The sequence below is a fragment of the Octopus sinensis genome, linkage group LG6 (assembly GCF_006345805.1).
Source record: "Octopus sinensis linkage group LG6, ASM634580v1, whole genome shotgun sequence".
NCBI lineage: Eukaryota > Metazoa > Mollusca > Cephalopoda > Octopoda > Octopodidae > Octopus > Octopus sinensis.
The window spans coordinates 26,209,253-26,261,752 of NC_043002.1; the positions used below are offsets into that span (position 1 = coordinate 26,209,253).

The following is a 52,500-nucleotide window of genomic DNA, read 5'->3' on the forward strand; positions in this document are numbered from 1 at the left end:
CCAAACATAATATCCTCCAGTAGCCATCCTCTTAACCCAGGTAAGACAACCGCCTCCAAACACTCGATGTAGGCCTCCGTTTTGAAGGTGAGGCTGTGTGGGAACATGGATGGAGGCATGAGGTCCCCATCACTAGTGATCACTCTAAACACCATGATCTCTTGAAGGCGGTACCCCGGCATGGCGTCTGTCCAATCATTAAAATAAGTAAAAGATAAAGGTCCATCTACGTATGTACATATGTACGTACGTACCTCACCCCTCCCTCCCTACCTACCTTCCTATATACCTACATATATACCGACTTACCTTCTTACCTCTGTAGCTCTCATTTTGTCGTAATTGATCAACCTCTGCACATATGACTCTTTGTTCTGTGAGTTCACCAGCTGATCCTGACAGAAATTGTTCTCGTCAGAGTAAAACCAAAGCATGTTCGGTTGGAGGGGATGCATTGAGTTTGTTCAAAGTTTCGTTGCGCGATCTCTCCACTTGTCTCCGATAGCTTGGGATAAAAATTGGTCTTTATATATATATATATACGCTCTCTTAGAAGAGAGGAGTTTTAACGCATACTGCATTTACTTAGAGTTAAAATATTAATGCATACCTACATGCATAATTACAAAAAACATACACAAGCACACACACACATAATCACACCCACTACACCCACAGACACACAAATACACACACACAAGCACAATTATATATTTGAGTGTGGGAGGCAACGTGCTCTTGGGTTAGAATTGCATATACAGTTGTCAATTCAAGCAGAAGTTTTTAGCGTTCTAAAGTAATTTGAAAGTTATACACTATTAACGCGTATAGGCATCTAATATCTACGAAGATAAATGAGTTTTCTTTCTATGATGAAATTCTAATATGTCTAGTGTCTCATTCATATTCATATGAATCTAAAATTCTTTAGGAAGAGAGATGGAGAGAGAAAAAAGGAGAGAGAGAAAGAGAGTTAGAGAGAGAAGTATACATACAATAGAACAAGGAGAAATAAGCTTTGGGCTATATCCGATGTCTTTGCTTTTCAAGGAGTATATAAAATAGAGTGTTATGTACTCCATGAAATGCGATATTTGCAAGTAGGTGTGTGTATGTATATAAGGACTTATGTGGCGACTACGTATATATATATATATATATACATAGAGAGAGAGAGAGAGAGAGAGAGAGAGAGAGAGAGATCCAAGATTCAATAGAATTGGAATCAACAAATATACTCCATCAGGTAAGAGATAAATATCAATTTAAAGACACAACGAAAGGAGCTAGTAATAGCTTCATGCCTGTTCAAGTATCATAATTGCAGGGAGCTGTTAGTAGCTCTTTCGGTTGTGTATTTAAAAGTATACATACATACATACCTTTCGGGTTTGTTTATAAAAAATATTATTTATGTACTACATACATATATACACATATATATAATAAAATTTATATATATATAATAAATTGTAATTATATATATAGATGTATATATATAAGGGTACAGGACGTCGCCAACATTGCAAATAACACGAAATACGTAACAAAAAGGGGAAAACGAGTGAAATACGTAAAGAATGAGAAAAATTGAAAACAGGACATGTAAACACAGGGAAAGTACCCTTTGTCAGATGATGGCTTTCTATCTACTCCTCCTTTCGAGCATTTCATATATATATATATATATATTATATATATACACATGTACACGCTCACACATATTATATTTATATGTATACATATCAATTAATGTATCACGAAACAGTAGGTTCACCACATCACTTTCATGAACTTACAGGGTTTTCTTTTTATTCTGCACTAAGAAACCATATACATATAGATATATACACACTCTTTAGCGGTTTATCTTTTAAGTAACCCTGATGTTCTGGTGATCTGATGGGTTAGTTTTCTTTATTTTCATTGATTTGTGAATATGCAATTGTAGTGTATGATGCTTAGCCTGCATATCAATACAGACATAAACGTAATTAAACATAATTTATCATTAGCATAATCTATTGGACAGTGAAATTATTTTTACACGATGAAGATTGCTAAACATCCGAAATACTAAGAAAGTCAAACAGTTAAATACATATCTTATAACTCTTGATTTTTATCTTTTATATACTACTCATGTAAGAATTTCATCGATCGGTCGCTTGGATTTCTATTGCATTGAACTTTGCATTATACTCCTCTGCATTGGATTACTCTGTCCTCCGTTAGCTGAGTCCCTGAGTCCGTTAGAGGAACTTTTTCTGAAAGCCGCGTGATTCTATGAATCGATACCTTACCCTACAGATTAACACCCCCCCACACACACGCATACATACACCACCCACACCTATATGGAATAAGTATTTAAAAACATTTAAATCCATTAATTATATAAAAATTTCGAAAATATTCCCTCCCATATGATGGGTTCATCTATTTTCATTCAAGTTTCAACGGAACAATGCCATCTCTGGCAAATGGTCATTCATCCTGTTTCCTACTTTGAGCGAGTTTATGTAGAGAAACATTTCTCAAAAGCCTTCATTCTTCACTCTTTGACCCTTACCGTGAAACTTGGTGATGGGTGTCTAATGATTTGGGAAATTATATCAAGGAATTCTCTTGGCTCTCAATGTTGTACAAGACTAAGTTTACGCCAAGGATTATCCGACTATTTTGAGGGCCAATATCCATCTTATAGTACAATCACAGTTCCCTGATTGTAGTGCAATCTTCTATGAGGATACCACACTGCATCATTCAAGTAATGGCAGAGACGCTTCGCATATGCTCCCACAATCAATGGATCTCTATATAGCTGAGCATTTATGGTGGATTTTAAAGCAGAACGTGAGGAGATATTCCTTCCCCCAATATCACTAAGAGAACTAAACCGTTCAGAATTTGTAACTTAACTGTTAGGATAGAGACACAATAGTTTAAGATTTGAAAAAATGTAGTGGGGTCAATTCATTCGGCTAAAATCTCTTGAAGGCGGTACCCCGGCATGGCGTCTGTCCAATCATTAAAATAAGTAAAAGATAAAGGTCCATCTACGTATGTACATATGTACGTACGTACCTCACCCCTCCCTCCCTACCTATATACCTACATATATACCGACTTACCTTCTTACCTCTGTATCTCTCTTTTTGTCGTAATTGATCAACCTCTGCACATATGACTCTTTGTTTAGATATCCTTCCATCTTGTTTATCGTAAGCTTTGACTTGTAATCAAGATTTCTAATTCATCATCAACGTCCGAAAAGGAAGTGCTGTATGTACGTACTTACGTATGTATGTATGTATGTATGTATGTATGTATGTATGTATGTATGTATGTATGTATGTATGTACGTACGTACTTACGTATGTATGTATGTATGTATGTATGCATGTATGTATGGATGTATGTATGCATGCATGCATGTATGGATGGATGGATGGATATTGTATGTATGCTATGAATGTATATATGTACGTATATATGCATATGTGGGTGTATGTATATGTGTGTGTGTGTGTGTGTATGTAATACATACATAAGCGCACATACACACACAGATACACAGAGACACGCACGCATGCATGCACACAGAGGCACACAGACACAGACACACACCAACATACACACACTCTCACTCATAACCAAATATATAAAGGGAGAGATGGATAAATGGATAAATAGATAGAAACATAGATACATAAATTTTTATATATATATCGAGATCGAGAGAGAGAGACAGTGTGAGTGAGTGAGATAGATTAATAGATAGATGGATGGATAGAAAGTGAGAGCGAGATATTACAGTGGGCTTAAGTGGATGCCTCACTCTAATTGGATTTGCCTCTGTAAATACGACATTGCCATCCATCTTTAATAATCCTACGTAATCATCTTCTTACTCCTCATTTTACTCCTCCTCCTCCTCCTCTTCCTTATCACTATCGTCATTATCATGACGATGATAATAAGGAAGAGGAGAAGGTCATGATCAGGATCACCATGATCATGCTCATCATCATCATCAAAGTCATCATTTTGATATATAGATTCTTATTTTAGATTTTTCTAGTGACTTCTCTGTTGCTTTCCTCTTCATGGTATTCTTCTTGTTATATCCTTTTTTCTTTCTGCTACGTTCACTATTCGTGATTTGTGAAATACACGAAGAATATATTTTGTTAAATTAAAAACAATTACGAAACCATGCGTTAAAATGTTCAAGATTAGCAACTGAATTGTGAGAATACAGCAACAACAACACTGGCGTTCGTAGCATCTTTCCGTCCTCCCAACTGCAAATGGACATCATAATTCATACAGTGTTTTTAATTTAACAACAAAGTCAGTATAATTCTGTAAGTTTTCAACTCATTTCCTTTCAACATTATAGATATTTTCGCATTGTGATTAAAACAACACTGTTGTCATTTGATTTCAAGTTTCAAATGACTTGAAATCTTCAAAGCCACAGTTGAACCAATTCTACTATATGGCTCAGAAACCTGGACGTTATCAAAGAAGCTTGAGAGGCGGTTGGATGGAACCTACACTCGCCTCCTTATGAGAGCTCAAAATCTCTCGTGGAAGCGTCATCCAACCAAAATGCAAATATATGGGAAACTACCACCTGTGTCATCTCTTGTGAAAGGTAGGAGAGACCAGTTTGCTGGACATTGTTGTAGAGCTGAAAAGAGGCAATTTCTACTCTTCTCCTCTGGAAGTCATCTACTCGCAATACCAGAGGGTGCACACTCTCCTAACCTGATGTAATCTTCAGGGATACAGGCATCCAGCAACAGGACATCCGTAATGCTATGATGGACCGTGAAGTCTGGCGTAGCATGGTAAATTCCATTGTCTCGACCACGGTCGAACAATGATGATGATGATGTTGTCATTTATATAATTAAAAATAATGGCAGTGTTGTTAATTCTTAAATTGTGTTTTGGTCGTATGCTAAAATAACTTCCCATAGTTGTTTTCGAACAAAGGTGTAAAGTAATATGAACTTGGTCATTAAGGATTGAAAGCAATCGTTATTACTGTTGTAGGTGGTGGCATTTAACCACCATCCCGCCGGAATGTTTTTTATTTCTGTATCTCATCTCTGATTTGTTCAATGCTTTCAGTTCGAAATTTGGTATATCTTGTATTTTTTAGTTGTTTAAAATCATTGGACTGCGGCCAATCTGGGGCTCGGCTTCAAAGGGTTTAGTCTAACAACTCGATCCCAGTACTTATGTTTTTGCTAAAGATTGGCATTTATTCCATCCGTCACTTCTGCTAAGTTATGGGAACATAAGCAAACTAACGCCGGCTGTCAAGCGGTGGGAAGTAATCAAGTATAAACATACACACACACATATACATACATTTTCTTGTATTTTTTATACGTGTCAGCCCTAAGGCTACAGCAGGCTTCCACATAGTTAACATCAACGAAATTCATCCATGAGGCATCGGTGGTCCCAGGACTAGAGTAGAAGTCACTTGCAGAGCGGAACTGAACGCAAGACTATTTGCTTGCTAACCTAATTTATTAATTACACAGTCATATACTCTATGGAAAGACTTCTACGCATGTTCGTGCCCACGCCAATTTTTCATAAGAAATCTCTGTGAATTGGATGCATTGAATGAAAATGCCCTGGAATATTTAGTCCATGAGAAATCAATAATCATTATAAAGAGATATATCACCTTGCGATGAGGAATAACATACCCATTCGATTCATAAAGATGAATTAAAATATAGTTCAAGACAACATACCTGGTACAATATGATCAACGAAAATCTGCAAAGGTCCTGCACCTGTATGGCCGCACTCAGACTACTAAAACTTCTAAAAGAATCGAACACTTCCTTATTAAAATGAGGCATCGGCATGATTGCGTGCTTAAGAAGATCGCTTTGCAGTTACCATGTTTCCGGTTCAGTCTGGCTGCGCGGCACCTTGACTGAAACTCTACTACTATAACCCAAGATAATCAAAGCATTCGTTAAACGGAAACTATGTAGAAGCGTATCGTGTGTATATATATATATATATATATATATATATATATCTCTTTACACTTTTACTTGTTTCAGTGATTTGACTGTGGCCATGCTGTAGCACCGCCTTTAGTCGAGCAAATCGACCCCAGGACTTATTCTTTGTAAGCCTAGTACTTATTCTATCGGTCTCTTTTGCCGAACCGCTAAGTTACGGGGACGTAAACACACCAGCATCGGTTGTCAAGCGATGTTGTGGGGACAGACACAGACACACAGACACACAAACACAAACACAAACACACACATATATATATACATATATACGACGGTCTTCTTTCAGTTTCCGTCTACCAAATCCACTCACAAGGATTTGTTCGGCCCGGGGCTGTAGTAGAAGACACTTGCTCAAGGTGCCACGCAGTGGGACTGAACCCGGAACCAAATGGTTGGTAAGCAAACTACTTACCACACAGCCGCCGTTCCTACAGATATATATATATATATATATTATATATATATATATATATATATATATATATATATATATATATATATGTATATATATATATATATTTGTGTGTGTTTTGTGCACTTTATATCCCTTACTCCACTGCCACCGCTTAGCAACCGATGTTTATCTACGTCTACATAACAAAGCATTGTTTGCGCGGGCGGGGCAAGGAGAAAGATGCAATAAGTATCCGAATTAAAAATAGTGGGTCATTCTGTTGAAAATAAAAACACAAAAAAAAATTTTAAAGGCGGTGCCCCAGTATGGCCCCGGTCCAGTGACTGAAACAGATATAAAAATATCCCGCTATATAGCGTTGCTGATGTAGAAGTGGTTGTTATTGGTTCATATGTCGGTCATGATGAAACATGTTTGCGTCAGGAAATTATCCACTGTAATCTTATATATCGTGTTTATTTCAGGTAGTATTTTAGTTAATTAATATGTGCATCTAGCGAATGTACTAGGTATGGAAATGAATAAAGACGGGTATTTCTTATTTATAGTATTTTTAACAAGTTCATGTAAGCGATTGTTTTTCTCCGTGGGACGAATGAGATAGATGCAACTGATGAGCCGTCAGCCATGCGAAAGTAATTGAGTTAATCTTCACTATGCGGCAAAAGAGGGAGAGGGAAGGGAAGAACGGAAGGAAGGGAAGAGAGGAAGGAAGGGAAGAGAGGAAGGAAGGGAAGAGAGGAAGGAAGGGAAGAGGAGAACGGGAAAGCGCTGCAATTGAAAAACATGGTACAGCAAATTAAAAAGGTTAAATTTCTGCTTATTAAGCACACGTATATTCACATATTCTGTGTCAATCCACACACACACTCATACACACACACAAGCAAACATGCGTATATACACACAAACATAATTCTATCAATATATATATATATATACATATATATATATATATATATATTATATATATATATATATATATATATATATATATATACACACACATACATATATGTATGTATGTATATATGCATATATGTATTTTGTATTTTATTTTGTAATTTTATTTGTATCGTTTTTACGTCCTGTTTTTGTCACATTTTTTTCTTTCCTTGTTTTTACCCGTCTGCGAAGTAATTTTATTTAATTCTTTCGCAGGAAATTCTTTCGCGGAGTCGTGTTCTGTCCTCACCTTCGAAACACGCTGGAGTTGAACTAGGGACAGCTGATGAAGTAGTTTGTCTTGTACTCTGTTTTTTCGTTGTTAAAAAAGGTCCGTTTACATGTTTGTTTTTACGTTTTCGTTTCTCGTTGAGTTCTATGTCTATTTGTGGTGTCCTGTACTTACGTATATATATTTATATATGCATGTATATATACATGTAGATGTAGGTACGTACATATATGTATGTATGTATGTATGCATATATTTTATTTATTACACTATATATATATATATATATATATATATATATATATATATCATCTGTGTAATAAGATTATTACGTGCTTTCCAAAGCTCATTTACGAGTATCGGCTACCATACGCTGCCATACAGAAGGAATACTCCTATTACCGTTGATTTACGTAGAATTATGAAGTGGATTTAATTTAAACCACAACGCTTGTTTTTGTGCACTAGCATCAGCTGAAAATAATAGGTGTTCCAGCAGTCCTCACAAGGCCACTCATCTGATGTCCTTCGTGTATCCAACGATTGCTGCGTCACGTTCATATAATAATATGTAATAAATGTGAAACACTCAGCAATCAACAGCTGATTCTAATGCACAGAAACAATTGTAGAGGTTGAAACGAAAGTCTCTTCATTCCACCTTGTATAATAATTTCTTTTATTTATGCATATTTCCGTGTGTGTGCGTGTGTATGTTTTTACAAATACATCGAGTTACTACCTAATACATATATACATACATGCCTATACATTTATACGAACACCTACACACATATATCGAGATATATGCATGCACATGTGTAAGTCTATTTAATTACCAGACAATATTTGAGCACGTTATAGTTAATTAATGTCCTGGAAGGCAATGTCGCTCTTTGCTCGCTACTTTATGTATGAACCATTAAATAAATAAAAGAAATTTGCATGTAATTAACATTTTATGGAAGCAGAGACCGATATTAACTTTAAAAGTTCACATCGCCATCTTACACTGTATGTGATGGAAAGATTATGAATAAAATGCTGAAACTGCATAGAGGACTGTCAGTTGTAACGATTTCGTTATTAAGTAGCACCGTATTCCTGCTTAAAACCGTCATCAGGTTAACGAATACCTATTGACTAGCCAATACGGTTCCAAGCTTCCAGCTCACTTTTCTGGTTAGAATAATGATTTGTCCAATATTTTCTCCACTTTCAAAGGCCCTAAAGAAGATCATGGACGCATTTCAGCTGTTCGATCAACTAAACTATCAGGCTTATTGGATTACGTGTAAGTGGCTCTGTATTCCACTGATACGTGTACCATTAATATATTTATGTATTTCTCAAGTAGAATCTGCATGACAGACTGTGACGAGGTTGAATATTTAAATTATAGGTACAGTCCATATAACGGGATTCCGAGCAGTTTCCGTTAGCAAATTTCAATGCAGTGGGAGGAACCTGAGAACTCATAATTACGAAGCGAATTTCATAACCTTTCGACTCTATTATATCCACAATTAAACGCTACGTAAAACTTTCAAGATGCCATCTTTTACACTTGATAATAAAGTCCACAGCCTTGATATCTAGTAAAACAAAACCAGGAGATATCAATATAATTGTTGTTTTAGAGAACATATGAAATGACACACTCCATCCATGCCTATCTTCTCAATTTCCTTGTTGCAATTCGCTCAGATATACATTATCAAATGTATTCCTTCGTCAAACAGCACTGTGTAGCACGAGGGATAATTTGCTATGAGATCGAGGAATTAGGTAGAGGCCTCTATTCCATTGACTCTTTGATAAAAAATATCGTTGTAGATAATAGCGATTCTCTTTTACTCTTTCACTTGTTTCTGTCATTTAACTGCGGCCATGCTGGAGCACCACCTTAAAGGGATTTACCGAAGAAATCGACTTCGAGACTTATTCTTTCCAAGCCTAATACTTATTCTATCGTTTCTTTTGCCGAACTGCAAACTTACGGGGATATAAATACATCAGCATCGGTTGTCAAACGATAGTGGGTGTCTGGGGAAAACGCAAACACATACACAAATAAAGATATATACATTCTGCGGAGAAATGACTAAAAGTTGCACTGTTTATTGTTATACCATGTGTTACACAAACACACACACACAATATATATATATAAACATAGATAAGTGATGCCCAGTAGATTTACTGTAACCTTGATACTAGACGCGCTCAGCCTCATCCTCGAAAACAATACATTCGTTTTCAATTAAAAAAAAAACTATCTCCAAATTCGTGGCACAGCTACGGAGACACGATTTGCTCCAGTTTTCACGAACACAGTATTGAGATACTTGGAACAAAACCTATATGAAAAAATTGAAGAAAACTACGGCATGAATTTTAAAAGACATAAATGACACATGGAAAAGATACCCGATGATTGTTTCCTAATTTAGACCAAATCCCTTGGTAATCTGGAAGAATTCAGCACCCTCCTCAATAATCTATACCCTAGTCACTAAATTCACAAGAGAAATGGGAAACACACAGTTACCATTTCTTGACAAAAAGGTAATTAAAAACAACACCGCAATCACAACTGATATTTATTACAAAAGCACAGATACACATCAGTACCTAAATTTCAAATCATGCCTACCAACATACACAAAACAAAACATCCTGTTCTGTTTAGCTTGGAAAATTTGTACTATGCTCGATGATCCAAATACCAGAAACATGCGACTTATAGAACTCAAACGATTTCTGCTCAAGCCAAATTACCCGCTCTTACTTATAGAAAATAGCATACAACGAGAAAAAGAGATACCTATAGAACAACTTAGAGCAACACGAAAAAGAGGAACCCATCAAAGGAACGTAATACCATTTTTTGTAACACACAATCCGTATCGCCAACATATTTTTAACATCATCGAAACAATTTTGCCAATCACAGAATAAAGTGAAATATTAAAAAAAAACATAATAACTAATCAAACACTTACCTTAAGCAAAAGGCAACCACATAACCTAAAGAAACCTTCAACAAAGGCAAAATTCAACATGAACAAACATGATAAAACATTCACAGTTTCCGAGTGTAATGGTAACAGAGGTGGAACGTGTCAATACATGCATACAGGTAGATCCATTTCGCAAATGCAGATATGAACTGCAAAAGCAGAAATTTGATCTTCTGTATCAAATGCCTGAATTGTGAGGAATTATATATAGGCGTGTTTATCGCCTTGGGTACGTAAGCCAATTTACAATGGCTATAGGGTACCCGTTAGTTTTCAATACCTCTAGGAAGCGTGTGGTGTGGGTTACCTTATCCTCTGTCCTGCTGCACTTGCTCCGGATGTAAGTTAATTTCTGGCGCATCCTATTTTTACCATAATAAGAAACGTGAAATCCAGACCATGTTTTAAATGGATTCAACTGATATATATATATATATATATATATATATATATATATACAAGCAAAGCGCCCCTAGTCCAATGGACGGTGCTGAGTTCTGAAATTTTCTCAAAACAACTTGTCCGACCGCCCCATAGGCATCCCCTTTGAGAAACACTGATTTAACCTAAATTTCGGACACCGCGCATTTTTCTCGCGTATGCGTAGTATCGATCGCGACAACTGATGTACTTGCGCGTACAAATGCACGTTCCCACGGCTTTATCGGTCGCATTCTCACCTGGAATCGATTTTTGTAATTTTTGGGAGACTTATACACGCCCTGATGCCGTCGGTATCAACATATGAAATTTGAGCGTGATCGGATGGAGGATACCCGAGATCCTAGAAGACACACAGACAGACAGAACGAAATATAATATATATATATATATATATATGTGTGTGTGTGTGTGTGTGTGTGTGTATGTGTGTGTATGTATATATATATATATATATATATATATATGTATATATAAACATACATGACGGGCTTCTTTCTGTTTCCTTCTACCAAATTCACTCACAAGGTTTTGGTCAGCCCGAAGCTATAGTAGAAGACATTTGCCCAAGGTGTCATGCAGTGGGACTGAAACTGGAACCATGTGGTTAAGAAGGAAGCTTCTTACCACACAGCCACGCCTGTGAACAAAAGATACACCCCAAAAACAAAAATAAAATAATAATAATAATAATAATAATAATAATAATAATAATAATAATAATAATAATAAAGCAGACAACACAAATCAAAAATTAAAAAAAGACAATAAATCTCACACTTACAAAGAGCAATTATTATTAATTCATATAACAGTTTAAAACGGTTTTGCATCAATAATCTTAAAATAACATGTATAGAAAGCATAATCGTAGAAATATTGATTTCCACCATAGGCACAATAGAGACATCTTAAACTGTGTATCTTAATAGAAAGATAACCAACAGTTTCCAATAGCCTTTGTATCTACAGCCGAAGTTTTACTGAATCGTGAAAGTTTACTTAGACATTAAATTCTTTAATGAATTGTCTTGCTATTCAGTCTGTACTTTTATAATGTGCCACGCTCAGATATGGTTCAACTTCCAAGACTATTAATATAAAATTTCATTATATTAAGGATAGAGTAATTACTCATACGTATGCTGCATTGGTTTCCAGTTCACAAAGGAATTAATCGAATGCAAGATTATCCAGCTTCATAGAAAATTACACACACGCGTACACACACACACACACACACACACGCACACACACGCGCGCACGCATACACGCATATGCATAACACATACGTATGACTGGCTCAAACTGCTTTCTTCGCATGTTTTAAATCTGAGGTCAATATTCTAATTATTTATAAAACACAAATTAATGGAATATGTGAATGACAACGTGCCAAATACAAAACGTACCAAACTGACAAAATAACAAAAAACAGAAAAATAAATATCAGAAAGAAAAATAAATCATAAAATTCCCACATCACTAAATGCTTGAAATAAATGCCCAGAGTTGCACATACAAACACACACACACACAGAGAAAGATGCTTAATATCTGCCGTAAAGCTGTCTTTCCATTCCCCTACAATCTATTTACCAGTATAAAATGTAACACTACACCTAACACATATTCTGCCAGAGAACCATAAACCAATATATGGGCCTTTTCATCCTCGGTAAGCGAAACAAATAAAACAGTTCAGTGACAAAGAGCCGAATCGTTAACGAGAACGCAAAACATTTAACTTAACAGGGAAAATTTTCTCGTCTGCTGTCACACGCGCAATACATATGCGCGTGTGGCACAGACGCAGACACTCTCTCTTATAATTACAGACCCACACGCATTGTCATCACACTATGCATTTGTAACCATTTTTATATACCGCAACGCATTGTAGAGAAAAAAAGAGTACCGAGACATGTAGGGCTGTACGTACAGTCTTACATAAGAATAAGCGGAAGAGCAAAGAGATTATGCAATATATAGAGACATAGTAAAAAACTGATAATATAAGCATTGATGTCATAGAATCGTTAGCGTGCGGCTCAAAACGCTCGACTGCATTTCGTCCGTTCTTAGTTCAAATTTCATCGAAGTGATCTTTGCCTTCCATCCTTTCGGGTTCGATTCAATATGTACCAGTTGACTACTGGGGTCGAATTCATCAGCTTTTGTTCCAAAAGTTGAAATGAATATTAGCAGGGATAAATTACATATGTGTGTGTGTGTATATATATATATATATATATATTTTATCCAAGGAGAGGCAATGGGAGCAACAACCACAGGAACACCACAAAATTCAAAGATAGATCAAACACATGCAAATCTTTTATACTAGTTTATATCTATACAGTCCGACATATTAGGAATTTAAAAATTCAGTAATATATAAGTATCATATACAAATAAAAATATAAATACAAATATAAATATAAATTTTGCATATAACACGCTTAAAACTGTTAGAATAAGAGTAATAAATATAGTGATAATAAAATAAAAATATAGCATATCAAGACACGAGTAAAATTCCGGCGAATAGTACATAAAATATAATACACATACAAGCTTACAAAAATATAAGATATACAGAAGTCAATCATCTACGGGCCGTTTCGAGGTTGTGCCAATCAATACTAGACATATCAGTACTTAAAATAGTACTTAAAATTGGCACTCCCCTCGTCAGGATGTCCTATACAACACATATAAAACATGAACAAACACACAAATACATATTCACATGCTGGCCATTCTCAGAACACGATATTTACGTACTCCCAGAAAAATGTTTACGTCGACCCTGAATGGAACTTTATACGCAAACCATTCGATACAGTCGCCATAGGAAATTGCATGCACGCAGCGCCATCTGGCCCGTTTCACTTCAGCACTTAATTTATTTCATTTTATTTTATTCCAATTTTATAAATTCTCCCATACATGCAAAGCCACATACTCAGGTGCGATTCATCGACTAACAGTTATTTTTCATATAATCACATTACTTTAGTTTTACCTCATTTTCCACTTGCTAAACTTAATTCACTTGTTATTGGTTAGCTCTAACTTTCATTGCTATTTGTACTTCCAAATTTCCTAGTTATTTTTTAATAATTACTTTACTTTAGTTAAATCTCGTTTACCACTCACTATACTTACTAAACTTAATTCAATTGTTATTGCATAGCTGGAACTTTTATTGCTTTTTCTATTTCTAAATTTCCTATAGAACGTCGAGTGGGTCTCATGCGTACACGCCGGTATTGCATCAGTGAACTTATTTAATGCTGCGTTGTTGTAATTTTTCAATATAGTGTATGCCTCCCTTATGCATAAACCGCATCTAGTGGACCCAATTCTATAAGGGGAGGCATGCGCAAGGATAGCCCATAATATTTTAAAATCAGCATTCCTTTCCTTGAGGTCGTTAATATGTAATGCCAGTGTTGTAGAGGTCCTATATTTAGGATTGTTGAAGGAGCTCAGGTGGGGTCGATACCTCTGCTTAAAGTCTACTGTGCTTCCGATATATATTTTTCTCTGGCCTCCTTGAGCCTCAACACTACATTTATAAATCACATTTTCCTGGCGACAATTTCCGCTAATCGAACATTCAGTTGGGTCCCTACAATTACATTTCTTCAACCTGCTACGGAGTCTCGTATTATTGATACCGTGCGCACTCCCAGTACTAGGATCCACCATATCATCTACACCATCGTTCGTACTATTTTCCAGTATAATTATTCTATTATTATTCCTACTATTACCATTCTACTTATTTTCATTTTTATTTTTATTTTTACTAATATTTTTATTACCATTTCTACTACTATTAACGCCATAATTACCACCCTGCTAATCATTATAATCACTAATATCATCACCGATATCATTATTATGATTATCTCTACTATTTACATTATTTGTCACCCCAACACACCCTTCACAATCGATTTCAGAAGACGTATATATATATATATATATATATATATATATATATATACACATGCATACACATGCTGGAACACCGCCTTAAAGGGTTTTAGCTGAAGAAATCGACTTCAGGACATTTTCTTTCTAAGCCTAGTACTTATTCTATCGGACTTTTCTTGCCGAACCCCTAAGTTACGGGGATAGAAGCATACCAACGGCGGTTGTCAAACGATGATGGGACTTTGGGGAAAACACAGACACACACACATAAATATTTATACATACATACATGCATACACACACATATGATATATACGTAAATGTGTAACAAATAATGGCATTTCACAACTATGCGGATGAGTGTGATCGGCAAATCCTCCCACCCTTATATCACCTGGTTTCATGCATTCCCTGTACTCAAAATCTTCAGATCCGAAGTACACGACTCGTATTAAGAAATGTACCTTGTCGTTCTGGTAGATAAGTTATAATTGTTCATAGACTATTAAATTGGTTCTTAAACAGGCTATTGTTTTCATGTCCTACAGAATCAGATTACCCCCATCTTAATTTGAACCTCGTCTTTACTTTACACTTCAAATGTCTGATATGCCTATTGTTATCCATCCAAAGGATTGTGAATTTTATTTTGTTCTGGGCTGTTATGGACTCCTCCTTACATGTGTTACTTGTTTTCTCTTCAGAATATTTTATAGGTTTAGTATGAGAAGATCATGTTGCTGTTTTGTTCACACTGATCCCGATAATTTGGTACTCATTTCCAATCTTTCCGTTTCACTATGTTGTCGCAGCATGAGTGGGGTGGTACTACTAGTTATGATTGTTATACGAGTTCAGGTCTTTGGCGTCTGGCACTGAGACAAGACAACTTCATCCACTATCCATGGAGCAGTTATTGCAGCTGTGACAGGTGATAAACTAGAGACTGCAGGTCTGCTCTCTGATATTTCCTTGTAAACTTGAGCTCACATATTTCAAGTGGAACTTGATAGATACCACACCTGAATTAGTTGGTTTCTGTATCCGGCACTACTCTCGCTTCCTTACCACAATCTTTGATGTCCAAGATCTCCATTTGTCATGAAATGCTCGTCAAGATAATATTGTTAGTATCTTTTTCAAAATTGCACAAATTTGCGTCGTTGTTGCTGCTTATTGTGCTTTTGTAGTTTTACAATTTTTATAGAAGTATACCTCTATCTTTCAATATAATTACGTGTATAAGGCGGCGAGCTGACAGAAACGTTAACACGCAGGGCGAAATGCGTAGCCGGATTTCGTCTGCCGTTACGTTCTGAGTTCAAATTCCGCCGAGATCAACTTTGCCTTTCATCCTTTCAGGGTCGATTAAATAAGTAGCAGTTACGCACTGGGATCGATGTAATCGACTTTATCCGCTTGTCTGTCCTTGTTTGTCCTCTCTGTGTTTAGCCATTTGTGGGTAGTAAAGAAATAGGTATTTCATCTGTTCTGAGTTCAAATTCCGCCGAGGTCGACTTTTCCTTTCATGCTTTCAGGGTCGATATATTAAGTACTAGTTGCCTACTGGGGTCGATCCAATTGACTGGACCCTGCCCAAAATTTCGGGCCTTGTGCCTAAAGTAGAAAAGAATATAATTATGTGTGAGATTCCTGTTTCTCAAAATCTGTTTATTTTTTTGTAATGTGTTTTTCTTTGAAAATTCCTCCGAAATTTTCATTTGAGAAGAGCACGCACATTGAAATATTTCCATATACAACCAGAGACACGTTGATAGCTCAGGAGCGGAATTTAGGATTTCTCAGTTTTCTGTGAATCGATTTTGATAAAACTTTTCCCAGTTGGTTTCACACAATGGTAACAGCATTGTTATGTTTTCATTATTCTGTGTAACATCCTTTCTATTATTTCAGATTCTTCAGTTAGTTTTTCTGTGAACCACACTAATAGCTTTTGAATGAATATAGCCCATGTAGACATGTTTTTTTTTCAGAAATGAAGGGTAATGATAAATATGAAGCATACACTGGGTATATATTTAACAGAAATCCATGATAATATAACATTTAATGAGATATTGAATTATTTAGCCATATGAACGCTATTTCGACGAATAACTAAAAAAAGCCTATTAGTCATGGAATCTGTCAATCCCTTAATAGTAGCAGGTTGGACTGCCTCTGTTGTAGCTTTGATGGTCGCCCATAAGACATCTTTCGACGTTAATTGGCGTGCATCAGCTTAAACATCTTGTTTAACGATGGACGAAAGGTTTTCGATAAGTTTGAGATCCGAAGATGCTAGCGGCATCAACTATCAACTTTTCGCCTTGTAAGCCGTAAGACCCACCTAGGAATGTTTGGGTGGTCCTGGCATAGTGGGAGGGAGCGTTGCCATGCATGAATACGAAATTATTTAGAAGTGACAGCAGTATGTCATCTAGCCAGGGATCCAAGACCTCCTTCAAGACATTGCAGTAGGCGGCTGCGGTCAGTTTAACCTCTTCAGGCATCCTGACTGGGCCAACAAGTTTATCTCCAATGAGTCCAATCCACAACATGACTCCTCCCAACTGATATTGACGTGGTAAACGTTGGTGACGCACATCTCCAAAATATACACAACCTTTTGCCCAACCATCAGGTTCGTCAAGGGTCGCCCTGGTTTCGTCAATGAACAGAACACAACCCTATGTCTAATGTCAGGTACTTCTGTGCCCATTGAAGCCTCAAACTCCTGTGAGGAGGCAGTTTCAGGGGTTCTCGCACAGAAGCCATGGTTCTTGAGAATGCGATTCCAGGTGATTTTCGGTACATGACAAAGTCCAAAGGTGGTGAAAATGGCTTTGCTTGATTGTCCAGGCTTTCCACGTAAGTTGCAACTAATATTCCTTAAATCTCTAGCTGTCACAGTCTTGGAAGTCCCACATTCGGATCGTTACTTCCTTGGCACTCATATGTCTAAATAATTTATTATGTCAATAGTTGTCATAATATTATTATTGGTTTTCTGTTAAATATATACTCAATATATGCTTAATATGTATCATTAACCTTCGTTTTCTGAAAAAAAGAAAAAGAGTCTTGATGGGCTATTTTCATTCAAAAGCTATTAGCGTGTTTCATCCCAAAACGGAAGAATCTGAAATAGAAAAGAAAGGACGTTACACAGAATAATGATAACAGAGTGTTGCCATAGTGTGCAAACCAACTGGGAAAATATTTATCAAAATCGATTCACAGAAAGCCAAGAAAACCTAAATTTCAGCCCTAAGCTATTAGCGTGGTTCTGGGTGTATATTACCTTGCCCAACCACTGGTAAAAGAGGTTATATGGAAAATATAAACACTAGAAAAGAATAATAATGTGGGGACATAAGAATTTTGATACATCATACAGTACTTTAAGTTTTTGATCTGTTTAAGCACCTTCTATAAGTTCATATAGTATTACGCATGACCTAATATACTCGGGGGTGTTGGCGAATTTCCATCATTCGGTGCTCAGAATTCATTTATGCAATCAAAAGTATGACAATTTCTATGCAGTTTACGCCTATCCCATTTTATTGACAAAGAATGGGGAAACTGCAGGCTATAGTAAATTACATTAATTCAGTAAACAAAACAGTGGGATCGAGACTGAGAACGAGCGGTTACTAAGCTAACATTTGGCCATATTACACGTAAAACACTATATATACATACTTGTTTGTATATACAACACATACGTGTATACGCAGACATACGCACACACAAACAAAATCTATCAGATGCTAGTCAAGCAGTCGACGATGAAGAATATATAAAATAATAAAGTTGTATAACTATGGTTTATTCTCTACATTGTTAGGTTTCTACTCTGTACACATAATGTTGTTATAAGACAATGCTTCCAGATATCTCATATATTTCAACTAAATATAATTCAAGTATGTTTGCAGATAATTTAATTATTTATTTTATTCAGCTGAATAATATTTACAATACTGAAAATAATAGAATATTAACAATAACAAGTTGCTCAACTAACAAAGAGTTGGAAAGAACGACAGATAACAGAATTTTGAACGTCAAACTTGACAAAAAAAAAAAGAAAAACAAAAAGAAAAATTCATGGTAAGCGCTTTCTATATAAGGAATATGTATCACTAATATGTATACATAGGAGTGAATTTAAGTAGTTCGCTTCGCAACTTTTTATTTCTGGGTTCAGTTCTTATGCGCAGATTTTTAGGCAGGTACTTGTACGTTATGTTACCTAAAGTTCACAAATGACTTGTCAGCGAATTTGGTAGACGAGAAGCGTGCAGAAGCCCATTCACACACACACACACACACTCTCTCTCTCTCTCTCTTTCTCTCTCTGTATATATATATATACATACATACAGAAACAGAGAGAGACAAAGAGACAGAGAGAATGTTCCTCCGCACACTTCCCGTCTACCAAATTCGCTGAGAAATCACTTGCACAAAAACCTGCCCAAGAACTAGCAGATATACCCAGCGTTGTCCGTGTCAGATGTAATTGAAGAATTAGACTTTTCTTTTATATTTTCTCGAACTGGTGTGCCTATGATTCGAATTTCATCAAAATTGGAGATTAATAATTTTAATAGAGATTCTTTCTCTCTTTACATACCCTAACAAATATTCTAATCATAACATATTTATCCCATACTACTCATCTTTAAGTCCAGTTTCCAAAATCCAAATCTTATAAAGCCCATTCAAAGATTTTTACTCCTGAAAAATGGGGAACATGGAGTACATGAAGCTCTAAAAGGTGGGAGTTAAGGCACCTATTAGGGAGGTCTTATATCTATTGTTCAAATATATGAATGTTCACTGGATTTGTAAAAGAAAGCAAAGCTAGAGGAAACCAAAAGACAAATGATCACATTAAGCAGTCAGCTACACTACCCTAGTCGTTACCACTTCTTAATGTAGGATTCCTCACCATACAGGTGACCGGCACAGCCGTAAGATGGATTACAGATCTGTAGCAATTGGAAGGGCGTAACTCAAATCAAATAAACATTAACAACTGTGTGACGTGAGGGCTAAGGGAGAATGAAAGTGTTACCTCTGGGGTTTGCCAATGATCACTATTAACTGAACAGAATAAATTTGCAATCTATAAATCTCTTTGAATAACTAATCACTCATCTGGAAAGGCCTTGAAATCAATGTTACCATCTAGGGACTATCTCTGACTCAATGATAATAAAAAAGCTCAAAGGGGTCTGCAACCAAATAACTTTATTCAAATTAACATATTGCAACTGAATCAATGGAGGCAAGGATGCCTCACTTTTACTTGACATTTTATGCACTACATTGCAGAAATCACAATCCACGTATATCTCAAAGCAAACTCTTACACTGTTGTATTATTGAATTACAAATGACGCTCATCTTGTATCCTTGGGTGCCTCTAGAACTTCCAAGACTACAATTGTATTTATCTTGGCTTAGGAAAATGACTAAATTGGAAGGGATAACCCTCCATTAAGGGGTCTTACTAACCTCCTAATAAGTTGAAATTTTAGGAATATTACTTCATTTATATCTAATATCTATGGTTAAAAGTTCATCAGTAGCAAAAATATATGAATTTTCATGGGGGTTATGGCCTCATTTATACCCCCTCAATTTCAAACATATACTATATTACACCCATTCTTATGCATAGAATATAATTTCCAAATTTCATAAAGATCCATTCAGTAATTTTGATCTTGTTTTGGATCGTAAAAAATGACTAAACTTTGAGAGTTAAGGCCCCCATTAGAGAGTCTTAGAATCCTCATTAGAAGCGGAAACTTTGGGAATACTTCTGGATTTGTGTCAATTACCTATGGTTGAAATTTTATCAACATCGGAAATTTATAAATTTTCATGGGAGCGGGGTTCTGTCCCCTTTAAATCCCCTCAAATCCAAACCAAATATACTGCATTATACACACCCTTATTCATTGAATCTAAGTTCCAAATATCATACGAATTTATTCAGTACATGAAAAATGACAAAAATTTGGGGGTTAAGCCACCATTGAGGGGTCTTAGAATCATCCAACGAAATGGAAATTTGGGGTGTATTTTAAAATTTATTTCTAATATCTATGGTTCATATTTCATCAAAATCTGAAGCTATGCAAGGGATCAACACACAATGTTTTTCTGTGTTCGACAATACCGGCTCCACTACATACTAATACATACTAATATCTGCTACATACTATTATCTGCGATTTTCATCAGTTCAAGACGTACCACGCTCTAGCCGGCCAAATGACATTAACAGCAACATTAACTCTAGTTATACGACCAAGATGATCGCAGACATCCCTGAAATAACCAAATGGAGTTTTGAAAATCATCTGCATGAACTTGGTTACTTCGGCAGGCTTGATGTTTTGGTTCCACATCAATTAAATAAGGCTAACCTTGCCCAACGGATTTTCGTCTCCGATTCTTTACACAAGCGTGAAGAAAACGATCCTTGTGTGAAGAAAACGCTGACAGGGAATTAAAAGATGGATCGTCTATGACGGTAAGTGGCATGGTCCTTAAAGTGAAGAGTAAGTGAAAAATATCATTGACTTATAACACTTGAGGGGACTTAGTGATACTATAGGTAGACATCAATAATGCAATTACCAGATGGGAACGGGGATTCTTAGTCGACGAAAACAATCTATAGAAACAAGGCTCCCATATGATCGCATTCCATATATTTAAACCTGTCGGAGAATAAAATGATACGAAACCAGATAAGTGAGCAACGTCTATAATGCAAATATTTCATAGGAAATGTTCCTCAAGGATAAAAGTGTGCATTTGCTGTAAAATTGTTATCGGTATTATAACACAATAGATACAAATAACCTATGCATTAAAGGCAGTTCATTTATGTGAACTCATAGATACGATTCGCGTTACGAAAGAGTTTAGTAACTGAATGAATATTGCAATATACTTGCAAGAATGTTATGCTTACTTTCAGTATTAATTTGGTATCTACCATGTCGATTCGATAGACCGCTTAAAACACGCAATTTAGAGAAGACCTGAATGAAAGCCTAAGTCACATATAATTATATAAATATATGGAGTATTATTACTTTGGTGTACTAGTATAACAAATGACTGGTTTACAATAGTCTTGTGATTCGAGCCACTCAGATGGATTTCCGACATTACTTATTGTAAAGCGTTTTAAACCTAATATATTATCATCTATCTATCTATCTATCTATCTATATATAGATAGATATACGTTAGAGATATCACACTTTTATGATGTTACATATATATTCATAAGAGTATGCATATATTTTGGTCTTCTATCATTTTCTTGCTTTCTATCTTTGGCCTCCGGTATTAAGCTGGGAAAACTCTGAAATAATTTTAGTCGATGATATCGGATGTAATCTCTATAAATATAATTATCTATTTAAAGAAAGACTAAATCTACTTAATATAAAGGGATACAACTAAAACCCTTCTAATACCACGTGTTAATTTCTTGACACGGTGATTAATCGGTGTTAACTGGATTACATAAGTGTGTGAGCGCATGTATCTGTATTTGTAGTAGAGTATGTTTACGTATATCAATATCTATGTATGTATCTACCTATCAGTTTGTATGTACGCATTTATGAATGTCTATATATATATTTATTTTTATATGTGTGTACACATAGGCGTATAGAAATGCATAAATTTAAGTATGCATATATTTCTATACATAACTATAGCTGTATGTGTATGTGTATATGCGCGTGGTGTGGTGTTGTGTGTGTGTGTGTGTGTGTGTGTGTATGCGTGTGTGAGTGTGCTTGTGTGATTGTGTGTTTGTGTGTGTGTGTGTGTGTGTGTGCATAGTCCTATCACGTGAATATGCTACAGGTAACTTTTAATCCTGTAAAAATTGTTGCTTGGTCAGTATGTCGGCATCTAAAATGCCAACTTTACCAAGTGTGCTTGGTGAAGACGATAATTTCAGATATCCCGAAGAATGGAAACAAGACTTGTGGAAGGCGGATGAAGGTAAAGAGCACTAAGCCATGAAAGAAAGTAATGTCCGTGACGTTAAACCTGAAAGATCGTTCAAATTTTCAACAGTACTGAGGTACCGAGAAGAAAGCTGTTCTGTCTAGAATGTGAGTGAATACAGCTCTGTACACACTTCTTTCTGTTGTCTATTTCATACAGAGGAATTCAATGTGGAATATAGTGTAATCATGATGCAGACGAATAGAACATGCTCGCGTCGTCCCCTCTCTGCTATAGCAATACTCAACAAAATTACAACTTTCTGGAACTCGAAGTGACTTCCACCATATATATATATATATATATATATATATATATATATATATATATATATATATATATATATATATGTATGTGTCTGTGTGTGTGTGGTTGTGGGTGTGTGTGTATCCCTAAATCCACAAGTTGCTTTTTTTCTATTCTGTTTATTTCTCTGTTTAGATTGATCTAGGATGTAGTTTCATATGAAGATAGACAGAAGAGGATATTAAATAAGCATGTATTTGTAGGCTGTGTTTTGACAGAAAGTTATGGGAGTTATTTTGCTCTGACATGAGAAATTTATTATTGTCTAAGATTCAGTGAAGTGTAGAAGCAAAGTCACGAAGTTTTCTTGCCATTCTTCAATAGAGTTGTGTTTTCCTCAAATTCTCTAGACTTCATTATAATTTTTGCACATATCATTTGGAAAGTATTGCGGTCGTGTAAGATTCTCTCTTTTTAGGTCGTTCAGTGTCAGTCTTTAAAGTAATCAGCCGAGTTTTCTGCTATATGAAATACATTACAAGGGTTAGCTTCTATGTATACAGGTACATATGAGAAAGCCCAGTACATACGTAAAATTGAGTCAAATTTTGCATCCAATTCATAAATCTGCTTTGAATTACATGATAAATATATCGTCTATTGTCAAAGTTTGGACATGCATCCTCTCTGTTTTGCATTGTGAATATTTTCACACAATCTTTGAATACCTCTTATTTAATTCTTACTTAATATCAATGGTTAATGATGATAGTTTGCATAAGGATTCTAAATATTTTTACCTTTTCTAAAAGCTCTGATATGTCTAGTAACGAAGCAATTCTTTTCTAAATCCACGTGATGGATAAAATGGATAAAATAAAAAGGAAACGTCTTAAATATTTCGTTAGGACAAAAAATCTTGTTTTGTAATAAAATTGTTAAAGTAAGAGCTCGAATATAAGCGGAAGCATATTTTTTCGTTCGAGCTATTTTCAAATGACTGCATGTTGCAGCCATACTGTAGCGTGCATACTTATAAAGAAGTTTATATATCCCTCTTAGTTTATCGCATTTACTGGCTTCTAGCAGCTCAAAGGAAATTATGGTAAATATCGTCAACGGCCATTGAACTGGACTCAGTTCCACAGATACGAAAATGGCTGCATGCATTGAACTGAACTCAGTTCTACTGAACTGAACTCAGTTGCACTGATACTAAAATGGCTGCATGCACCAGATAAATTGTGAATGGGGAGAATTATTCCATGGATAATTACTGCATAGAAATCGTAATACAATTTCGATTGTAGAATCAAATTTAAGTTGACTGCGTTTTCAACTAAGAAAAAAAAAACATTAGTGTTTACTTTTAATCAAATATACATTTAAGACTTTCAAAAGAAATCTTAAATGCTTTGTCAGCAAACATATTCTCGCTTTCTGATAAAATTGTTAAATTAAGAATTCAAATGTAAATGGAAGCATGATTCTTTTTTGTCCAAAGCATTTTCTCTTGCTTCCAAGTTGTAGCCATTGTGTATGGGAATATATATTTAGACAAGGGAAATATACTGCTGATTCATCACATTCTTCTGGCTTCTATCAGCTTAACCGAATCAATGACAACTATCTTCAACTGTTACCGAAGTGAGTGTATTTCTACTGTAGCTAAATAACAGGTTTGGGATCCTTCTTTATTGCAGCCGTCATTTTAATTGCGAAGGGGAAGTCTTGTTCCATAGATAGCTCTTGCACTGAAATCGAAATATAAATTCAATTGCAGAAGCAAATTTTAGCTCACTGCCTTTCTAATTAAGATAAATACAGTAGTATTTAACTTAATTCAAATATAATTTGGCCTTCCTTTGAGGTGAATCTTATACCAAATTGCGTATATGTAGTTGGAATTTAATATTATTCATTATAACGAAATAATCCGATTAAATATGATTCTTCCCCTCAGAAATAAGACAAATGAAGTATTAAAGTTGGTCACATATCAAATTAAGTTTTGTAACAAACATTAATTTACGCTCTTTAACTGGTCCTAGATCATCCAGTAGAAACTTCTCCTTTAAATAATTTGGTAAATTAATCAGGAAAATGTGTTTGTCTATTTTAATTAGGAAAGTTGGTGGACAATTCTTTTGATATTTGATAGCTTGCATCATTCTTTTAATGCCGATTATAATCGATCAACTCATTGCTGCTGCTTTACCGAAGTCTTCATTTTTACTAGAAGTTATGGAATGAGGCACTTCATTCGTCGACTTATTATGTCCATGTATCTTTCTCACAGTGTTGTAACTGTAAATCCCGAGGCATTTAATGTTTGTATGTTCCCTGGAAGACTTTATAAATTGGTCAATGAAAGTTGTTAGATAAGCACGTAACTTAACTCTTATGATATTTATTGTTATTCCAATATTTTTTCAGCATTCTGTTTTTCTTTTCTTTTTTGTTTAGTTTTAGAAAAAAAACTCCATTGTCAGCTAAAGCTTTGTGGTCTTTCTTTAATTCAATAAGTAAAAGCAATATAATAGACTACTGAACACTAATCAATTTCAAAATTACAACCAAATTGATTTATTTTGAAAGAGAGATAACCCCCACGATACAGCTTAGTTGAGAAATAAAACAAACATTCTCTTTGTCTTCGTTTACATTGCTTCTTATTGCTGAATGGATGTGTCCCATCGAACTTGTCGGGTAATAAAAGAAGTGTAATCGGTATAGAAGTCTCTTTTTGTAAACTATGGAGTGTGTATACAATTGACAAATAAAAAAAAAATCAGTTTGCAACGACCCGTTAATATAAGAATGTTTTCTTTGTGAAGAAATTGCTTTATTAAGTTTTATTGCGAACATTGATAGCGTGCACTTTTCACCTGGTCGAGTATCATACAAAATATGTTTTTCCTCTTTAAATGTTAACTAACAAACTCTTCTGCTATTCGTCTTTGTCTGTCCCACCGTTTTATTTTCTTATTGCTTGGTAGATAAATTCTATTTTTAAGGCATATTGAACACACACACATACAGCCACACAGACACTTACGCACACAGATATTAATAAAAACAACAAGTTGCAATGTTTTACTGTATAGTAAAGTCAACAACATGTGACTAAGGGTGTCAAAACATTTCCATTGACAGAAATAGCTAAAGTGTTTGGAGAATTTTAGCTCTTATTTCTAGCAATGTTGGTGCCTTGATACCCTCAGTTACGTTTAGTTGACGACTATAATTCTCCTTGTATGTATATATATATGTGTGTGTGCGTGCGTGTGCGTTTGTGTATGTGTGTACACACTTACAGATACACAGAAACAGGCAGAAACACACACACACGCAAACACACAGACACATACACAAACACAGACACACACACGCACACTCACGCAAACACACACACATACACACACGCATGCATGCTAACCGGAGAATTTGGCTCCAATTTATCGATTGCATCTTGTTTGATAATAACATTTATCTGCATATGCACTGAGCGAGACCACGTGCACATTTCTTTTACTAATGTTCCGGACTCACGAATGTCTTGTGAACGAATTTAGTAGAAGGAAACTGTGTTGAAGCCCGTTAAATCTATATATATATAAATATCCAGCGAGAGAGAGAAAAGTGATTTGTGTTTGCGAGTGTGTGTGTTCGCGTATGTGTGTATATGTATGTATCTCTATGTTAGCCTGTATCCCTCCACTGCTTGAAAAGCCTTGTTGGTTTGTTTATGTGCCTGTAAGTTAACAGTTCGGCAAAAGAGACCGATACAATAAGTATCAGATAGACATTGAAATATATACTACAGTCGATTTATTCCAGTAAATCATTTAAGATGTTGTCACATGTGCACAATCCAAAACTGAAACATGTAAAAGATATAAATTGAAACATAAACACATACATACATACATATATACATACATACATACATACATACATACATACATACATACATACATACATGGTGGCTGCCCCCTCGTTATCGCGTATGGCCATTGCACGAAGCTTAATCAATGTTGTTATCGTGCAATGCCTGTGCAAGAAGATTTTTTTTAAGTGAGGAAAGGCTGTGTACTGAGTCAATCCCACTCACTAAGCAACAGCAGCCATAATCCGAAAAGAAGAACAAGTCAACATCATCGGTAGCCACAGAGCCGTAGGTTTTATATCGGAGTTATCCCAGTTACCTGAGTTACCTTCTCCTACAAAGATGCCCTAACAAAGGCTAGGAGTCCTTCACTCCCAATGGTTTAACTGCGCGATCGGGTGTTCAGTCCGATTATTTCTATGTCCCCGCGCATGATACAGCCTTAAGACATTTATTGGATGGCCGTTGACTCTCAAGTGTTCCTCCGCCCTTTGACGGGTTTTGTTTTTCATCCCACAGGGTGTCCACTAAACACCCTCCTCACTAAGCAAGCTTAGTTGGGTTGTCAGTTTAGTCGCCGACGACCCGACCATGCAACAGGTTGTACTGGGTTACATGTTACCAGTAGCACTCGAAAGTGACCTGACATAACATACATACATACATACATACGTACATATATAAAATATAACAGTTAATAATGTAAATCGTACTGGAAGTGTTTCATATCGGATTATCCTTTTCTGCTGCAAATAATATCAACATATATAAGGTTATTTCAGAACGATGATTTACAATTTTACCCTTTAGAATACAGATTACTCTGTCTCATGTAACGCTTATTTATTCATATAATTTTGAATTAATCGTGCATTATCTCATAGCTTTAAGATTTCAATGATTTGATTGTTTATTCTTGCAATGATATTCTAATGTGTGTATGTGTGTGTGTGCACATGCATGTGCGGCCGCGGGAAGCAGGATCCGGCCAGTTTGACCGAAAAACATGTAGAGCATTTAAGTTTGATATATCCAAATGCTAAAGGGTTAAGTATGTCGCTTGTACCATTACAATAGCCCATTTCGGTATCGAAATCATGAGAACGCCAGAATAATTTTTAAGCACATTATAAAATGAGAAACACAAAGGAGAATTCTCTGTCTTAGAGAGAAAAGCGGTATTCTTCACAATAGCTCTCTCACGCTAAACAAAAGAAGCAATCTGATTTGAATCTGCTTACATATGCACAAATTATTTTTCTATAATTTCATACAAGCCCTCCGGATGAATGATAAATGACTGTTGAATTTCACGATCACGTGAACACCGAATAACCAGCGACCGAAATTTAAGCAAAAGGAATTTCATCTCAATTCACTGATTGCACATCCTGTTAAAAGGCAGTTTGAACTAAGCTATAGTTTGGAAATATAATGAATATTTAACTTACACATGAATAAATATACATGTGCATGTGTCATTTTCCACTTTTCTGTTAACATCCATGATTTACAAATATATTTATATGCACAAATCCTTATATCAATATATACATATACTGGTATACTGCCACGTACTGTATACGTAAGTTCTAAATATATTTGTTAAATTCAATATACAATATAGTAAGATGAAATGGCAAACATAAGGCAATCATATTACATCAAAATACACGTTGCATTTAAAAGCAATATTTAACACAATATATAATGTTCTATATCTAAAGAGCGGAAAACTTAAATTTAGAACAGCGGTTGTAGATTTCTTATGTAGAGAGAGGGAGAGAGAGGGAGGAGGGAATTTGGTAAAAACATTCTAGAATGCTCTGCAAAGCTCGTCCAAAGTCATTGGTTACCTGATGTCATCCTATAGTGGAAATACCCCTGTTACTAGATATATATCAGGAACCTCACAGTAACCGTAGTTTATATACGTAGACAGCTGATAGAAAATGGAAGGACATACGTTATTTAGATCACTACAATCGTTTGGACACCTTGTTTTGCACCTGTAGTTCATCGGTGCATGTTTTCTTCTTTTATCATACTATATCAATTTCTCTCAGGTTTTTAAAAATAGCTAAATGAATCTTAGAACAATATATGTGGGACATATCTATCTATCTATCTATCTATCTATCTATCTATCTATCTATCTATCTATCTATCTATCTATCTATCTATCTATCTATCTATCTATCTATCTATCTATCTGTTTATCTATCTATCTATCTATCTATCTATCTATCTATCTATCTATCTGTTTATCTATCTATCTATCTATCTATCTATCTATCTATCTATCTATCTATCTATCTGTTTATCTATCTATCTATCTATCTATCTATCTATCTATCTATCTATCTATCTATCTATCTATCTATCTATCTGTTTATCTATCTATCTATCTGGTTGTCTATCTGCCGTCTGTCTGCATGTGATATACAAACTTATGGATTAAATAGAATATATCCACATACAAGTTTGATATGTATATATAGTTCAGTAAAATGTAGATACAGTTGAATATGGTATATATATATATATATATTATATATATATATATATATATAATATATATATATATAATATATATATGTATATATATTATTTTATAGAAGGAGCTTCTACAGGACTAGAACTGTTTCATTCAAATGAAATCATCAGGAAGCTTGGCGTCAAGAATAGTTTTGGCATTTATACACTTAGGCAGATTTGATGGGGTGGTGGTGGGGGACTTTTTGGGGGTAGGCAGGGCACAAACTGTCTTTCTTAGGGGAGTGGTCAAAAGAATCAGTGATAAAGTAGATAAATGAATAAATAGAATAATAGAATAGTGTTTTAGGTAAATAGGAAGACTATTGCTTATATATATATATATATATATATAGTCAAAATTAGTCACAAGGATATCCAGAGGTAGCTTATTTTTATTGTAATCACTCCATTTTAAATTATATGGATAATACTATACCAAATTCTGGTGCCTTTATCTTAAGTACCATATTCAACTGTATCTAAATTTTACTGAACTATATATATATATATATATATATATATATATATATCAAACTTGTATGTGGATTACGTCTAGAGTAGGAATATTTGTTAGAAATATATGTGTCCATATATACATCGGTGTATGTGGATATATTCTATTTAATCCATATGTTTGTATATCATATTATGTCATATTTCACTTAATTGTATCGTATTATATTGTCTATATCTGTTTTATAAACACTTAGAATGCATATAAGAATATTCATAGTGCATATACAAATAGATATATGAATGTACCTTTTATATTTATTTTACTTTATTCTATTGTGCCTCTTGGAATAATAAGTGTGTATATAAGAAACTGATATTTGTGCATATATAAATGTATATATACATATATAACTGTATATGTATGGGAAATATAAATGTAGATATGGATATATACATGCATATGTATGGGAAACCATGAGAAACAGTCTCTTCTTTCACTTATCTTGGTTCCATTGTATCCAACGATGCGAAGTTGGATAAAGTAATTGTATATATGAAATAATCATTTAGATAGATGGCCTGAAATTTGTGGAAAATGGGTAGTAGTTGATTCCATCGACCCTAGTCTTTCACTGTGACTTATTTCATCAGCCAGTCCCCAATAGATAAAAGGCAAAGTTGACATGGGCGGAATTTGTACTCAGAAAGAATAAAGTTTTGTAAAGCATTTTTTCGGCGTATTAAGGGATTTGCCATCTCGCCGGCTTATATATATATATATAGAGAGAGATAGATATATACATATAATACGTGAAGATTCCTAGTTCTAGTTACCTAATGTATGAAACTACCTAGAGGGTGAAGTTCCTGCTTGTTTTCTAAGTATATTGCGTACTTTTCTAAGAAACCTGATTTGTACACGTGGCACATTTACGTGGTCTGATCAATAAGCGTCCGTACTGTTGCTGTCCCTACTCTCCGTAATGAAGCTAAAGCACGCAGAGTGAATCCGCTTCGCAAAGATTGACCTTGAACTCTGCTGTGTATGCGCTCTAGGTTCTAACGTTCTAGCTCAATTTCGCTGTTCACAGCAGTGTTTGGAAGGAGGGTATGTAGCGTGTGATCGTCGTATTGAGCAAGACAGAGAAAGTTGAGCAGATAATCTGCATCAAATTTTGCAAAAAGCTTGGCGATACATGTTCTGAGGCATAGACAAAGTTTTCAAAATATTTTCATCGTTCTTGACACAATCAAGGAGATCTTGAGCAACTGAAACCCGACAGTCATTTTGGTCAGCTGGAAGTAGTTTTGACACGGACTTGGTAGACATGCGTCTCGTACCCAAACCTTCAGTGATAATGGACTGAAATAAACCGTAACTAATCAGCACATCCTCTAATAACTCACGGATAGGGATTCAACAATTCCCCCTCACAGCTGCACGCACATCCAGAATGTTCTCTTAGTTCTTCTGGTCGCATGTTTCCTAGGATGTTTGCCACTATCGACATTTTTTCATCCATTCTGGAAACGTCTGACCCAATTGTATATTTGTGTGCGGCTCATACACTCCTCTCCATACACTTTCTGCAACTTGATATAGGCCTCTGAGCAGGTCACTATGACAACATTCTCTGTCTTCGTCAATATGACGACCACACGTTTCACGCATGACTTCGAAGGACTGCTGTAAACAACGGAAGTGAGCTAGAACGTTAAAACTTAGTGCACACTCACAGCATATCATGGTCAATCTGTGTCAGGCAGCTATACTTTGCGTGCTTTATCTTCGTTACTATGGCAACAATCTGGATACTTATTGATGAGATCTCGTGCATGAAAAGCTCACTGCATGAAGTGATATTTTGTACCGATTTGTTTTAGCTCTTGATAGGATTATAACACAAAGTGCCACTCTATGACCATTCATTCATTCTGGTGTATTTTCCAAATGCTTAATTTTATATATTCTATCTTTCATTTTGTCAAAGTGCATCGAGTACTATATTCCACAGTCTATCATCTTTGGTTTAAAACTATAGTGTGAGATTTTCCCGCCATTTAAAAATATGTGTGCCCATGTAAATGATACCCTGCTGACTCAAGACCCCGCAACGACACATACTTAACGACATGTAACTCCAGTAATTTCATTCCTGTTCGAAATGTCATGAATTCGAACCAATATTCTGAAAATATTTTAAGACACAGTAGTGAAGTATGTGTAATGTACACCCAGTCAGATTGCTAATGTTATGCAGAGTAATATTATATGTGAAATATAGCAATATTTCTGCGATTCAATTCGAAAACAGTCGCCAACGCTTTCGCCACAAAACTTTAATATTTGGTTGTAAAAATAAACACAAAACGAACAGTAACACATTCTAAGAAAAAAACTATTACTTGAAAATTATTTTTTCTAAAATTCACTTTGAATGATTTTAAAAAATAGTTTTCTCGCTTGCTGAAATTTTTACAGACGTATATCTTTTCTAATTATGAGCATTCATGCGAAAAACTTTAAAAAAAAACCCTGCATCTATATTAACAAATGCGGCATCTGATTCCAGTAAGATAATTGTGCAAACAACACCTACATACCTGGAAAAAGATTATGTGTATTCACGCGACAGAGAAAGTGTAATTATCTATGCAGACAGACACACACACACACACACACACACAGACACAGACACAGACACAGACACACGCGCAGACACACACACACAAACACACACACACGCACACACACACACACACACACACGTTAGCTTAGACGTTTCTCAGGTCAATGGTAATATTCTCATTGAGCAGAACTTTACTTCTTAGTTGGCGAAAGAAAATGATGACTAAGCAGTATTTTGAAGAAACTTTCAAGAAATAGGGCGCGAAAATAATAACCTGCGGTTTAGAATTAATTTTCTATGAAAATATTATTATTTTATCTTTGTTATCAATCACGATGATACTTTCTGATGTTTCGATTTAAGTGGCCTCGTCGGTGATACATATTCATCTCGAGTCTACTAGATCAGTGGGAATAGAAACAGATATGAACAATTTTCGCCAGCAGTAATGTGTAGTATATAAAGAAAGATGATTTAAGGGAAATAAATCAAGCAAACAAAAGACATAAATATGGATCGGACTGGGGTTAAATATAATAAATGTCGAACTCACTGAGTGATACACACATAAGTATAATACACCAGATCAAGAATGAATTAAAATATTAGAAAACCTTAGTTTAAGAAGAAATTATGAGAATATAAAGACATTTATGTTATGGTTTCCATGCGCACAGCTGAGATAAGGCATACTGTATATACTTTCCTGATAGACCTCGTAGAATCTACCACTGAAATTTAGCAGTCATAAATTTAGTTATAACTGTACTGGACACATTAACAAGCATATTTTAGTTTTGAGGACTCGTCATTAATGAAACAATATGTGCGTGTGTTTCTGTGTGAATGTTTGTATATCTGTGTGTGAGGAGGTAGGTATGTGTGTTTATGTGTTTGTATTTATGCATGTATGCGTGTATATGCTCGCAGAAGTTTAATCCGTACCCGTGAATCCGACAATACGTATGCAGTTTCATGTGAAGACATCATCACGCAATCACGCGCATACACATACAAATACGGACATATATCTATATGTATGTATGTATGTATGTATGCATGTATGTATGTATGTATGTATGTATGTATCTATGATCGTCTGTTGAGTCACCAGAAGCGATAAATTACAGGACTCAGTACAAAATGTAGAATATTCTTTTGGGCATTATAACAGAGAGGCATCGATTTCTAGTAATTAGAGTCGCTCGTTTCTCGTATTCAGCTGGAAAATTGAGGCCGGTCCATTTTTGAATATTAGCTGCCTGTATATTGTTTGAAAAATGAAATGAGACTGTGCATACATAAAAATATGCATACAGTGTTTATTCAAAAGAAAACACGGGTTGGTTTACCTGCTGATGATTAGAGACGAGTAATTCCGAGTGCTGGAAATCGCAACCTTTCACTTATGTATAGGTCAAGTGTGAAATTTGTAGGAAAGAAGAAAAGTTTGCTAATGTTTTAGAAATGCAAGAAATAGTTTTATCCATCAAAGTATGCACCCATTTTGTAAATACACTTTTACCATTTCAGCGGTAGCTTGTCCAACCCAGATGTATAAATGCCTGGCAATCTAGAGTCAATAAAATCTTGGAAGGCCTGTTTTACAACATCGTCGGAATTATTTTTTTCACTATCAAAAAGTTATCCAAATTCTGGAAGAAGTGGTACTCAGTGAGAGAATGATCAGGTGAGTATGGTGGATGATGGAGAACTTCCAACTTCAGCACCTGTAGCTTCGTCAATGTCATTTTTGCGATGCGTGGTCTGGCATTTTCTTGTAATAAAATAGGAGTGGATCTGTTGACTAATCGAGGCTGTTTTTTTTTGTAAGTTTGTGCATCATTTTGGTCCAGTTGGCCACAGTATACTTCGGCCGTGATTGATCACCCAGGTTTAATGAAATCTTAATGGATCACACCTGCGCCAGACTACCAAATACGCACCAGGTGCTTCTTTTGATGAACTTTGTTTTTTGGACTGTGTTTTGATGATTCGTTTTTGTTCAACCATTGCGCTGAACGTATACGGTTGTATTGGATCCATTTCTCATCGCAAGAAATTAGCATCCTGTGGGCTTCCAAACGTTGCTGTTTCTGATTTTCATTGAGTTCATGTGGAATCCACTTATCCAACTTTTTCACTTTACCAATTTGAACTAGGTGTGTCAATATTGTTTGCTTGCTAACAACAGACAACAACGATAATTAACAGGCACTCTGGGATGAATCTGACTCGACTGTGGCTTTCAGTTCATCATTATCCACTTTGGTTTCTGGTCGACCGCGTTGATCATTAGTGAGATCAAAGATACCAGAACGAAATTTTGCAAACCAATTTGACACTATCTGGTGTGTAATAACATCAGACTGAAATACTCTATTAATATTCCGAGCTGTCTGTGATACTGTATTTCCGAGAAAGAACTGATATTTCAAAACTCTATCAATTTCCAACTTATCCATCTCTAAACAAAAATAGCAAAAGCGATTTATAAATACTTTCTAAAGCGCAAAATAAGTTACAGCAAAGGAATAGATGTGTCAGTATTCTAATAAAAAAATAAAGATAGTCAAAATATAATAATGGCGCAAAATGAGCAGCTGTCAAATTTTACCATATGCCTTTCTACAAATTTTATACTTGACGATTTAACATTTTCAAACACACCTCACACACACACACACACACATACACACACACATACACACACGCACACGTACGCACGCGCGCGCACACACACACACACACACATACGTAGTGCATCTGGTTCAAACTTCGGCAAACTATTTGGGCGGATACAGTCTTTCCACTAAGAGAAGACATTTCCTGGGCCAAAGACGAAGTGATACGATGCCTGCAATCCATCACGTAACGGTGAATGTATCGAATATCACACGCAGTTAAATTAGAAGGTTGACCAAGACGATGTTTGTGGCTTAGCCGTCCCGTAGCTTTATACTACTCTATTACTTGGGCAAATATGTTTACGCTAGTAGGTATTCGTTTGCTAATTAACTTGTATCCTGATCCATTTTCTTAAAATCTCCAGACAATCCTTTTCCTTTTGGTGCCATTTTAATCAAAATAAAGATTTTTACCACGGTACACAAATCAGAATTCCTGCAGATGCAATAGCAATGTCTGATACAAAAATACCAGGAGAAATAATTTATTAGAATTGAAATTACTAGCAATATCTGAATTTAGTAAAAAGAGTATTGAATATAGCAAATTTCCTTTAAGGTGTACATATTTTTGTAACATGTGACAATTAATATTTCTTTCATATCTTTGAATATGTTTATCGTTTTGTGTTCCAAATTTGTATAATGTTTGCACGTATAATATATTTTATTCAGTATAAACTTCGTTTGATTTCCTTCGATGTTAGCAGAGTAATGGCAATTTTACTGAAAATTTTCAAGAATGCACATACTTCTGTGAGACACTGTATATATGTATATATAAGTATGGTAGACGGAAACTGAAAGAAGACCGTCGTATATACGTGTATATTTGTGTGTGTGTCCGTGTTTGTACCCCAACGATCGCTTGACAACTGATGTTGGTGTGATTACGTCCCCGTAACTGAGCGGTTCGACCGATAGAATAAGTAGTAGGCTTACAAAGAATAAATTCTGCAGTCAGTCTGTTCGACTAAAGGCGGCGATCCAGCAAGGTCGCAGTCAAATAACTGAAACAAAAGAATAAAAAAAAACTATGCCATTTTAATCACTAGTAGTAAATAAAGTTTGAATTATCGATAAGACGTGTCTTCTTTGTACCGTATAACTGGGTTCTATCTTCACTGGTAAAAATTCTCAAATTGTTTTTGTAGCCTAATATTTACACGCCATTATTTATAGCATTATCTACTTCCATTTCAGCCGTTAAAAGTAAAAGAACGAAGAGTTCTTTCTTGAACTTTCTAATCTCCTATGCTATAAGCGTTATATGAGTAATCCTATAAATAATGAACCAGCATGTACTCATGTATACACATATAATATATACAAATATATCTGCGTTTACGTGTGCGTGTTCTATGTGTGAATGTATGAGTATATGCATGCATCGATGTATTTAAAAATATTGGGCATTTAGACAGTGAATTACATTATCTGTAGGCTAAAGTTGGAATTAGTTAATATATAAATAGTAATAGATTCAATAAGTGAAAGCAACGTACTATGTGTACTGAAATTGGTTGGAACGTTTGCAGATAGACACGCTACTTTAACGCTTTTACATTTACAGTAAAAGTGATTTACCCCTTATCTGACTCTGTATGTCTATCTGTCTATCTCTCTGTGTACAAATGCACATGCATTTATATTATTGTGAGGGATCGCCATGATAGATCGTTAGCCACTACACACATTGTTTCCTCTCCTTGTTTCTCTCCTTGCTTTTTTTCTGTGTCCCTTTCTGTAGAAGAGCGTAGGCTCGAAACGTACAATACCTTTTCAATTCCTGAGCGTTATACAAATACATCTGTTTGTTTTGTACACCGCCTGTCTTCCTCTTTTTTTTTCGTGAACTCTCCTCCTATATATATATATATATACATACATACATACATACATACATATATATATATCCAACACCATCACACCACTACACCTTACACCACCATACCACACAATACATCACAACACATCAACATGCACATGCAAACTCTCTTATACACACGCACGCACCACCACTTTGTTATCTCCCCTTCTCCCTAGCCCTTCTGTGTGACCCTTCTGTCCGGCCTGAGCCATCATAGATCGCTAGCCACTGCACATTCTTTATTTTCTCTCCTTGTTTCTTTTTGTATCCCTTTCTGTGGAAGAGCGTAGGCTCGAAACGTTAAAGACTTTTCACTTACCGAGCGTTATACTGGTACATCTGTTTGTTGTCTTTTGCTTTTGTGCGAAATCTCCATATATATATATATATATACATACATACATACATACATACATATATATATATCCCAACACCATCACACCACTACACCTTACACCACCATACCACACAATACATCACAACACATCAACATGCACATGCAAACTCTCTTATACACACGCACGCACCACCACTTTGTTATCTCCCCTTCTCCCTAGCCCTTCTGTGTGACCCTTCTGTCCGGCCTGAGCCATCATAGATCGCTAGCCACTGCACATTCTTTATTTTCTCTCCTTGTTTCTTTTTGTATCCCTTTCTGTGGAAGAGCGTAGGCTCGAAACGTTAAAGACTTTTCACTTACCGAGCGTTATACTGGTACATCTGTTTGTTGTCTTTTGCTTTTGTGCGAAATCTCCATATATATATATATATATATATATATAAATATCGTCCGTTACTAGTGAGAGATTATCAATCCGGCTAAAATACTTTATAAGCTTTCTGTTGGTATACTAGGCTAACATTATTGTTTAGATTAGTAAAGAAATCGGCATATACTTATGGCAGTAGCCAAGCTATAGTTAAGTTATAGTTCATCACCATCTTATGTTGTAAATTCGGTAGTTGAGTCCCAGTTATAGTGGGTTTTTACACAGTGTTATAAAAGGAAAGATATATACACAAGATATAGACAGGACAAGAAATGACTCTGACGAAAGTAGCTTTAAATTTTAGCTCATTCAGTTTTCTCAACCGTTTAATGGACAGTTTGAGTAATCCTATCAAAAACGAACTTATAATGATAACTGGAAACAACTGTATGTCAAATTCTCTGCAATAAAGAAAAAAATATGTAATGACCATTATTTATACGTTGTCTCTTATTCTTCTATATATATACATATATATATATATATATATATATATATATATATATATATAAAGTAGGTGCTGCAAATTTAGGGTGAATACTTGATAAGTGTAAGCACCTGTATACGCCAGCTAGTGGCAGAGGTTAGAGGGAAGAGGATGTCGCGGTACACGTGTTATATCGATTATACACTTTTATATTTTTTATATCTATTATACACTGATGTAAGAACAGGTCGTTTATAAACCTTGAAACACGTGTACCGCGACATCCTTTGTTTCTGTTTTTGATTTCATTTGATATATATAAGTATGTATATATATATATATGTATAAATATTCAATAAAGGGTGGAATATAATTAGTTTAATAAAATTAATCAATTTCACCTAGTAGAATTGTCGGTATGGAAAAGACCATATTTGGTAAGGGTTATAATAATTATAATAAAGGGTTAAATGCAACAAGTTGCTCAAAACCACATACCGAAAATATTAGAAATAGCAGCCAAAATTGGTCAGTATTTCCTCTACTAGGTGACTTTTTACTAGTAGAGGTAATACTGACCAATTTTGGCTGCTATTTCTAATATTTTCGCTATATATATGTATATATATATATATATATGTATATATATAATATATATATATATATATATATATATATTATATATATATATTATATATATATATATATATATATATATATATATATATATATATATATATATATTATATATATATATATGTATATATACAAACACACACAAACACAACCGATATATTACTACAGTTCTAATACAGCGGAATAAACCCTTTCAACCAGATGCCCTAGAATGTCTGCGTTTGAACATACAGTAAATGACTAAAATATTACGCAAAATATACTTAGACACTTTTTTATGTAAGCTTGTTTTTGACACAAACATTTTCTCATTCGGAGTAGCGCAGAATCCTCTGGATGTTGGACGACTGATTGGGTGCTCCAGTATTGTACACCCATTACCCGTCTTCCAGCATTCAGTGGACACCTCATATTTAGATATTGCTGAATACCTGGTCAACTGATTGGTTGGCAGCTTGATTGGTGTTTGGAATGATTGTTTGGTAGATTGGTTGGCTGGTTGGTTGGTTGGGTTGATTGGTTGTTTACATGGCTATTGGTTGGCTAATTGATGGTTGGTGCCTTGTTGATTGGCTTGGGGGTCTGCAGGTTACAAAGCTCTGTTTGCCTGGATATTGTTTTCTTTCTTCAGCCATGGCTGTTTATTAGTCAGTAAAGAGACATTTATACATAAAGAGAGAGAGAGAGAGGGGAGAGAGGGGAGAGAGAGGGGGAGAGAGGGGAGAGAGAGAGAGAGAGAGAGAGGTGAAAGAAGAACATACTATAGCGCACAACAGGCACATTTGTTATCCATTCTGAAACGATGAGGCACGGCGGTTTAACCAGTCTGCTTATTCACCGCCTCGTATGTATGTATGTATGTATGTATGTATGTATGTATGTATGTATGTATGTATGTATGTATGCATGCATGCATGTATGTATGTATGTATGTATGTATGTATGCGTGTATGTATGCATGTACGTATGTATGCATACATGTATGTATGCATGTATGTATGTATGTATGTATGTATGCATGTATGTATGTATGTATACATGTATGTATGCTTGTATGTATGTATGTACGTATGTATGTATGTATGAATGTATGTATGTATGTATGCATGCATATATGTAAGTATGTATGTATGTATATATGTATGCATGCATGTATGAATGTATGTATGTATTTTGTACGTATGTATGTATGTATGTATGTATGTATGTATGATGTATGTATGTATGTATGTATGTATGTATGTATGCATGTATGTATGTAAGTATGTATGTATGCATGCTTGTATATATGTAAGTACGTATGTATGTATGTATGTATGTATTATGTATCTATGTGCATGTGTTAGTGGGTAAGTTTGTATTTGCGCGTGAATGTGCCGCGTGTGTACTGCAGTAAAAACTATAGTTGCCAGAACATAACGTCTTTTCTCTAAGTACGTTGATCTCTATAGATTACGTACTGTGATATCATTCATCTTGTGAGAAACAACACGGTTTATCATTCATCTTGTGAGAAACAACACGGTTTATTATAAACCGTGTTGTTTCTCACAAGATGAATGATATCACAGTACGTAATCTATAGATATCAATGTACTTAGAGACAAGACGTTATGTTCTGGCAACTATAGTTTTTACTGCAGTACACACGCGGCACATTCACGCGCAAATACAAACTTACCCACTAACACATATGAACCAATCAAATATCGACAGCATTTGGGGTGGGGCATTAAGTAGCCTTTTAGGCATTACGTAGCATTTGCATCTCGGGTGAAAAAAACCCCAAAACACCACTATACATTTTGTTTGAATGCACCCCGATGTGCACAAATGTCATTATTGGTGTTAGTGTTTGTATATATATATATATATATATATATATATATATATATATATATATATATATATATATATATATACAATTAAAGGCTCCTAAATTAGGATGCCGAGTGCTGGGAACACAAAAAGAAGATGAATTTATCGAGAGTGAAAATCAAAAACATATACCGATAACTTTACACCTCGGACTGATCAGTTTCTGCCTCTTTCTAGCAAAACACAGAATATGTTTGCTAAGGCTGGCTTTATCAACGAGTCGCCTAAATTGAATCGAGGTCTGCAGCGATGTGAGAACATGTGTCGATCTCGACTACTAGTAGATCTTAACTTTTCAAATCTCTGCGCAGACGCAAAACCTACACGGCAGTATAGGGCATGCCGGGAAGAATTTTACGAATAAATCCATCATGTAGATATGCGAATATAAACAAGAAGGGTAGAAATATTAGTTACAACCAGGTACCCTTAGCAAACATATTCTGTGTTTTGCTAGAAAGAGGCAGAAACTGATCAGTCCGAGGTGTAAAGTTATCGGTAAATGTTTTTGATTTTCACTCTCGATAAATTCATCTTCTTTTTGTGTTCCCAGCACTCGGCATCCTAATTTAGGAGCCTTTAATTGTATTACTACATGAATAATATTTTTCTATACGAATAATATTTTTGTCTTATGACTGATTCGTCTTTTGTGCTGGGCACCTGGTAGTAACTAATATTTCTACCCTTCTTGTTTATATTCGCATATTTACATGATGGATTTATTCGTAAAATTATTCCCGGCATGCCCTATACTGCCGTGTAGGTTTTGCGTCTGCGCAGAGATTTGAAAAGTTAAGATCTGCTGGTAGTCGAGATCGACACATGTTCTCACATCGCTGCAGACCTCGATTCAATTTAGGCGACTCGTTGATAAAGCCAGCCTTAGCAAACATATTCTGTGTTTTGCTAGAAAGAGGCAGAAACTGATCAGTCCGAGGTGTAAAGTTATCGGTAAATGTTTTTGATTTTCACTCTCGATAAATTCATCTTCTTTTTGTGTTCCCAGCACTCGGCATCCTAATTTAGGAGCCTTTAATTGTATTACTACATGAATAATATTTTTCTATACGAATAATATTTTTGTCTTATGACTGATTTGTCTTTTGTGCTGGGCACCTGGTAGTAACTAATATTTCTACCCTTCTTGTTTATATTCGTATATATATATATATACTCGACACATCTTCAAAGTTCATCTGACGGTTTATTCAAGCATTCTGTGTGAATGTTGTGCGTGACTCTGTGCGTGTGTGTGTGTGTGTGTGTGTGTGTCGGATGGGATCCCACTCACATGTTTTCAAACAATATTCAATGACAAGGTATTTTTCAATCCGACCACTATGAGGTCCCAGCAGGAACTGCATGGTTACACAGCGATTATCTTAACCGTATAACTCAATGTTTCTCCAGAAATTAATCTGTAGAAGTTGGTGTAATTACAGAGAAGCTTCTAGGTTCCGTCATGATTAACTTCAACGCTCTAAGTCATATCCAAATTTCCGAGTGTTTTGACTGCATACTGTTAATTAGCACATGTTTTATTAATACGTAGAAATTTAAACTATTCTTCTCCTCTCAGCGTTATGCATTCTTTGTGTTTCATTTTCAGCGTTCACGATTAGAAACGCTATCAAACGGAAGTTTAAACTGATTTCCCTAGCTGTACGTAATCAATGATTTTTTAGTTTGTGATTTGGAGTCTTCCTATATCCTGTTTTAAAACTCAACAATATTAACTGCTCTTCGAATCATACATATTCGATTCATATTCATTTCTATAGATGAATTCCGCTATTCGAATATTGGTTGAACATTACATTAATGCATGAATTAATTACATCAGTATGTACATAATGAAGCATTTTGGAGGTAAATTGATTCATAAGATCTGATGTGTGTCTCTATTACCCATTGTGATGAGCGAATGACGGATATATCTTTCAAAATGGGATACTACACAAACTGTAATTTATGCTTTAGGTGATTAGAGACGTTCATTAGCAAATATTATAGCATATGTATTCAAATGATGAAATTTTATCCGCAAGACGTTTACAAGTTAAGTTATTCATAGAAACACAACGATGACGACAAGTAACATAAACTGCAAATTTGCATGCATGCATATATGCACAGATAGACACACAAATACATACTCACACAGAGACACGCATGCAAACACACAAATACAAGCACAAGTACACACACACACACAAACATTCACACAGATTTGTTTTATCATACGATTTATACCTGTCAAGAAACGCTTTTTTTATCTGAGTCATAAAAATATAAATTAAAACCATTGCTTCATATCTTATCTCATAGCTATATATGTCCATATCTGTTTACTGCATTTATTCATTGGTTGAAATCAAATGACATATAGGAACGAACGTAATTACTGTTTAATAATATCTATCCATAGAAATGCAGTTCCATGTTCTATCACACTGCTATGGGCATTCGGCAAGTATAATGTGCCATCCATGGCTTCACCTTAGTCATTAATATCTGCGCTAATTTTCAAGAATAAGTACGGTACGGAATCTATCTATCTATCTATCTATCTATCTATCTATCTATCTATCTATCTATCTATCTATCTATCTATCTATCTATCTATCTATCTATCTATCTATCTATCTATCTATCTATCTATCTATCTATCTATCTATCTATCTATCTATCTATCTATCTATCTATCTATCTATCTATCTATCTATCTAACAATATGTTTGTCTCTCTGCAGTATGTCTGCATGCCTTTTTACATGCCCGTCTGTCTCCTTGTCTGTGTAAGTATCCCTTTCTCTCCATCTATCTCATCTCTCTCTCTCTCTCTCTCTCTCTCTCTCTCTTTCTCTCTCCTCTCCGTATATAAACTTTATTTGCTTCAACTTTCTATGACGGATTTTACTCTAGTTCACTTTCACCAACTTCCAATGTAAATTTAGTGGCCGACAGCATTACCAGAGGTAGTTTATATTTGCCTGGTCTTGGGATATACACAATGCGATATTTCTAGTTATTCAGCCTCTGACTAGTAGTGGCACGAAAGTAGTAGCATCGGAGCTTGTTGTAAATTTTATCGTATTTAGCATTGCCATCGTCCATGTCTTTCAGTCTTCTGCGGGCAGATAGATTTTAAGTGCTACACGTAGAGCAGCTGGACTTTCTACCACAAGGCCAAGTGTGTCGTGGCCTTTTTTGCGCCTATGACAAAGCTCAGCTCCCAATAGCTCGTCAATGGGATATGTATATCAATGTAGACCGAACTCATCTACATATATAATTTTTAGATGCCGTGTCACGTACCACGGAAATATATTGCGTTAATTAGTATAACGACCAAAGAGTTTTCTTCGTGACCGGTACCCTTGACAACGTGTTACATGTCCTCAGTCATTATGGTACGAGCAAGCTTCTGGGAATGTGCTTACCGAACTTCCTTTACCGTCTCGTACTCAATATCGAATCCTGTGCATAATCAGCGAAATCCATTTCGATAAGATGAATATTTAGTTACCGTCAGTACACAAAAACCTTGAGCCTTGTGAGATACAACGATTAGTTAGTTTCTGGGTTTCTTAGCACTATTTGTTAAGGGGCTGATGGGTTAATATAACTTAATTCATACCTGGTGGGAGCTTCTAGAAGATTGCCAGTAATCAAATGTTTGCATGGATGTACTACAACTAAATTGATTGGAATAACATTCCAGTAATTAGTGGCATAAGAATTCCAAGCTGATAATTCTTTAATAACGAACGTCTTATTGAAACCTTCAATATAAATAGATCATTTCCAATTAGAAGATGGTCACGAAATATTTTACTTTCCGACAATAATAGAAACTGAATTTTATTAAAATTCCCCACTAAGAAAAAGGATTCCTGATCCATATTCTTCAAAACCATTTATCACCCAATTCTGCGCTTAGATATATACGCTTGCGTAATTTTTGCTATATTAATCGTTCTGTTTACATTGTTTAAAATAATGTTATTCTTGTTGATGATAAAAAAAAAAATGGCTGAAAATTGCCAATATTCTGTTCAGGAAGATAATTTGTTAATAATTTTTCGTTTTGTGTTCTACTTCCCGAAATGACAAAAGTTAAAGTCGACTTCGTCGGAATTTGAACTTAGAACGAGAAGACCTGCTTACGATTCTGCAAGCTCGCCAGCTTAGTAGTAATAATATAATAATAATAATAATAATAATAATAATAATAATAATAATAATAATAACACTTTCCATACAATAACCATCAGAGCATCACAACAAATCACAGCACATACCCAAGGCACACAGAGCTGCGCTCGGTAGTGAAGTGAAAGCACGCTATAAAAATAAAACTACTGAATAATAATAATAATAATAATAATAATGATAATAATAATAATAATGATGATGATGATAATAATAATAATAATGATGATGATAATAATAATAATAATAATAATAATAATAATAATAATAATAATAATAATAATAATGATAATAATAATAATAATAATAATCATGTGAATCCTTACTTGCCATTGTTAGAATTAACAATATAATACACACTGAAAATGTGATACATCCACAAGCATTTAAGAAATAAGATGAAGAAGAAAGAGTAAACAACTGGAAAATGAAACCATGCATGGGCAATACTTCAGAGAAATCGAAGGAAAAGGGAAGATCAACACTTGGAGATGGCTAAGAGAAAGTAATCTGAAAGGATGCACTAAGGGAGCACCCAAGAATATGCTCTGAGAACTAATTACATCAAGTTCCAAATAGATAAAAGTAGCGTATCGCCCTTTGTATTATGTGTGGGAGCAGAAACGAAACCATCTCGCAAATTGTGAGTGAGCGTAGCAACCTGGCTCAAAAACACTACAAAAGGCACGATAATGGGGATAAATTCGTCCACTGAGGCAGTGCTCAAGAATAAGCTCTAAGAATTAATTATACCAAGTTTCAAATAGATAAGAGTCGCGAATTTCCCCCTTTGTGGGAGCTAAATTCGGCCACTGGAGGCTATGTGAAAAGTACGGCCTGAACAGCTCACTGAAATGGTACGAATATGAACCTTAAGGAGTCAACAAGACCAAGGAACGTAAGATACTGTGAGATTTTACAATCCAATGAGTCTCCCTAATCGTGGCACGGAGACAAGATATTCTTGTGGCAGATAAAGCAGAAAAAATCCAAGATCATAGATACTGCAATTCTTGGAGAAGCAGACATAGATCTAAAAGAATTTTAAAAATTGGAAAAGTACAGACTACTAAGAGACGAAATTGCAAGAGTGTGAACTATGAGGAGAGTGTCTGTCATTCCAGTAGTTGTTGGGGGCAGAGATCGGAATTGATATGAGAGTAGAACAAGCCTCCAAAACTGCTCTGATGGGGACAGCTGGGACTTTGAGATGTTGAATGTCTCCCACGATAATTAACAGCCAAGTATGAAAACATGTAATATGCGGAAAGAGACTCTGTGAAACTTCAGACATCAGGCTACTATCTCAGAGAATCTATCAGAACAAACAACACCGAACGTTCTGAGAATTAAACCAATGATGATGATGATGACGATGAGGATGATGATTATGATGATAATGATAATAATAATAATAACAATAATGATAATTAATAATAATAACAATAATAATAATAATAATAATAATAATAATAATAATAATAATAATAATAGTAGTAGTAGTAGTAGTAGTAGTAGTAATAATATTAATAATAATAATAATAATAATAATAATAATAATATAACAATAATAATAATAAATTTTTTTGACCAATAGGACCCCACCTAAAAAAAAAATCACTGATGGTGATGGTGATAATGGTGATGATGATAATAATGATAGTAATAGTGCTGATAATCTATCTATCTATCTACACACACACACACCCAAAGAGTTCAACCAACACAAAGAAAGTATTATTTGACAGGCAAGAACTCTGGTGTTGAAGACAGTCAGCCAGCCAACCACCAAGCCAGCCAACGAGACAGACAGACACTACTGTGATGGTGATAATGATAAAAAAAAAATAACAATAATAAGATACTGCTGTGACTACACATAAAACAATATCATTGATGATGATGGTGGTGATGGTGATTGTGATGATGATAATGATGATGGTAATGGTGGTGATAATGATGATAGTGATGGTAATGGTGATGATAATAACAATAATAAGCCGACTACGGCTGCTATAATGGTACGATTATAATTGTAACGGCAATGATGGCCGTCTCCCCACGAGCCAATCAAAGCTAAAAAATGATAACATTATCGTAGCACCAAAATGTTTTTGGAAACTAAAAGGAAAACTAAATCAGTATACCAAATCGCTTGTCCTATGGTTAATCTGGAAGCGCCTCCCCCAGGGATGAGCCAGCCTGGGATCGAAAAGTCATCAACTGGCACAAACTCTTCTCCGAATACGGACATGGATGGTCACTTGAACGGGAAATCCCCCAACTCGAGCCCTCCAAGTTCACCACCACAACCACCACAGAAAGAAAAATGTAAGCGGAACAAATGGACCCGAGAAGAGTATAAAGAAGTAATATACGCTTATTACTATGCATTAGGTAGGCCATCTCAAGAGAGACACACCGCAAACTCTTACAGTATATGGAGAACACGGAATCAAGACAGTAGGCCCTATTTGGACGAGAACAAATTAGCAAATGTGAGGAGGGATATCTTTAGAAATAACAGACTCACAGACAGTGAAATAAGCGCGATCAAGCACGCAACGGAAAATGACATAAATATAAGACACAAAGGAAATGAAGAATCAGATGAACAGTATAGCCCGCCACGAGGCTTAATTGAAAGACTGCCATCTGACCAAAGTACGCAAAGGCCTGAAGATACAAGAAATTCTATTGTACCTGTTAAAGATAGCCAGGAAAACGAAAAAACAACAGTAACTGAAGATCTCGCATTCGCTGAAGAAAACAGAGAGTCTATGGCAGAAATGAGGCAGAAAATCCTGAATACGCTTGAAGTTGTAAGACATACAAGTATGAATGATAGAGAACCACTTCATAAACTCTCAAATACAAACCAAAATAAAAAACAAATCCAAATTGGCAACTATGTAACAAATGAAATAATACGAGAATTAAAACCTGATTTTACTGAGTTAAATGAAATTATTTACGCTTCTGCTAGGGCAATTGAAACCAGCTGTATGCCCCCGAAAAAACAAAGAAAACAAAACCTGGGAAGAAATCAAACCTGGAGAAGAAAAATTGAAAAAGAGATTGAATTTATGAGAGGGGAAATATCAATATTGAATGAACTAATATGTGGAAATGACGTAAGATCCAGAACAGGAAGAAAGATGAAGAGAAAATTTGGATCCTCACCAAGAGAAGAACTGATATCAATAAAAGAAACGCTGAAACAAAAAGTCCAAGCAAAAGCCCAAAGAATACGAACATTTGAGAAGAGAAACAAGTTTTACAAGCAAAATAAGCTGTTCACATCAAATGCCAAAAAATTCTACAGAGAAATAGGGAAGGAGAAAGTAACCATTAAAGACCCCCCTCCCATGGAAGAAGTTCAAAACTTTTGGAAAAGGATTTGGAGTGACAAGAAGACGTACAACATAAATGCAGACTGGATTATACAAACTGAAGGATCCTACCAAAATTTACAACAACAAGCATGGGAAGACATCACAATAGCAGACCTAAGAAAGGCACTCACAAAGGCCCATAATTGGAAACCCCCCGGTAAAGATAGGGTGCCGAATTTCTGGCTCGCATCGCTCCCATGCGCACACGGTAAGCTAGTTCAGCTGCTCAATGGAATTATGAGAGACCCAAAGAAAACACCCGAATGGTTAGCAAGTGGCATTACTTACCTACTCCTAAAGAATAACGAAACCAACCTTCCAAAAAACTATCGGTTTATAACCTGTCTATCCACCACGTATAAAATCCTAACATCTATCCTGGCGGAGAAAACATATGCATTCATAGGGAAGAACATTTTCCCCATTGAACAAAAAGGGTGCCGCCGAGGCTCTTACGGATGCAAAGATCAACTGCTAATCAATCGTATGATCCTTGAGAACTGTCACAACAAGCGCAGAGAAATCTCAGCACCGCATGGATGGATTGATACAAAAAGGCCTTCGACAGTATACCGCATCCATGGATCTTGAGATTGCTGGACATCTTCAAAATTTCCCCTGTGATTTCAAACTTCCTGAAGCACAATATGTCGTTGTGGAATACGAATCTCCAATTATACCACTCTAATGGAGTACTTGCCTCAGAAAATATAAACATCAACTGTGGAATTTTTCAAGGTGACTCACTTTCACCTTAATAATCTGCATAGCCCTAATACCCCTTACAAGTGAATTAAACAGAACAGGGTGGGTATAAAATTGCCAATAAAAAAATAAGCCATCTATTTTATATGGATGACTTAAAACTTTATGGTAAAGACAATAATGAACTTGAAGGCCTATTGCGCACCGTGAAAGCATTCAGCGATGACATCGGGATGGAGTTTGGACTTGAGAAGTGTGCCAAGGCCACTTTCCAGAAAGGGAAAGTGAAGACCACAAATTCAGTCGTGTTAGATGTTGACACAGTCATAAGAGAGCTTGAGCAAGAACAAACATACAAATATTTAGGGATAAATGAGGCTCTGGTATTCAGCATGCAAGCATGAAAGAGAAAATCAGGAAGGAATGTTATAGGAGAGTTCGTGCAGTCCTGAAATCTGAACTAAATGCACGTAACAAGGTGTTAGCTATAAATTCTTAGCAGTTCCAGTTGCTACTTATAGCTACAATGTGTTGAACTGGAATATGAGTGAAGTAAAGAATATAGATAGAAAAATACGCAAGCTGCTGAGTTGTAATAGGATGCACCACCCAAAGGCAGACGTAGATCGCCTTTACCTTCCCAGAGCCCAAGGAGGTCGAGGCCTGATCCAATTTGAACTACTTACAAAACAACCACAATTGGACTGGCCAAATATCTCGAAATATCGAATGACTGGATGCTAAAGCTCGTGGAAAATCACGAGAGACGAAAGACGCTTCATTCTATCATAAAGGAAAGCAAAAAATTTGCTATTGATCTCGTGCAGGATACCCAAACTGAACAACCGAGGGAAGGAAGTACGGCAACTATTGTTGCAAAGAAGGTGAAAATGATGGCAATGAAGAAAGCGCACGAGCAATTGGCTGATAGGTGGGAGGAGAAACCTCTGCACGGCAAATATGTGACCCGCAGCAAACAAGCTGATGTTGACCAGAAGCAAACCCATCAGTGGCTACGGAGCTCAGGGCTAAAAGCAGAGAGTGAAGGTTTCATCCTGGCTGCTCAAGATCAAAGCCTATAACCCGGAACTACCAGGCCAATGTGATGAAAAATGGAGCAGACCCAAAATGCCGATTCTGCAACGACATGATTGAAACAATGGACCACCTAATCTCTGGATGTAAAGTCTTAGCACCAGTGGAGTATAAATTAAGACATGACAGAGTTGGCCAATATCTCCACTGGCTAATAAGTCGGCATTACAATATCAAAACTGCCGACAAGTGGTATAATCACCACCCTGAGGCTGTAACTGAAGGAGAAAATGTAACCATTCTGTGGGACTTTCCAGTACATACAGCCCGAACCATCAAGGCCAATAAACCAGATATTGTTGTGAAAGACCAAAACAATAAAGTTTGCTTATTGATCGACATGAGCATCCTCTGTGATCATAATATCTCAGCGAAAGAGTTTGACAAGCTCAGAAAATATAAAGACCTACTCATTGAAATTGAGAAAATGTGGCATCTCAAGGCGGTTACAATACAGTGATCGTAGGAGCACTAGGAATGATCAAGAAGGGAACCGAAAATTATATGAGAATGATCCCTGGCTTACCATCCCTGCAAGAAGTGCAAAAGATTGTCTTAACTGGTACATCACACGTATTGAGAAGAGCATTGTCGATGTGAGAACTGTTGCTGCTCATGTATTTTAATTTAACTTAAAAAAAAAAAAAATGAATGAACTACTGAGTTTGGTTTAATGGCCTACCAATGTATACTATGAGTTTCTTTGCCCTAGGAGTCGGGAAGACACTCGGCAAGTAATGGAAGCAAATTTGAAAGAAGAAAAAAAAGATAATAATAATAATAATAATAATAATAATAATAACACCCCCCCCAGTGCTTGAAAATGACCACATCTCACACCTCTGGAACTTCACCATTCAAACTGACAGAAAGATAGATGCCAATAGGCCAGACATCATATTGAAAGACTTCAAACAAAGAACATGCCTCCTCATTGATATGACTGTCCCAATCGATATAAACGTATCTGTCAAGACCTACCAAAAACTGAGCAAATATAAGATCTTGAGATAGAAATCAGCAAAATGTGGAAGCTGAAGACTAAAACAATACCTGTTGTCATAGGTGCCCTGGGAATGATAGCAAAAAGGGGCTGATAGCTACCTAACTCAGATACCAGGAAACCCCAAAATGGCAGAAATTCAAAAGATAGTGCTCATGGGAACTGCTCATATCCTACGCAAAATACTTTCTATGTAATCTCAAGGCTTAAAACAAACATAATTTTCGTTTTTTCTTTTTTTTTTAGACATTCATTAGTACAACCCCCCACCCAAATATATGGCACACTAGGCATAACAACAACATGAACTTCCAACCTGTTGTCTCTTGAGGTCTCTGGGTGAGACTTGGAGCCAACTTGTACAAATATAAAGCAAAAGTCAAACATATAATAATAATAATAATAATAATAATAATAATAATAATAATAATAATAATAATAATAATAGCAACAACTAATTCTTCGAGCTGGCAGAATTCTTACTGTGACGTCTATTATTCTCGAGATTTTTACTCACTGTAAAAATTGTCGACTCTCCGACAATTATTGGTATTACTACCACCTTTTTCATCGACCACAACTGCTTCACATCCCAAGCTAACCTGTCATATCTATCTTTCTTCCTTATCGCATACCTTGTTGTCAGCTGGGCATTATCATTTTCGAATAATAAAAATGATGATGATGATAATAATAATAATAATAATAATAATAATAATAATAATAATAATAATAATAATAATAATAATAATAAAAATCATAATAATATAGAAAGGATTGAGGTAACTCCTGAAGATATAGTCAAAATTAAAAGAAGAGTGCCATTGTTATCTAGTGAATGATATTTCGACATATCGTGTGTGTTAATCATATACTGGTTAAAGAAATACGTTTGTCAATCTACTTCATTTCGGTTAAT

At 35.5% G+C, this 52,500-nt stretch overlaps 1 pseudogene; it reads right to left on the bottom strand.

Moving 5' to 3' along the window:
• Positions 1-34,320: 34,320 nt before the first annotated feature.
• On the bottom strand, positions 34,321-35,363 carry LOC115213188 (annotated as a pseudogene).
• Between the last annotated feature and the right edge of the window lie 17,137 nt (positions 35,364-52,500).